This window comes from Carcharodon carcharias, chromosome 11, assembly GCF_017639515.1.
Source record: "Carcharodon carcharias isolate sCarCar2 chromosome 11, sCarCar2.pri, whole genome shotgun sequence".
Taxonomy (NCBI): Eukaryota; Metazoa; Chordata; class Chondrichthyes; order Lamniformes; family Lamnidae; genus Carcharodon; species Carcharodon carcharias.
The window spans coordinates 39,040,788-39,111,540 of NC_054477.1; the positions used below are offsets into that span (position 1 = coordinate 39,040,788).

A 70,753-nucleotide genomic window follows, 5' to 3' on the forward strand; every position below is an offset into this window, starting at 1 on the left:
TTAGTCGGGGATCAGGACAGTAGTCTGGTGGTTGGGACAGTAGTCGGGGAGTTAGTCGGGGATCAGGACAGTAGTCTGGTGGTTGGGACAGTAGTCGGGGAGTTAGTCGGGGATCAGGACAGTAGTCTGGTGGTTGGGACAGTAGTCGGGGAGTTAGTCGGGGATCAGGACAGTAGTCTGGTGGTTGGGACAGTAGTCGGGAGTTAGTCGGGGATCAGGACAGTAGTCTGGTGGTTGGGACAGTAGTCGGGGAGTTAGTCGGGATCAGGACAGTAGTCTGGTGGTTGGGACAGTAGTCAGCGAGTTAGTCGGGGATCAGGACAGTAGTCTGGTGGTTGGGACAGTAGTCAGCGAGTTAGTCGGGGATCAGGACAGTAGTCTGGTGGTTGGGACAGTAGTCGGGGAGTTAGTCGGGGATGAGGACAGTAGTCTGGTGGTTGGGACAGTAGTCGGGGAGTTAGTCAGGGATCAGGACAGTAGTCTGGTGGTTGGGACAGTAGTCGGGGAGTTAGTCAGGGATCAGGACAGTAGCCTCGTGGTTGGGACAGTAGTCGGGGAGTTAGTCGGGGATCAGGACAGTAGTCTGGTGGTTGGGACAGTAGTCGGGGATCAGGACAGTAGTCTGGTGGTTGGGACAGTAGTCAGGGATCAGGACAGTAGTCTGGTGGTTGGGACAGTAGTCAGGGAGTTAGTCGGGGATCAGGACAGTAGTCTGGTGGTTGGGACAGTAGTCGGGGAGTTAGTCGGGGATCAGGACAGTAGTCTGGTGGTTGGGACAGTAGTCGGGAGTTAGTCGGGATCAGGACAGTAGTCTGGTGGTTGGGACAGTAGTCAGGGAGTTAGTCGGGGATCAGGACAGTAGTCTGGTGGTTGGGACAGTAGTCGGGAATCAGGACAGTAGTCTGGTGGTTGGGACAGTAGTCGGGGAGTTAGTCGGGGATCAGGACAGTAGTCTGGTGGTTGGGACAGTAGTCGGGGAGTTAGTCGGGGATCAGGACAGTAGTCTGGTGGTTGGGACAGTAGTCGGGGAGTTAGTCGGGGATCAGGACAGTAGTCTGGTGGTTGGGACAGTAGTCGGGGAGTTAGTCGGGGATCAGGACAGTAGTCTGGTGGTTGGGACAGTAGTCGGGGAGTTAGTCGGGGATCAGGACAGTAGTCTGGTGGTTGGGACAGTAGTCGGGGAGTTAGTCGGGGATCAGGACAGTAGTCTGGTGGTTGGGACAGTAGTCGGGGAGTTAGTCGGGATCAGGACAGTAGTCTGGTGGTTGGGACAGTAGTCGGGGAGTTAGTCGGGATCAGGACAGTAGTCTGGTGGTTGGGACAGTAGTCGCGGAGTTAGTCGGGGATCAGGACAGTAGTCTGGTGGTTGGGACAGTAGTCGGGGAGTTAGTCGGGATCAGGACAGTAGTCTGGTGGTTGGGACAGTAGTCGGGGAGTTAGTCAGGGATCAGGACAGTAGTCTGGTGGTTGGGACAGTAGTCGGGGAGTTAGTCGGGGATCAGGACAGTAGTCTGGTGGTTGGGACAGTAGTCAGGGATCAGGACAGTAGCCTGGTGGTTGGGACAGTAGTCGGGGAGTTAGTCAGGGATCAGGACAGTAGTCTGGTGGTTGGGACAGTAGTCAGCGAGTTAGTCTGGGATCAGGACAGTAGTCTGGTGGTTGGGACAGTAGTCGGGGAGTTAGTCGGGGATCAGGACAGTAGTCTGGTGGTTGGGACAGTAGTCGGGGAGTTAGTCGGGGATCAGGACAGTAGTCTGGTGATTGGGACGGTAGTCGGGGAGTTAGTCAGGGATCAGGACAGTAGCCTGGTGGTTGGGACAGTAGTCGGGGAGTTAGTCGGGGATCAGGACAGTAGTCTGGTGGTTGGGACAGTAGTCGGGGAGTTAGTCAGGGATCAGGACAGTAGCCTGGTGGTTGGGACAGTAGTCAGGGAGTTGTTCGGGGATCAGGACAGTAGTCTGGTGGTTGGAACAGTAGTCGGGGATCAGGACAGTAGTCTGGTGGTTGGGACAGTAGTCTGGGATCAGGACGGTAGTCTGGTGGTTGGGACAGTAGTCAGGGAGTTAGTCGGGGATCAGGACAGTAGTCTTGTGGTTGGGACAGTAGTCGGGGAGTTAGTCGGGCATCAGGACAGTAGTCTGGTGGTTGGGACAGTAGTCGGGGAGTTAGTCGGGGATCAGGACAGTAGTCTGGAGGTTGGGACAGTAGTCGGGGAGTTAGTCGGGGATCAGGACAGTAGTCTGATGGTAGGGACAGCAGTCACGAGTTAGTCGGGGATCAGGACAGTAGTCTGGTGGTTGGGACAGTAGTCGGGGAGTTACTCGGGGATCAGGACAGTAGTCTGGTGGTTGGGACAGTAGTCGGGGATCAGGACAGTAGTCTGATGGTTGGGACAGTAGTCGTGGAGTTAGTCGGGGATCAGGACAGTAGCCTGGTGGTTGGGACAGTAGTCGGGGAGTTAATCAGCGATCAGGACAGTAGCCTGGTGGTTCGGACAGTAGTCGGGGAGTTAGTCGGTGATCAGGACAGTAGTCTGGTGGTTGGGACAGTAGTCAGCGAGTTAGTCGGTGATCAGGACAGTAGTCTGGTGGTTGGGACAGTAGTCAGGGAGTTAGTCGGGGATCAGGACAGTAGTCTTGTGGTTGGGACAGTAGTCGGGGAGTTAGTCGGGAATCAGGACAGTAGTCTGGTGGTTGGAACAGTAGTCGGGGAGTTAGTCGGGGATCAGGACAGTAGTCTGGTGGTTGGGACAGTAGTCAGCGAGTTAGTCGGGGATCAGGACAGTAGTCTGGTGGTTGGGACAGTAGTCGGGGAGTTAGTCGGGGATCAGGACAGTAGTCTGGTGGTTGGGACAGTAGTCGGGGAGTTAGTCGGGGATCAGGACAGTAGTCTGGTGGTTGGGACAGTAGTCAGCGAGTTAGTCGGGGATCAGGACAGTAGTCTGGTGGTTGGGACAGTAGTCAGCGAGTTAGTCGGGGATCAGGACAGTAGTCTGGTGGTTGGGACAGTAGTCGGGGAGTTAGTCGGGGATGAGGACAGTAGTCTGGTGGTTGGGACAGTAGTCGGGGAGTTAGTCGGGGATCAGGACAGTAGTCTGGTGGTTGGGACAGTAGTCAGCGAGTTAGTCGGGGATCAGGACAGTAGTCTGGTGGTTGGGACAGTAGTCGGGGAGTTAGTCAGGGATCAGGACAGTAGTCTGGTGGTTGGGACAGTAGTCGGGGAGTTAGTCAGGGATCAGGACAGTAGCCTGGTGGTTGGGACAGTAGTCGGGGAGTTAGTCGGGGATCAGGACAGTAGTCTGGTGGTTGGGACAGTAGTCGGGGATCAGGACAGTAGTCTGGTGGTTGGGACAGTAGTCAGGGATCAGGACAGTAGTCTGGTGGTTGGGACAGTAGTCAGGGAGTTAGTCGGGGATCAGGACAGTAGTCTGGTGGTTGGGACAGTAGTCGGGGAGTTAGTCGGGGATCAGGACAGTAGTCTGGTGGTTGGGACAGTAGTCGAGGATCAGGACAGTAGTCTGGTGTTTGGGACAGTAGTCGGGGAGTTAGTCGGGGATCAGGACAGTAGCCTGGTGGTTGGGACAGTAGTCGGGGTGTTAGTCGGGGATCAGGACAGTAGTCTGGTGGTTGGGACAGTAGTCGCGGAGTTAGTCGGGGATCAGGACAGTAGTCTGGAGGTTGGGACAGTAGTCGGGGAGTTAGTCAGGGATCAGGACAGTAGCCTGGTGGTTGGGACAGTAGTCGGGGAGTTAGTCAGGGATCAGGACAGTAGTCTGGTGGTTGGGACAGTAGTCGGGGAGTTAGTCGGGGATCAGGACAGTAGTCTGGAGGTTGGGACAGTAGTCGGGCAGTTAGTCAGGGATCAGGACAGTAGCCTGGTGGTTGGGACAGTAGTCGGGGAGTTAGTCAGGGATCAGGACAGTAGTCTGGTGGTTGGGACAGTAGTCAGCGAGTTAGTCTGGGATCAGGACAGTAGTCTGGTTGTTGGGACAGTAGTCGGGGAGTTAGTCGGGGATCAGGACAGTAGTCTGGTGTTTGGGACAGTAGTCGGGGAGTTTGTCGGGGATCAGGACAGTAGTCTGGTGATTGGGACGGTAGTCGGGGAGTTAGTCAGGGATCAGGACAGTAGCCTGGTGGTTGGGACAGTAGTCGGGGAGTTAGTCGGGGATCAGGACAGTAGTCTGGTGGTTGGGACAGTAGTCGGGGAGTTAGTCAGGGATCAGGACAGTAGCCTGGTGGTTGGGACAGTAGTCAGGGAGTTGTTCGGGGATCAGGACAGTAGTCTGGTGGTTGGAACAGTAGTCGGGGATCAGGACAGTAGTCTGGTGGTTGGGACAGTAGTCTGGGATCAGGACAGTAGTCTGGTGGTTGGGACAGTAGTCAGGGAGTTAGTCGGGGATCAGGACAGTAGTCTTGTGGTTGGGACAGTAGTCGGGGAGTTAGTCGGGCATCAGGACAGTAGTCTGGTGGTTGGGACAGTAGTCGGGGATCAGGACAGTAGTCTGATGGTTGGGACAGTAGTCGGGGAGTTAGTCGGGGATCAGGACAGTAGCCTGGTGGTTGGGACAGTAGTCGGGGAGTTAGTCAGCGATCAGGACAGTAGCCTGGTGGTTCGGACAGTAGTCGGGGAGTTAGTCGGGGATCAGGACAGTAGTCTGGTGGTTGGGACAGTAGTCAGCGAGTTAGTCAGGGATCAGGACAGTAGTCTGGTGGTTGGGACAGTAGTCAGGGAGTTAGTCGGGCATCAGGACAGTAGTCTGGTGGTTGGGACAGTAGTCATCGAGTTAGTCGGGGATCAGGAAAGTAGTCTGGTGCTTGGGACAGTAGTCGGGGATCAGGACAGTGGTCTGATGGTTGGGACAGTAGTCGGGGATCAGGACAGTAGTCTGGTGGTTGGGACAGTAGTCTGGGATCAGGACAGTAGTCTGGTGGTTGGGACAGTAGTCAGGGAGTTAGTCGGGGATCAGGACAGTAGTCTGGTGGTTGGGACAGTAGTCAGGGAGTTACTCGGGGATCAGGACAGTAGTCTGGTTGTTGGGACAGTAGTCGGGGATAAGGACAGTAGTCTGATGGTTGGGACAGTAGTCGGGGAGTTAGTCGGGGATCAGGACAGTAGCCTGGTGGTTGGGACAGTAGTCGGGGAGTTAATCAGCGATCAGGACAGTAGCCTGGTGGTTCGGACAGTAGTCGGGGAGTTAGTCGGGGATCAGGACAGTAGTCTGGTGGTTGGGACAGTAGTCAGCGAGTTAGTCGGGGATCAGGACAGTAGTCTGGTGGTTGGGACAGTAGTCAGGGAGTTAGTCGGGGATCAGGACAGTAGTCTGGTGGTTGGGACAGTAGTCGGGGAGTTAGTCGGGGGTCAGGACAGTAGTCTGGTGGTTGGGACAGTAGTCGGGGAGTTAGTCGGGGATCAGGACAGTAGTCTGGTGGTTGGGACAGTAGTCAGCGAGTTAGTCGGGGATCAGGACAGTAGTCTGGTGGTTGGGACAGTAGTCAGCGAGTTAGTCGGGGATCAGGACAGTAGTCTGGTGGTTGGGACAGTAGTCGGGGAGTTAGTCGGGGATCAGGACAGTAGTCTGGAGGTTGGGACAGTAGTCGGGGAGTTAGTCGGGGATCAGGACAGTAGTCTGGTGGTTGGGACAGCAGTCACGAGTTAGTCGGGGATCAGGACAGTAGTCTGGTGGTTGGGACAGTAGTCGGGGAGTTACTCGGGGATCAGGACAGTAGTCTGGTGGTTGGGACAGTAGTCGGGGATCAGGACAGTAGTCTGATGGTTGGGACAGTAGTCGGGGAGTTAGTCGGGGATCAGGACAGTAGCCTGGTGGTTGGGACAGTAGTCGGGGAGTTAATCAGCGATCAGGACAGTAGCCTGGTGGTTCGGACAGTAGTCGGGGAGTTAGTCGGTGATCAGGACAGTAGTCTGGTGGTTGGGACAGTAGTCAGCGAGTTAGTCGGTGATCAGGACAGTAGTCTGGTGGTTGGGACAGTAGTCAGGGAGTTAGTCGGGGATCAGGACAGTAGTCTTGTGGTTGGGACAGTAGTCGGGGAGTTAGTCGGGAATCAGGACAGTAGTCTGGTGGTTGGAACAGTAGTCGGGGAGTTAGTCGGGGATCAGGACAGTAGTCTGGTTGTTGGGACAGTAGTCAGCGAGTTAGTCGGGGATCAGGACAGTAGTCTGGTGGTTGGGACAGTAGTCAGCGAGTTAGTCGGGGATCAGGACAGTAGTCTGGTAGTTGGGACAGTAGTCGGGGAGTTAGTCGGGGATCAGGACAGTAGTCTGGTGGTTGGGACAGTAGTCGGGGAGTTAGTCGGGGATCAGGACAGTAGTCTGGTGGTTGGGACAGTAGTCAGCGATTTAGTCGGGGATCAGGACAGTAGTCTGGTGGTTGGGACAGTAGTCGGGGAGTTAGTCAGGGATCAGGACAGTAGTCTGGTGGTTGGGACAGTAGTCGGGGAGTTAGTCAGGGATCAGGACAGTAGCCTGGTGGTTGGGACAGTAGTCGGGGAGTTAGTCGGGGATCAGGACAGTAGTCTGGTGGTTGGGACAGTAGTCGGGGATCAGGACAGTAGTCTGGTGGCTTGGGACAGTAGTCAGGGATCAGGACAGTAGTCTGGTGGTTGGGACAGTAGTCAGGGAGTTAGTCGGGGATCAGGACAGTAGTCTGGTGGTTGGGACAGTAGTCGGGGAGTTACTCGGGGATCAGGACAGTAGTCTGGTGGTTGGGACAGTAGTCGAGGATCAGGACAGTAGTCTGGTGGTTGGGACAGTAGTCGGGGAGTTAGTCGGGGATCAGGACAGTAGCCTGGTGGTTGGGACAGTAGTCGGGGTGTTAGTCGGGGATCAGGACAGTAGTCTGGTGGTTGGGACAGTAGTCGCGGAGTTAGTCGGGGATCAGGACAGTAGTCTGGAGGTTGGGACAGTAGTCGGGGAGTTAGTCAGGGATATGGACAGTAGCCTGGTGGTTGGGACAGTAGTCGGGGAGTTAGTCAGGGATCAGGACAGTAGTCTGGTGGTTGGGACAGTAGTCGGGGAGTTAGTCGGGGATCAGGACAGTAGTCTGGTGGTTGGGACAGTAGTCGGGCAGTTAGTCAGGGATCAGGACAGTAGCCTGGTGGTTGGGAAAGTAGTCGGGGAGTTAGTCAGGGATCAGGACAGTAGTCTGGTGGTTGGGACATTAGTCAGCGAGTTAGTCTGGGATCAGGACAGTAGTCTGGTTGTTGGGACAGTAGTCGGGGAGTTAGTCGGGGATCAGGACAGTAGTCTGGTGGTTGGGACAGTAGTCGGGGAGTTTGTCGGGGATCAGGACAGTAGTCTGGTGATTGAGACGGTAGTCGGGGAGTTAGTCAGGGATCAGGACAGTAGCCTGGTGGTTGGGACAGTAGTCGGGGAGTTAGTCGGGGATCAGGACAGTAGTCTGGTGGTTGGGACAGTAGTCGGGGAGTTAGTCAGCGATCAGGACAGTAGCCTGGTGGTTGGGACAGTAGTCAGGGAGTCGGTCGGGGATCAGGACAGTAGTCTGGTGGTTGGAACAGTAGTCGGGGATCAGGACAGTAGTCTGGTGGTTGGGACAGTAGTCTGGGATCAGGACAGTAGTCTGGTGGTTGGGACAGTAGTCAGGGAGTTAGTCGGGGATCAGGACAGTAGTCTTGTGGTTGGGACAGTAGTCGGGGAGTTAGTCGGGGATCAGGACAGTAGTCTGGTGGTTGGGACAGTAGTCGGGGATAAGGACAGTAGTAAGATGGTTGGGACAGTAGTCGGGGAGTTAGTCGGGGATCAGGACAGTAGCCTGGTGGTTGGGACAGTAGTCGGGGAGTTGGTCAGCGATCAGGACAGTAGCCTGGTGGCTCGGACAGTAGTCGGGGAGTTAGTCGGGGATCAGGACAGTAGTCTGGTGGTTGGGACAGTAGTCAGCGAGTTAGTCAGGGATCAGGACAGTAGTCTGGTGGTTGGGACAGTAGTCAGGGAGTTAGTCGGGCATCAGGACAGTAGTCTGGTGGTTGGGACAGTAGTCAGGGAGTTAGTCGGGGATCAGGAAAGTAGTCTGGTGGTTGGGACAGTAGTCGGGGATCAGGACAGTAGTCTGATGGTTGGGACAGTAGTCGGGGATCAGGACAGTAGTCTGGTGGTTGGGACAGTAGTCTGGGATCAGGACAGTAGTCTGGTGGTTGGGACAGTATTCAGGGAGTTAGTCGGGGATCAGGACAGTAGTATGGTGGTTGGGACAGTAGTCGGGGAGTTACTCGGGGATCAGGACAGTAGTCTGGTTGTTGGGACAGTAGTCGGGGATCAGGGCAGTAGTCTGATGGTTGGGACAGTAGTCGGGGAGTTAGTCGGGGATCAGGACAGTAGCCTGGTGGTTGGGACAGTAGTCGGGGAGTTAATCAGCGATCAGGACAGTAGCCTGGTGGTTCGGACAGTAGTCGGGGAGTTAGTCGGGGATCAGGACAGTAGTCTGGTGGTTGGGACAGTAGTCGGGGAGTTAGTCGGGGATCAGGACAGTAGTCTGGTGGTTGGGACAGTAGTCGGGGAGTTAGTCGGGGATCAGGACAGTAGTCTGGTGGTTGGGACAGTAGTCAGCGAGTTAGTCGGGAATCAGGACAGTAGTCTGGTGGTTGGGACAGTAGTCAGCGAGTTAGTCGGGGATCAGGACAGTAGTCTGGTGGTTGGGACAGTAGTCGGGGAGTTAGTCGGGGATCAGGACAGTAGTCTGGTGGTTGGGACAGTAGTCGGGGAGTTAGTCGGTGATCAGGACAGTAGTCTGGTGGTTGGGACAGTAGTCAGCGAGTTAGTCGGGGATCAGGACAGTAGTCTGGTGGTTGGGACAGTAGTCGGGGAGTTAGTCAGGGATCAGGACAGTAGTCTGGTTGTTGGGACAGTAGTCGGGGAGTTAGTCAGGGATCAGGACAGTAGCCTGGTGGTTGGGACAGTAGTCGGGGAGTTAGTCGGGGATCAGGACAGTAGTCTGGTGGTTGGGACAGTAGTCGGGGAGTTAGTCAGGGATCAGGACAGTAGCCTGGTGGTTGGGACAGTAGTCAGGGAGTTGGTCGGGGATCAGGACAGTAGTCTGGTGGTTGGAACAGTAGTCGGGGATCAGGACAGTAGTCTGGTGGTTGGGACAGTCGTCGGGGAGTTAGTCGGGGATCAGGACAGTAGTCTGGTTGTTGGGACAGTAGTCGGGGATCAGGACAGTAGTCTGATGGTTGGGACAGTAGTCGGGGAGTTAGTCGGGGATCAGGACAGTAGCCTGGTGGTTGGGACAGTAGTCGGGGAGTTAATCAGCGATCAGGACAGTAGCCTGGTGGTTCGGACAGTAGTCGGGGAGTTAGTCGGTGATCAGGACAGTAGTCTGGTGGTTGGGACAGTAGTCGGGGAGTTAATCGGGGATCAGGACAGTAGTCTCGTGGTTGGGACAGTAGTCGGGGAGTTAGTCGGGGATCAGGACAGTAGTCTGTTGGTTGGGACAGTAGTCGGGGAGTTAGTCGGGGATCAGGACAGTAGTCTGGTGGTTGGGACAGTAGTCAGCGAGTTAGTCGGGGATCAGGACAGTAGTCTGGTGGTTGGGACAGTAGTCGGGGAGTTAGTCGGGGATCAGGACAGTAGTCTGGTGGTTGGGACAGTAGTCGGGGAGTTAGTCGGGGATCAGGACAGTAGTCTGGTGGTTGGGACAGTAGTCAGCGAGTTAGTCGGGGATCAGGACAGTAGTCTGGTGGTTGGGACAGTAGTCGGGGAGTTAGTCGGGGATCAGGACAGTAGTCTGGTGGTTGGGACAGTAGTCGGGGAGTTAGTCGGGGATCAGGACAGTAGTCTGGAGGTTGGGACAGTAGTCGGGGATCAGGACAGTAGTCTGGTGGTTGGGACAGTAGTCACGGAGTTAGTCGGGGATCAGGACAGTAGTCTGGTGGTTGGGACAGTAGTCGGGGAGTTAGTCGGGGATCAGGACAGTAGTCTGGTGGTTGGGACAGTAGTCGGGGAGCAGGACCAGTAGTCTGGTGGGGGTTGGGACAGTAGTCGGGGAGTTAGTCGGGTTCAGGACAGTAGCCTGGTGGTTGGGACAGTAGTCGGGGAGTTAATCAGCGATCAGGACAGTAGCCTGGTGGTTGGGCCTGTTGTCGGGGAGTTAGTCGGTGATCAGGACAGTAGTCTGGTGGTTGGGACAGTAGTCAGCGAGTTAGTCGGTGATCAGGACAGTAGTCTGGTGGTTGGGACAGTAGTCGGGGAGTTAGTCGGGAATCAGGACAGTAGCCTGGTTGTTGGGACGGTAGTCGGGGAGTAAGTCAGGGATCAGGACAGTGGTCTGGTGGTTGGGACAGTAGTCGGGGAGTTAGTCGGGGATCAGGACAGTAGTCTGGTGGTTGGGACAGTAGTCAGGGAGTTAGTCGGGGATCAGGACAGTAGTCTGGTGGTTGGGACAGTAGTCAGGGAGTTAGTCGGGGATCAGGACAGTAGTCTGGTGGTTGGGACAGTAGTCGGGGAGTTAGTCGGGGATCAGGACAGTAGTCTGGTGGTTGGGACAGTAGTCGGGGAGTTAGTCGGGGATCAGGACAGTAGTCTGGTGGTTGGGACAGTAGTCAGCGAGTTAGTCGGGGATCAGGACAGTAGTCTGGTGGTTGGGACAGTAGTCAGCGAGTTAGTCGGGGATCAGGACAGTAGTCTGGTGGTTGGGACAGTAGTCGGGGAGTTAGTCGGGGATCAGGAAAGTAGTCTGGTGGTTGGGACAGTAGTCGGGGAGTTAGTCGGGGATCAGGACAGTAGTCTGGTGGTTGGGACAGTAGTCAGCGAGTTAGTCGGGGATCAGGACAGTAGTCTGGTGGTTGGGACAGTAGTCGGGGAGTTAGTCAGGGATCAGGACAGTAGTCTGGTGGTTGGGACAGTAGTCGGGGTGTTAGTCAGGGATCAGGACAGTAGCCTGGTGGTTGGGACAGTAGTCGGGGAGTTAGTCGGGGATCAGGACAGTAGTCTGGTGGTTGGGACAGTAGTCGGGGATCAGGACAGTAGTCTGGTGCTTGGGACAGTAGTCAGGGATCAGGACAGTAGTCTGGTGGTTGGGACAGTAGTCAGGGAGTTAGTCGGGGATCAGGACAGTAGTCTGGTGGTTGGGACAGTAGTCGGGGAGTTAGTCGGGGATCAGGACAGTAGTCTGGTGGTTGGGACAGTAGTCGAGGATCAGGACAGTAGTCTGGTGGTTGGGACAGTAGTCGGGGAGTTAGTCGGGGATCAGGACAGTAGCCTGGTGGTTGGGACAGTAGTCGGGGTGTTAGTCGGGGATCAGGACAGTAGTCTGGTGGTTGGGACAGTAGTCGCGGAGTTAGTCGGGGATCAGGACAGTAGTCTGGAGGTTGGGACAGCAGTCGGGGAGTTAGTCAGGGATTAGGACAGTAGCCTGGTGGTTGGGACAGTAGTCGGGGAGTTAGTCAGGGATCAGGACAGTAGTCTGGTGATTGGGACGGTAGTCGGGGAGTTAGTCAGGGATCAGGACAGTAGCCTGGTGGTTGGGACAGTAGTCGGGGAGTTAGTCGGGGATCAGGACAGTAGTCTGGTGGTTGGGACAGTAGTCGGGGAGTTAGTCAGGGATCAGGACAGTAGCCTGGTGGTTGGGACAGTAGTCAGGGAGTTGTTCGGGGATCAGGACAGTAGTCTGGTGGTTGGAACAGTAGTCGGGGATCAGGACAGTAGTCTGGTGGTTGGGACAGTAGTCTGGGATCAGGACGGTAGTCTGGTGGTTGGGACAGTAGTCAGGGAGTTAGTCGGGGATCAGGACAGTAGTCTTGTGGTTGGGACAGTAGTCGGGGAGTTAGTCGGGCATCAGGACAGTAGTCTGGTGGTTGGGACAGTAGTCGGGGAGTTAGTCGGGGATCAGGACAGTAGTCTGGAGGTTGGGACAGTAGTCGGGGAGTTAGTCGGGGATCAGGACAGTAGTCTGATGGTTGGGACAGCAGTCACGAGTTAGTCGGGGATCAGGACAGTAGTCTGGTGGTTGGGACAGTAGTCGGGGAGTTACTCGGGGATCAGGACAGTAGTCTGGTGGTTGGGACAGTAGTCGGGGATCAGGACAGTAGTCTGATGGTTGGGACAGTAGTCGTGGAGTTAGTCGGGGATCAGGACAGTAGCCTGGTGGTTGGGACAGTAGTCGGGGAGTTAATCAGCGATCAGGACAGTAGCCTGGTGGTTCGGACAGTAGTCGGGGAGTTAGTCGGTGATCAGGAAAGTAGTCTGGTGGTTGGGACAGTAGTCAGCGAGTTAGTCGGTGATCAGGACAGTAGTCTGGTGGTTGGGACAGTAGTCAGGGAGTTAGTCGGGGATCAGGACAGTAGTCTTGTGGTTGGGACAGTAGTCGGGGAGTTAGTCGGGAATCAGGACAGTAGTCTGGTGGTTGGAACAGTAGTCGGGGAGTTAGTCGGGGATCAGGACAGTAGTCTGGTTGTTGGGACAGTAGTCAGCGAGTTAGTCGGGGATCAGGACAGTAGTCTGGTAGTTGGGACAGTAGTCGGGGAGTTAGTCGGGGATCAGGACAGTAGTCTGGTGGTTGGGACAGTAGTCGGGGAGTTAGTCGGGGATCAGGACAGTAGTCTGGTGGTTGGGACAGTAGTCAGCGAGTTAGTCGGGGATCAGGACAGTAGTCTGGTGGTTGGGACAGTAGTCAGCGAGTTAGTCGGGGATCAGGACAGTAGTCTGGTGGTTGGGACAGTAGTCGGGGAGTTAGTCGGGGATGAGGACAGTAGTCTGGTGGTTGGGACAGTAGTCGGGGAGTTAGTCGGGGATCAGGACAGTAGTCTGGTGGTTGGGACAGTAGTCAGCGAGTTAGTCGGGGATCAGGACAGTAGTCTGGTGGTTGGGACAGTAGTCGGGGAGTTAGTCAGGGATCAGGACAGTAGTCTGGTGGTTGGGACAGTAGTCGGGGAGTTAGTCAGGGATCAGGACAGTAGCCTGGTGGTTGGGACAGTAGTCGGGGAGTTAGTCGGGGATCAGGACAGTAGTCTGGTGGTTGGGACAGTAGTCGGGGATCAGGACAGTAGTCTGGTGGTTGGGACAGTAGTCAGGGATCAGGACAGTAGTCTGGTGGTTGGGACAGTAGTCAGGGAGTTATTCGGGGATCAGGACAGTAGTCTGGTGGTTGGGACAGTAGTCGGGGAGTTAGTCGGGGATCAGGACAGTAGTCTGGTGGTTGGGACAGTAGTCGAGGATCAGGACAGTAGTCTGGTGTTTGGGACAGTAGTCGGGGAGTTAGTCGGGGATCAGGAAAGTAGCCTGGTGGTTGGGACAGTAGTCGGGGTGTTAGTCGGGGATCAGGACAGTAGTCTGGTGGTTGGGACAGTAGTCGCGGAGTTAGTCGGGGATCAGGACAGTAGTCTGGAGGTTGGGACAGTAGTCGGGGAGTTAGTCAGGGATCAGGACAGTAGCCTGGTGGTTGGGACAGTAGTCGGGGAGTTAGTCAGGGATCAGGACAGTAGTCTGGTGGTTGGGACAGTAGTCGGGGAGTTAGTCGGGGATCAGGACAGTAGTCTGGAGGTTGGGACAGTAGTCGGGCAGTTAGTCAGGGATCAGGACAGTAGCCTGGTGGTTGGGACAGTAGTCGGGGAGTTAGTCAGGGATCAGGACAGTAGTCTGGTGGTTGGGACAGTAGTCAGCGAGTTAGTCTGGGATCACGACAGTAGTCTGGTTGTTGGGACAGTAGTCGGGGAGTTAGTCGGGGATCAGGACAGTAGTCTGGTGTTTGGGACAGTAGTCGGGGAGTTTGTCGGGGATCAGGACAGTAGTCTGGTGATTGGGACGGTAGTCGGGGAGTTAGTCAGGGATCAGGACAGTAGCCTGGTGGTTGGGACAGTAGTCGGGGAGTTAGTCGGGGATCAGGACAGTAGTCTGGTGGTTGGGACAGTAGTCGGGGAGTTAGTCAGGGATCAGGACAGTAGCCTGGTGGTTGGGACAGTAGTCAGGGAGTTGTTCGGGGATCAGGACAGTAGTCTGGTGGTTGGAACAGTAGTCGGGGATCAGGACAGTAGTCTGGTGGTTGGGACAGTAGTCTGGGATCAGGACAGTAGTCTGGTGGTTGGGACAGTAGTCAGGGAGTTAGTCGGGGATCAGGACAGTAGTCTTGTGGTTGGGACAGTAGTCGGGGAGTTAGTCGGGCATCAGGACAGTAGTCTGGTGGTTGGGACAGTAGTCGGGGATCAGGACAGTAGTCTGATGGTTGGGACAGTAGTCGGGGAGTTAGTCGGGGATCAGGACAGTAGCCTGGTGGTTGGGACAGTAGTCGGGGAGTTAGTCAGCGATCAGGACAGTAGCCTGGTGGTTCGGACAGTAGTCGGGGAGTTAGTCGGGGATCAGGACAGTAGTCTGGTGGTTGGGACAGTAGTCAGCGAGTTAGTCAGGGATCAGGACAGTAGTCTGGTGGTTGGGACAGTAGTCAGGGAGTTAGTCGGGCATCAGGACAGTAGTCTGGTGGTTGGGACAGTAGTCATCGAGTTAGTCGGGGATCAGGAAAGTAGTCTGGTGCTTGGGACAGTAGTCGGGGATCAGGACAGTGGTCTGATGGTTGGGACAGTAGTCGGGGATCAGGACAGTAGTCTGGTGGTTGGGACAGTAGTCTGGGATCAGGACAGTAGTCTGGTGGTTGGGACAGTAGTCAGGGAGTTAGTCGGGGATCAGGACAGTAGTCTGGTGGTTGGGACAGTAGTCAGGGAGTTACTCGGGGATCAGGACAGTAGTCTGGTTGTTGGGACAGTAGTCGGGGATAAGGACAGTAGTCTGATGGTTGGGACAGTAGTCGGGGAGTTAGTCGGGGATCAGGACAGTAGCCTGGTGGTTGGGACAGTAGTCGGGGAGTTAATCAGCGATCAGGACAGTAGCCTGGTGGTTCGGACAGTAGTCGGGGAGTTAGTCGGGGATCAGGACAGTAGTCTGGTGGTTGGGACAGTAGTCAGCGAGTTAGTCGGGGATCAGGACAGTAGTCTGGTGGTTGGGACAGTAGTCAGGGAGTTAGTCGGGGATCAGGACAGTAGTCTGGTGGTTGGGACAGTAGTCGGGTAGTTAGTCGGGGGTCAGGACAGTAGTCTGGTGGTTGGGACAGTAGTCGTGGAGTTAGTCGGGGATCAGGACAGTAGTCTGGTGGTTGGGACAGTAGTCAGCGAGTTAGTCGGGGATCAGGACAGTAGTCTGGTGGTTGGGACAGTAGTCAGCGAGTTAGTCGGGGATCAGGACAGTAGTCTGGTGGTTGGGACAGTAGTCGGGGAGTTAGTCGGGGATCAGGACAGTAGTCTGGAGGTTGGGACAGTAGTCGGGGAGTTAGTCGGGGATCAGGACAGTAGTCTGGTGGTTGGGACAGCAGTCACGAGTTAGTCGGGGATCAGGACAGTAGTCTGGTGGTTGGGACAGTAATCGGGGAGTTACTCGGGGATCAGGACAGTAGTCTGGTGGTTGGGACAGTAGTCGGGGATCAGGACAGTAGTCTGATGGTTGGGACAGTAGTCGGGGTGTTAGTCGGGGATCAGGACAGTAGCCTGGTGGTTGGGACAGTAGTCGGGGAGTTAATCAGCGATCAGGACAGTAGCCTGGTGGTTCGGACAGTAGTCGGGGAGTTAGTCGGTGATCAGGACAGTAGTCTGGTGGTTGGGACAGTAGTCAGCGAGTTAGTCGGTGATCAGGACAGTAGTCTGGTGGTTGGGACAGTAGTCAGGGAGTTAGTCGGGGATCAGGACAGTAGTCTTGTGGTTGGGACAGTAGTCGGGGAGTTAGTCGGGAATCAGGACAGTAGTCTGGTGGTTGGACAGTAGTCGGGGAGTTAGTCGGGGATCAGGACAGTAGTCTGGTTGTTGGGACAGTAGTCAGCGAGTTAGTCGGGGATCAGGACAGTAGTCTGGTGGTTGGGACAGTAGTCAGCGAGTTAGTCGGGGATCAGGACAGTAGTCTGGTAGTTGGGACAGTAGTCGGGGAGTTAGTCGGGGATCAGGACAGTAGTCTGGTGGTTGGGACAGTAGTCGGGGAGTTAGTCGGGGATCAGGACAGTAGTCTGGTGGTTGGGACAGTAGTCAGCGATTTATTCGGGGATCAGGACAGTAGTCTGGTGGTTGGGACAGTGGTCGGGGAGTTAGTCAGGGATCAGGACAGTAGTCTGGTGGTTGGGACAGTAGTCGGGGAGTTAGTCAGGGATCAGGACAGTAGCCTGGTGGTTGGGACAGTAGTCGGGGAGTTAGTCGGGGATCAGGACAGTAGTCTGGTGGTTGGGACAGTAGTCTGGGATCAGGACAGTAGTCTGGTGCTTGGGACAGTAGTCAGGGATCAGGACAGTAGTCTGGTGGTTGGGACAGTAGTCAGGGAGTTAGTCGGGGATCAGGACAGTAGTCTGGTGGTTGGGACAGTAGTCGGGGAGTTAGTCGGGGATCAGGACAGTAGTCTGGTGGTTGGGACAGTAGTCGAGGATCAGGACAGTAGTCTGGTGGTTGGGACAGTAGTCGGGGAGTTAGTCGGGGATCAGGACAGTAGCCTGGTGGTTGGGACAGTAGTCGGGGTGTTAGTCGGGGATCAGGACAGTAGTCTGGTGGTTGGGACAGTAGTCGCGGAGTTAGTCGGGGATCAGGACAGTAGTCTGGAGGTTGGGACAGTAGTCGGGGAGTTAGTCAGGGATCAGGACAGTAGCCTAGTGGTTGGGACAGTAGTCGGGGAGTTAGTCAGGGATCAGGACAGTAGTCTGGTGGTTGGGACAGTAGTCGGTGAGTTAGTCGGGGATCAGGACAGTAGTCTGGAGGTTGGGACAGTAGTCGGGCAGTTAGTCAGGGATCAGGACAGTAGCCTGGTGGTTGGGACAGTAGTCGGGGAGTTAGTCAGGGATCAGGACAGTAGTCTGGTGGTTGGGACAGTAGTCAGCGAGTTAGTCTGGGATCAGGACAGTCGTCTGGTTGTTGGGACAGTAGTCGGGGAGTTAGTCGGGGATCAGGACAGTAGTCTGGTGGTTGGGACAGTAGTCGGGGAGTTTGTCGGGGATCAGGACAGTAGTCTGGTGATTGGGACGGTAGTCGGGGAGTTAGTCAGGGATCAGGACAGTAGCCTGGTGGATGGGACAGTAGTCGGGGAGTTAGTCGGGGATCAGGAGAGTAGTCTGGTGGTTGGGACAGTAGTCGGGGAGTTAGTCAGCGATCAGGACAGTAGCCTGGTGGTTGGGACAGTAGTCAGGGAGTCGGTCGGGGATCAGGACAGTAGTCTGGTGGTTGGAACAGTAGTCGGGGATCAGGACAGTAGTCTGGTGGTTGGGACAGTAGTCTGGGATCAGGACAGTAGTCTGGTGGTTGGGACAGTAGTCAGGGAGTTAGTCGGGGATCAGGACAGTAGTCTTGTGGTTGGGACAGTAGTCGGGGAGTTAGTCGGGGATCAGGACAGTAGTCTGGTGGTTGGGACAGTAGTCGGGGATCAGGACAGTAGTCTGATGGTTGGGACAGTAGTCGGGGAGTTAGTCGGGGATCAGGACAGTAGCCTGGTGGTTGGGACAGTAGTCGGGGAGTTAGTCAGCGATCAGGACAGTAGCCTGGTGGTTCGGACAGTAGTCGGGAAGTTAGTCGGGGATCAGGACAGTAGTCTGGTGGTTGGGACAGTAGTCAGCGAGTTAGTCGGGGATCAGGACAGTAGTCTGGTGGTTGGGACAGTAGTCAGGGAGTTAGTCGGGCATCAGGACAGTAGTCTGGTGGTTGGGACAGAAGTCAGGGAGTTAGTCGGGGATCAGGACAGTAGTCTGGTGGTTGGGACAGTAGTCGGGGATCAGGACAGTAGTCTGATGGTTGGGACAGTAGTCGGGGATCAGGACAGTAGTCTGGTGGTTGGGACAGTAGTCTGGGATCAGGACAGTAGTCTGGTGGTTGGGACAGTAGTCAGGGAGTTAGTCGGGGATCAGGACAGTAGTCTGGTGGTTGGGACAGTAGTCGGGGAGTTACTCGGGGATCAGGACAGTAGTCTGGTTGTTGGGACAGTAGTCGGGGATCAGGACGGTAGTCTGATGGTTGGGACAGTAGTCGGGGAGTTAGTCGGGGATCAGGACAGTAGCCTGGTGGTTGGGACAGTAGTCGGGGAGTTAATCAGCGATGAGGACAGTAGCCTGGTGGTTCGGACAGTAGTCGGGGAGTTAGTCGGGGATCAGGACAGTAGTCTGGTGGTTGGGACAGTAGTCGGGGAGTTAGTCGGGGATCAGGACAGTAGTCTGGTGGTTGGGACAGTAGTCGGGGAGTTAGTCGGGGATCAGGACAGTAGTCTGGTGGTTGGGACAGTAGTCAGCGAGTTAGTCGGGAATCAGGACAGTAGTCTGGTGGTTGGGACAGTAGTCAGCGAGTTAGTCGGGGATCAGGACAGTAGTCTGGTGGTTGGGACAGTAGTCGGGGAGTTAGTCGGGGATCAGGACAGTAGTCTGGTGGTTGGGACAGTAGTCGGGGGGTTAGTCGGTGATCAGGACAGTAGTCTGGTGGTTGGGACAGTAGTCAGCGAGTTAGTCGGGGATCAGGACAGTAGTCTGGTGGTTGGGACAGTAGTCGGGGAGTTAGTCAGGGATCAGGACAGTAGTCTGGTTGTTGGGACAGTAGTCGGGGAGTTAGTCAGGGATCAGGACAGTAGCCTGGTGGTTGGGACAGTAGTCGGGGAGTTAGTCGGGGATCAGGACAGTAGTCTGGTGGTTGGGACAGTAGTCGGGGAGTTAGTCAGGGATCAGGACAGTAGCCTGGTGGTTGGGACAGTAGTCAGGGAGTTGGTCGGGGATCAGGAAAGTAGTCTGGTGGTTGGAACAGTAGTCGGGGATCAGGACAGTAGTCTGGTGGTTGGGACAGTAGTCGGGGAGTTAGTCGGGGATCAGGACAGTAGTCTGGTTGTTGGGACAGTAGTCGGGGATCAGGACAGTAGTCTGATGGTTGGGACAGTAGTCGGGGAGTTAGTCGGGGATCAGGACAGTAGCCTGGTGGTTGGGACAGTAGTCGGGGAGTTAATCAGCGATCAGGACAGTAGCCTGGTGGTTCGGACAGTAGTCGGAGAGTTAGTCGGGGATCAGGACAGTAGTCTGGTGGTTGGGACAGTAGTCGGGGAGTTAGTCGGGGATCAGGACAGTAGTCTGGTGGTTGGGACAGTAGTCGGGGAGTTAGTCGGGGATCAGGACAGTAGTCTGTTGGTTGGGACAGTAGTCAGCGAGTTAGTCGGGGATCAGGACAGTAGTCTGGTGGTTGGGAAAGTAGTCAGCGAGTTAGTCGGGGATCAGGACAGTAGTCTGGTGGTTGGGACAGTAGTCGGGGAGTTAGTCAGGGATCAGGACAGTAGTCTGGTGGTTGGGACAGTAGTCGGGGAGTTAGTCGGGGATCAGGACAGTAGTCTGGTGGTTGGGACAGTAGTCAGCGAGTTAGTCGGGGATCAGTACAGTAGTCTGGTGGTTGGGACAGTAGTCGGGGAGTTAGTCAGGGATCAGGACAGTAGTCTGGTTGTTGGGACAGTAGTCGGGGAGTTAGTCAGGGATCAGGACAGTAGCCTGGTGTTTGGGACAGTAGTCGGGGAGTTAGTCGGGGAACAGGACAGTAGTCTGGTGGTTGGGACAGTAGTCTGGGAGTTAGTCAGGGATCAGGACAGTAGCCTGGTGGTTGGGACAGTAGTAAGGGAGTTGGTCGGGGATCAGGACAGTAGTCTGGTGGTTGGAACAGTAGTCGGGGATCAGGACAGTAGTCTGGTGGTTGGGACAGTAGTCTGGGATCAGGACAGTAGTCTGGTGGTTGGGACAGTAGTCAGGGAGTTAGTCGGGGATCAGGACAGTAGTCTGGTGGTTGGGACAGTAGTCGGGGAGTTACTCGGGGATCAGGACAGTAGTCTGGTGGTTGGGACAGTAGTCGGGGATCAGGACAGTAGTCTGATGGTTGGGACAGTAGTCGGGGAGTTAGTCGGGGATCAGGACAGTAGCCTCGTGGTTGGGACAGTAGTCGGGGAGTTAATCAGCGATCAAGACAGTAGCCTGGTGGTTCGGACAGTAGTCGGGGAGTTAGTCGGTGATCAGGACAGTAGTCTGGTGGTTGGGACAGTAGTCAGGGAGTTAGTCGGTGATCAGGACAGTAGTCTGGTGGTTGGGACTGTAGTCAGGGAGTTAGTCGGGGATCAGGACAGTAGTCTTGTGGTTGGGACAGTAGTCGGGGAGTTAGTCGGGGATCAGGACAGTAGTCTGGTGGTTGGGACTGTAGTCGGGGAGTTAGTCGGGGATCAGGACAGTAGTCTGGTGGTTGGGACAGTAGTCAGCGAGTTAGTCGGGGATCAGGACAGTAGTCTGGTGGTTGGGACAGTAGTCAGCGAGTTAGTCGGGGATCAGGACAGTAGTCTGGTAGTTGGGACAGTAGTCGGGGAGTTAGTCGGGGATCAGGAAAGTAGTCTGGTGGTTGGGACAGTAGTCGGGGAGTTAGTCGGGGATCAGGACAGTAGTCTGGTGGTTGGGACAGTAGTCAGCGAGTTAGTCGGGGACCAGGACAGTAGTCTGGTGGTTGGGACAGTAGTCGGGGAGTTAGTCGGGGATCAGGACAGTAGTCTGGTGGTTGGGACAGTAGTCGGGGTGTTAGTCAGGGATCAGGACAGTAGCCTGGTTGTTGGGACAGTAGTCGGGGAGTTAGTCGGGGATCAGGACAGTAGTCTGGTGGTTGGGACAGTAGTCGGGGATCAGGACAGTAGTCTGGTGTTTGGGACAGTAGTCAGGGATCAGGACAGTAGTCTGGTGGTTGGGACAGTAGTCAGGGAGTTAGTCGGGGATCAGGACAGTAGTCTGGTGGTTGGGACAGTAGTCGGGGAGTTAGTCGGGGATCAGGACAGTAGTCTGGTGGTTGGGACAGTAGTCGAGGATCAGGACAGTAGTCTGGTGGTTGGGACAGTAGTCGGGGAGTTAGTCGGGGATCAGGACAGTAGCCTGGTGGTTGGGACAGTAGTCGGGGTGTTAGTCGGGGATCAGGACAGTAGTCTGGTGGTTGGGACAGTAGTCGCGGAGTTAGTCGGGGATCAGGACAGTAGTCTGGAGGTTGGGACAGTAGTCGGGGAGTTAGTCAGGGATTAGGACAGTAGCCTGGTGGTTGGGACAGTAGTCGGGGAGTTAGTCAGGGATCAGGACAGTAGTCTGTTGGTTGGGACAGTAGTCGGGGAGTTAGTCGGGGATCAGGACAGTAGTCTGGAGGTTGGGACAGTAGTCGGGCAGTTAGTCAGGGATCAGGACAGTAGCCTGGTGGTTGGGACAGTAGTCGGGGAGTTAGTCAGGGATCAGGACAGTAGTCTGGTGGTTGGGACAGTAGTCAGCGAGTTAGTCTGGGATCAGGACAGTCGTCTGGCGTTGGGACAGTAGTCGGGGAGTTAGTCGGGGATCAGGACAGTAGTCTGGTGGTTGGGACAGTAGTCGGGGAGTTTGTCGGGGATCAGGACAGTAGTCTGGTGATTGGGACGGTAGTCGGGGAGTTAGTCAGGGATCAGGACAGTAGCCTGGTGGTTGGGACAGTAGTCGGGGAGTTAGTCGGGGATCAGGAGAGTAGTCTGGTGGTTGGGACAGTAGTCGGGGAGTTAGTCAGCGATCAGGACAGTAGCCTGGTGGTTGGGACAGTAGTCAGGGAGTCGGTCGGGGATCAGGACAGTAGTCTGGTGGTTGGAACAGTAGTCGGGGATCAGGACAGTAGTCTGGTGGTTGGGACAGTAGTCTGGGGTCAGGACAGTAGTCTGGTGGTTGGGACAGTAGTCAGGGAGTTAGTCGGGGATCAGGACAGTAGTCTTGTGGTTGGGACAGTAGTCGGGGAGTTAGTCGGGGATCAGGACAGTAGTCTGGTGGTTGGGACAGTAGTCGGGGATCAGGACAGTAGTCTGATGGTTGGGACAGTAATCGGGGAGTTAGTCGGGGATCAGGACAGTAGCCTGGTGGTTGGGACAGTAGTCGGGGAGTTAGTCAGCGATCAGGACAGTAGCCTGGTGGTTCGGACAGTAGTCGGGGAGTTAGTCGGGGATCAGCACAGTAGTCTGGTGGTTGGGACAGTAGTCAGCGAGTTAGTCGGGGATCAGGACAGTAATCTGGTGGTTGGGACAGTAGTCAGGGAGTTAGTCGGGCATCAGGACAGTAGTCTGGTGGTTGGGACAGTAGTCAGGGAGTTAGTCGGGGATCAGGACAGTAGTCTGGTGGTTGGGACAGTAGTCGGGGATCAGGACAGTAGTCTGATGGTTGGGACAGTAGTCGGGGATCAGGACAGTAGTCTGGTGGTTGGGACAGTAGTCTGGGATCAGGACAGTAGTCTGGTGGTTGGGACAGTAGTCAGGGAGTTAGTCGGGGATCAGGACAGTAGTCTGGTGGTTGGGACAGTAGTCGGGGAGTTACTCGGGGATCAGGACAGTAGTCTGGTTGTTGGGACAGTAGTCGGGGATCAGGACGGTAGTCTGATGGTTGGGACAGTAGTCGGGGAGTTAGTCGGGGATCAGGACAGTAGCCTGGTGGATGGGACAGTAGTCGGGGAGTTAATCAGCGATCAGGACAGTAGCCTGGTGGTTCGGACAGTAGTCGGGGAGTTAGTCGGGGATCAGGACAGTAGTCTGGTGGTTGGGACAGTAGTCGGGGAGTTAGTCGGGGATCAGGACAGTAGTCTGGTGGTTGGGACAGTAGTCGGGGAGTTAGTCGGGGATCAGGACAGTAGTCTGGTGGTTGGGACAGTAGTCAGCGAGTTAGTCGGGAATCAGGACAGTAGTCTGGTGGTTGGGACAGTAGTCAGCGAGTTAGTCGGGGATCAGGACAGTAGTCTGGTGGTTGGGACAGTAGTCGGGGAGTTAGTCGGGGATCAGGACAGTAGTCTGGTGGTTGGGACAGTAGTCGGGGAGTTAGTCGGTGATCAGGACAGTAGTCTGGTGGTTGGGACAGTAGTCAGCGAGTTAGTCGGGGATCAGGACAGTAGTCTGGTGGTTGGGACAGTAGTCGGGGAGTTAGTCAGGGATCAGGACAGTAGTCTGGTTGTTGGGACAGTAGTCGGGGAGTTAGTCAGGGATCAGGACAGTAGCCTGGTGGTTGGGACAGTAGTCGGGGAGTTAGTCGGGGATCAGGACAGTAGTCTGGTGGTTGGGACAGTAGTCGGGGAGTTAGTCAGGGATCAGGACAGTAGCCTGGTGGTTGGGACAGTAGTCAGGGAGTTGGTCGGGGATCAGGACAGTAGTCTGGTGGTTGGAACAGTAGTCGGGGATCAGGACAGTAGTCTGGTGGTTGGGACAGTAGTCGGGGAGTTAGTCGGGGATCAGGACAGTAGTCTGGTTGTTGGGACAGTAGTCGGGGATCAGGACAGTAGTCTGATGGTTGGGACAGTAGTCGGGGAGTTAGTCGGGGATCAGGACAGTAGCCTGGTGGTTGGGACAGTAGTCGGGGAGTTAATCAGCGATCAGGACAGTAGCCTGGTGGTTCGGACAGTAGTCGGAGAGTTAGTCGGGCATCAGGACAGTAGTCTGGTGGTTGGGACAGTAGTCGGGGAGTTAGTCGGGGATCAGGACAGTAGTCTGGTGGTTGGGACAGTAGTCGGGGAGTTAGTCGGGGATCAGGACAGTAGTCTGTTGGTTGGGACAGTAGTCAGCGAGTTAGTCGGGGATCAGGACAGTAGTCTGGTGGTTGGGAAAGTAGTCAGCGAGTTAGTCGGGGATCAGGACAGTAGTCTGGTGGTTGGGACAGTAGTCGGGGAGTTAGTCGGGGATCAGGACAGTAGTCTGGTGGTTGGGACAGTAGTCGGGGAGTTAGTCGGGGATCAGGACAGTAGTCTGGTGGTTGGGACAGTAGTCAGCGAGTTAGTCGGGGATCAGTACAGTAGTCTGGTGGTTGGGACAGTAGTCGGGGAGTTAGTCAGGGATCAGGACAGTAGTCTGGTTGTTGGGACAGTAGTCGGGGAGTTAGTCAGGGATCAGGACAGTAGCCTGGTGTTTGGGACAGTAGTCGGGGAGTTAGTCGGGGAACAGGACAGTAGTCTGGTGGTTGGGACAGTAGTCTGGGAGTTAGTCAGGGATCAGGACAGTAGCCTGGTGGTTGGGACAGTAGTAAGGGAGTTGGTCGGGGATCAGGACAGTAGTCTGGTGGTTGGAACAGTAGTCGGGGATCAGGACAGTAGTCTGGTGGTTGGGACAGTAGTCTGGGATCAGGACAGTAGTCTGGTGGTTGGGACAGTAGTCAGGGAGTTAGTCGGGGATCAGGACAGTAGTCTGGTGGTTGGGACAGTAGTCGGGGAGTTACTCGGGGATCAGGACAGTAGTCTGGTGGTTGGGACAGTAGTCGGGGATCAGGACAGTAGTCTGATGGTTGGGACAGTAGTCGGGGAGTTAGTCGGGGATCAGGACAGTAGCCTGGTGGTTGGGACAGTAGTCGGGGAGTTAATCAGCGATCAAGACAGTAGCCTGGTGGTTCGGACAGTAGTCGGGGAGTTAGTCGGTGATCAGGACAGTAGTCTGGTGGTTGGGACAGTAGTCAGGGAGTTAGTCGGTGATCAGGACAGTAGTCTGGTGGTTGGGACTGTAGTCAGGGAGTTAGTCGGGGATCAGGACAGTAGTCTTGTGGTTGGGACAGTAGTCGGGGAGTTAGTCGGGGATCAGGACAGTAGTCTGGTGGTTGGGACTGTAGTCGGGGAGTTAGTCGGGGATCAGGACAGTAGTCTGGTGGTTGGGACAGTAGTCAGCGAGTTAGTCGGGGATCAGGACAGTAGTCTGGTGGTTGGGACAGTAGTCAGCGAGTTAGTCGGGGATCAGGACAGTAGTCTGGTAGTTGGGACAGTAGTCGGGGAGTTAGTCGGGGATCAGGAAAGTAGTCTGGTGGTTGGGACAGTAGTCGGGGAGTTAGTCGGGGATCAGGACAGTAGTCTGGTGGTTGGGACAGTAGTCAGCGAGTTAGTCGGGGTTCAGGACAGTAGTCTGGTGGTTGGGACAGTAGTCGGGGAGTTAGTCAGGGATCAGGACAGTAGTCTGGTGGTTGGGACAGTAGTCGGGGTGTTAGTCAGGGATCAGGACAGTAGCCTGGTGGTTGGGACAGTAGTCGGGGAGTTAGTCGGGGATCAGGACAGTAGTCTGGTGGTTGGGACAGTAGTCGGGGATCAGGACAGTAGTCTGGTGTTTGGGACAGCAGTCAGGGATCAGGACAGTAGTCTGGTGTTTGGGACAGTAGTCAGGGAGTTAGTCGGGGATCAGGACAGTAGCCTGGTGGTTTGGACAGTAGTCGGGGAGTTAGTCGGGGATCAGGACAGTAGTCTGGTGGTTGGGACAGTAGTCGGGGATCAGGACAGTAGTCTGGTGGTTGGGACAGTAGTCGGGGAGTTAGTCGGGGATCAGGACAGTAGCCTGGTGGTTGGGACAGTAGTCGGGGTGTTAGTCGGGGATCAGGACAGTAGTCTGGTGGTTGGGACAGTAGTCGCGGAGTTAGTCGGGGATCAGGACAGTAGTCTGGAGGTTGGGACAGTAGTCGGGGAGTTAGTCAGGGATTAGGACAGTAGCCTGGTGGTTGGGACAGTAGTCGGGGAGTTAGTCAGGGATCAGGACAGTAGTCTGGTGGTTGGGACAGTAGTCGGGGAGTTAGTCGGGGATCAGGACAGTAGTCTGGAGGTTGGGACAGTAGTCGGGCAGTTAGTCAGGGATCAGGACAGTAGCCTGGTGGTTGGGACAGTAGTCGGGGAGTTAGTCAGGGATCAGGACAGTAGTCTGGTGGTTGGGACAGTAGTCAGCGAGTTAGTCTGGGATCAGGACAGTCGTCTGGCGTTGGGACAGTAGTCGGGGAGTTAGTCGGGGATCAGGACAGTAGTCTGGTGGTTGGGACAGTAGTCGGGGAGTTTGTCGGGGATCAGGACAGTAGTCTGGTGATTGGGACGGTAGTCGGGGAGTTAGTCAGGGATCAGGACAGTAGCCTGGTGGTTGGGACAGTAGTCGGGGAGTTAGTCGGGGATCAGGAGAGTAGTCTGGTGGTTGGGACAGTAGTCGGGGAGTTAGTCAGCGATCAGGACAGTAGCCTGGTGGTTGGGACAGTAGTCAGGGAGTCGGTCGGGGATCAGGACAGTAGTCTGGTGGTTGGAACAGTAGTCGGGGATCAGGACAGTAGTCTGGTGGTTGGGACAGTAGTCTGGGATCAGGACAGTAGTCTGGTGGTTGGGACAGTAGTAAGGGAGTTAGTCGGGGATCAGGACAGTAGTCTTGTGGTTGGGACCGTAGTCGGGGAGTTAGTCGGGGATCAGGACAGTAGTCTGGTGGTTGGGACAGTAGTCGGGGATCAGGACAGTAGTCTGATGGTTGGGACAGTAGTCGGGGAGTTAGTCGGGGATCAGGACAGTAGCCTGGTGGTTGGGACAGTAGTCGGGGAGTTAGTCAGCGATCAGGACAGTAGCCTGGTGGTTCGGACAGTAGTCGGGGAGTTAGTCGGGGATCAGCACAGTAGTCTGGTGGTTGGGACAGTAGTCAGCGAGTTAGTCGGGGATCAGGACAGTAGTCTGGTGGTTGGGACAGTAGTCAGGGAGTTAGTCGGGCATCAGGACAGTAGTCTGGTGGTTGGGACAGTAGTCAGGGAGTTAGTCGGGGATCAGGACAGTAGTCTGGTGGTTGGGACAGTAGTCGGGGATCAGGACAGTAGTCTGATGGTTGGGACAGTAGTCGGGGATCAGGACAGTAGTCTGGTGGTTGGGACAGTAGTCTGGGATCAGGACAGTAGTCTGGTGGTTGGGACAGTAGTCAGGGAGTTAGTCGGGGATCAGGACAGTAGTCTGGTGGTTGGGACAGTAGTCGGGGAGTTACTCGGGGATCAGGACAGTAGTCTGGTTGTTGGGACAGTAGTCGGGGATCAGGACGGTAGTCTGATGGTTGGGACAGTAGTCGGGGAGTTAGTCGGGGATCAGGACAGTAGCCTGGTGGTTGGGACAGTAGTCGGGGAGTTAATCAGCGATCAGGACAGTAGCCTGGTGGTTCGGACAGTAGTCGGGGAGTTAGTCGGGGATCAGGACAGTAGTCTGGTGGTTGGGACAGTAGTCGGGGAGTTAGTCGGGGATCAGGACAGTAGTCTGGTGGTTGGGACAGTAGTCGGGGAGTTAGTCGGGGATCAGGACAGTAGTCTGGTGGTTGGGACAGTAGTCAGCGAGTCAGTCGGGAATCAGGACAGTAGTCTGGTGGTTGGGACAGTAGTCAGCGAGTTAGTCGGGGATCAGGACAGTAGTCTGGTGGTTGGGACAGTAGTCGGGGAGTTAGTCGGGGATCAGGACAGTAGTCTGGTGGTTGGGACAGTAGTCGGGGAGTTAGTCGGTGATCAGGACAGTAGTCTGGTGGTTGGGACAGTAGTCAGCGAGTTAGTCGGGGATCAGGACAGTAGTCTGGTGGTTGGGACAGTAGTCGGGGAGTTAGTCAGGGATCAGGACAGTAGTCTGGTTGTTGGGACAGTAGTCGGGGAGTTAGTCAGGGATCAGGACAGTAGCCTGGTGGTTGGGACAGTAGTCGGGGAGTTAGTCGCGGATCAGGACAGTAGTCTGGTGGTTGGGACAGTAGTCGGGGAGTTAGTCAGGGATCAGGACAGTAGACTGGTGGTTGGGACAGTAGTCAGGGAGTTGGTCGGGGATCAGGACAGTAGTCTGGTGTTTGGAACAGTAGTCGGGGATCAGGACAGTAGTCTGGTGGTTGGGACAGTAGTCGGGGAGTTAGTCGGGGATCAGGACAGTAGTCTGGTTGTTGGGACAGTAGTCGGGGATCAGGACAGTAGTCTGATGGTTGGGACAGTAGTCGGGGAGTTAGTCGGGGATCAGGACAGTAGCCTGGTGGTTGGGACAGTAGTCGGGGAGTTAATCAGCGATCAGGACAGTAGCCTGGTGGTTCGGACAGTAGTCGGAGAGTTAGTCGGGGATCAGGACAGTAGTCTGGTGGTTGGGACAGTAGTCGGGGAGTTAGTCGGGGATCAGGACAGTAGTCTGGTGGTTGGGACAGTAGTCGGGGAGTTAGTCGGGGATCAGGACAGTAGTCTGTTGGTTGGGACAGTAGTCAGCGAGTTAGTCGGGGATCAGGACAGTAGTCTGGTGGTTGGGACAGTAGTCAGCGAGTTAGTCGGGGATCAGGACAGTAGTCTGGTGGTTGGGACAGTAGTCGGGGAGTTAGTCGGGGATCAGGACAGTAGTCTGGTGGTTGGGACAGTAGTCGGGGAGTTAGTCGGGGATCAGGACAGTAGTCTGGTGGTTGGGACAGTAGTCAGCGAGTTAGTCGGGGATCAGTACAGTAGTCTGGTGGTTGGGACAGTAGTCGGGGAGTTAGTCAGGGATCAGGACAGTAGTCTGGTTGTTGGGACAGTAGTCGGGGAGTTAGTCAGGGATCAGGACAGTAGCCTGGTGTTTGGGACAGTAGTCGGGGAGTTAGTCGGGGAACAGGACAGTAGTCTGGTGGTTGGGACAGTAGTCTGGGAGTTAGTCAGGGATCAGGACAGTAGCCTGGTGGTTGGGACAGTAGTAAGGGAGTTGGTCGGGGATCAGGACAGTAGTCTGGTGGTTGGAACAGTAGTCGGGGATCAGAACAGTAGTCTGGTGGTTGGGACAGTAGTCTGGGATCAGGACAGTAGTCTGGTGGTTGGGACAGTAGTAAGGGAGTTAGTCGGGGATCAGGACAGTAGTCTGGTGGTTGGGACAGTAGTCGGGGAGTTACTCGGGGATCAGGACAGTAGTCTGGTGGTTGGGACAGTAGTCGGGGATCAGGACAGTAGTCTGATGGTTGGGACAGTAGTCGGGGAGTTAGTCGGGGATCAGGACAGTAGCCTGGTGGTTGGGACAGTAGTCGGGGAGTTAATCAGCGATCAAGACAGTAGCCTGGTGGTTCGGACAGTAGTCGGGGAGTTAGTCGGTGATCAGGACAGTAGTCTGGTGGTTGGGACAGTAGTCAGCGAGTTAGTCGGTGATCAGGACAGTAGTCTGGTGGTTGGGACTGTAGTCAGGGAGTTAGTCGGGGATCAGGACAGTAGTCTTGTGGTTGGGACAGTAGTCGGGGAGTTAGTCGGGGATCAGGACAGTAGTCTGGTGGTTGGGACTGTAGTCGGGGAGTTAGTCGGGGATCAGGACAGTAGTCTGGTGGTTGGGACAGTAGTCAGCGAGTTAGTCGGGGATCAGGACAGTAGTCTGGTGGTTGGGACAGTAGTCAGCGAGTTAGTCGGGGATCAGGACAGTAGTCTGGTAGTTGGGACAGTAGTCGGGGAGTTAGTCGGGGATCAGGAAAGTAGTCTGGTGGTTGGGACAGTAGTCGGGGAGTTAGTCGGGGATCAGGACAGTAGTCTGGTGGTTGGGACAGTAGTCGAGGATCAGGACAGTAGTCTGGTGGTTGGGACAGTTTTCGGGGAGTTAGTCGGGGATCAGGACAGTAGCCTGGTGGTTGGGACAGTAGTCGGGGTGTTAGTCGGGGATCAGGACAGTAGTCTGGTGGTTGGGACAGTAGTCGCGGAGTTAGTCGGGGATCAGGACAGTAGTCTGGAGGTTGGGACAGTAGTCGGGGAGTTAGTCAGGGACCAGTACAGTAGCCTGGTGGTTGGGACAGTAGTCGGGGAGTTAGTCAGGGATCTGGACAGTTGTCTGGTGGTTGGGACAGTAGTCGGGGAGTTAGTCGGGGATCAGGACAGTAGTCTGGTGGTTGGGACAGTAGTCGGGCAGTTAGTCAGGGATCAGGACAGTAGCCTGGTGGTTGGGACCGTAGTCGGGGAGTTAGTCAGGGATCAGGACAGTAGTCTGGTGGTTGGGACAGTAGTCAGCGAGTTAGTCTGGGATCAGGACAGTAGTCTGGTTGTTGGGACAGTAGTCGGGGAGTTAGTCGGGGATCAGGACAGTAGCCTGGTGGTTGGGACAGTAGTCGGGGAGTTTGTCGGGGATCAGGACAGTAGTCTGGTGGTTGGGACTGTAGTCGGGGATCAGGACAGTAGTCTGATGGTTGGGACAGTAGTCGGGGAGTTAGTCGGGGATCAGGACTGTAGCCTGGTGGTTGGGACAGTAGTCGGGGAGTTAATCAGCGATCAGGACAGTAGCCTGGTGGTTCGGACAGTAGTCGGGGAGTTAGTCGGGGATCAGGACAGTAGTCTGGTGGTTGGGACAGTAGTCGGGGAGTTAGTCGGTGATCAGGACAGTAGTCTGGTGGTTGGGACAGTAGTCAGCGAGTTAGTCGGGGATCAGGACAGTAGTCTGGTGGTTGGGACAGTAGTCGGGGAGTTAGTCAGGGATCAGGACAGTAGTCTGGTTGTTGGGACAGTAGTCGGGGAGTTAGTCAGGGATCAGGACAGTAGCCTGGTGGTTGGGACAGTAGTCGGGGAGTTAGTCGCGGATCAGGACAGTAGTCTGGTGGTTGGGACAGTAGTCGGGGAGTTAGTCAGGGATCAGGACAGTAGCCTGGTGGTTGGGACAGTAGTCAGGGAGTTGGTCGGGGATCAGGACAGTAGTCTGGTGTTTGGAACAGTAGTCGGGGATCAGGACAGTAGTCTGGTGGTTGGGACAGTAGTCGGGGAGTTAGTCGGGGATCAGGACAGTAGTCTGGTTGTTGGGACAGTAGTCGGGGATCAGGACAGTAGTCTGATGGTTGGGACAGTAGTCGGGGAGTTAGTCGGGGATCAGGACAGTAGCCTGGTGGTTGGGACAGTAGTCGGGGAGTTAATCAGCGATCAGGACAGTAGCCTGGTGGTTCGGACAGTAGTCGGAGAGTTAGTCGGGGATCAGGACAGTAGTCTGGTGGTTGGGACAGTAGTCGGGGAGTTAGTCGGGGATCAGGACAGTAGTCTGGTTGTTGGGACAGTAGTCGGGGAGTTAGTCGGGGATCAGGACAGTAGTCTGTTGGTTGGGACAGTAGTCAGCGAGTTAGTCGGGGATCAGGACAGTAGTCTGGTGGTTGGGACAGTAGTCAGCGAGTTAGTCGGGGATCAGGACAGTAGTCTGGTGGTTGGGACAGTAGTCGGGGAGTTAGTCGGGGATCAGGACAGTAGTCTGGTGGTTGGGACAGTAGTCGGGGAGTTAGTCGGGGATCAGGACAGTAGTCTGGTGGTTGGGACAGTAGTCAGCGAGTTAGTCGGGGATCAGTACAGTAGTCTGGTGGTTGGGACAGTAGTCGGGGAGTTAGTCAGGGATCAGGACAGTAGTCTGGTTGTTGGGACAGTAGTCGGGGAGTTAGTCAGGGATCAGGACAGTAGCCTGGTGTTTGGGACAGTAGTCGGGGAGTTAGTCGGGGAACAGGACAGTAGTCTGGTGGTTGGGACAGTAGTCTGGGAGTTAGTCAGGGATCAGGACAGTAGCCTGGTGGTTGGGACAGTAGTAAGGGAGTTGGTCGGGGATCAGGACAGTAGTCTGGTGGTTGGAACAGTAGTCGGGGATCAGAACAGTAGTCTGGTGGTTGGGACAGTAGTCTGGGATCAGGACAGTAGTCTGGTGGTTGGGACAGTAGTCAGGGAGTTAGTCGGGGATCAGGACAGTAGTCTGGTGGTTGGGACAGTAGTCGGGGAGTTACTCGGGGATCAGGACAGTAGTCTGGTGGTTGGGACAGTAGTCGGGGATCAGGACAGTAGTCTGATGGTTGGGACAGTAGTCGGGGAGTTAGTCGGGGATCAGGACAGTAGCCTGGTGGTTGGGACAGTAGTCGGGGAGTTAATCAGCGATCAAGACAGTAGCCTGGTGGTTCGGACAGTAGTCGGGGAGTTAGTCGGTGATCAGGACAGTAGTCTGGTGGTTGGGACAGTAGTCAGCGAGTTAGTCGGTGATCAGGACAGTAGTCTGGTGGTTGGGACTGTAGTCAGGGAGTTAGTCGGGGATCAGGACAGTAGTCTTGTGGTTGGGACAGTAGTCGGGGAGTTAGTCGGGGATCAGGACAGTAGTCTGGTGGTTGGGACTGTAGTCGGGGAGTTAGTCGGGGATCAGGACAGTAGTCTGGTGGTTGGGACAGTAGTCAGCGAGTTAGTCGGGGATCAGGACAGTAGTCTGGTGGTTGGGACAGTAGTCAGCGAGTTAGTCGGGGATCAGGACAGTAGTCTGGTAGTTGGGACAGTAGTCGGGGAGTTAGTCGGGGATCAGGAAAGTAGTCTGGTGGTTGGGACAGTAGTCGGGGAGTTAGTCGGGGATCAGGACAGTAGTCTGGTGGTTGGGACAGTAGTCGAGGATCAGGACAGTAGTCTGGTGGTTGGGACAGTTTTCGGGGAGTTAGTCGGGGATCAGGACAGTAGCCTGGTGGTTGGGACAGTAGTCGGGGTGTTAGTCGGGGATCAGGACAGTAGTCTGGTGGTTGGGACAGTAGTCGCGGAGTTAGTCGGGGATCAGGACAGTAGTCTGGAGGTTGGGACAGTAGTCGGGGAGTTAGTCAGGGATCAATACAGTAGCCTGGTGGTTGGGACAGTAGTCGGGGAGTTAGTCAGGGATCAGGACAGTAGTCTGGTGGTTGGGACAGTAGTCGGGGAGTTAGTCGGGGATCAGGACAGTAGTCTGGAGGTTGGGACAGTAGTCGGGCAGTTAGTCAGGGATCAGGACAGTAGCCTGGTGGTTGGGACCGTAGTCGGGGAGTTAGTCAGGGATCAGGACAGTAGTCTGGTGGTTGGGACAGTAGTCAGCGAGTTAGTCTGGGATCAGGACAGTAGTCTGGTTGTTGGGACAGTAGTCGGGGAGTTAGTCGGGGATCAGGACAGTAGCCTGGTGGTTGGGACAGTAGTCGGGGAGTTTGTCGGGGATCAGGACAGTAGTCTGGTGGTTGGGACTGTAGTCGGGGATCAGGACAGTAGTCTGATGGTTGGGACAGTAGTCGGGGAGTTAGTCGGGGATCAGGACTGTAGCCTGGTGGTTGGGACAGTAGTCGGGGAGTTAATCAGCGATCAGGACAGTAGCCTGGTGGTTCGGACAGTAGTCGGGGAGTTAGTCGGGGATCAGGACAGTAGTCTGGTGGTTGGGACAGTAGTCAGCGAGTTAGTCGGGGATCAGGACAGTAGTCCGGTGGTTGGGACAGTAGTCAGGGAGTTAGTCGGGGATCAGGACAGTCGTCTGGTGGTTGGGACAGTAGTCGGGGAGTTAGTCGGGGATCAGGACAGTAGTCTGGTGGTTGGGACAGTAATCGGGGAGTTAGTCGGGGATCAGGACAGTAGTCTGGTGGTTGGGACAGTAGTCAGCGAGTTAGTCGGGGATCAGGACAGTAGTCTGGTGGTTGGGACAGTAGTCAGCGAGTTAGTCGGGGATCAGGACAGTAGTCTGGTGGTTGGGACAGTAGTCGGGGAGTTAGTCGGGGATCAGGACAGTAGTCTGGTGGTTGGGACAGTAGTCGGGGAGTTAGTCAGGGATCAGGACAGTAGTCTGGTGGTTGGGACAGTAGTCGGGGAGTTAGTCAGGGACCAGCACAGTAGCCTGGTGGTTGGGACAGTAGTCGGGGAGTTAGTCGGGGATCAGGACAGTAGTCTGGTGGTTGGGACAGTAGTCGGGGATCAGGACAGTAGTCTGGTGGTTGGGACAGTAGTCAGGGATCAGGACAGTAGTCTGGTGGTTGGGACAGTAGTCAGGGAGTTAGTCGGGGATCAGGACAGTAGTCTGGTGGTTGGGACAGTAGTCGGGGAGTTAGTCGGGGATCAGGACAGTAGTCTGGTGGTTGGGACAGTAGTCGAGGATCAGGACAGTAGTCTGGTGGTTGGGACAGTAGTCGGGGAGTTAGTCGGGGATCAGGACAGTAGCCTGGTGGTTGGGACAGTAGTCGGGGTGTTAGTCGGGGATCAGGACAGTAGTCTGGTGGTTGGGACAGTAGTCGCGGAGTTAGTCGGGGATCAGGACAGTAGTCTGGAGGTTGGGACAGTAGTCGGGGAGTTAGTCAGGGATCAGGACAGTAGTCTGGTGGTTGGGACAGTAGTCGGGGAGTTAGTCGGGGATCAGGACAGTAGTCTGGAGGTTGGGACAGTAGTCGGGCAGTTAGTCAGGGATCAGGACAGTAGCCTGGTGGTTGGGACAGTAGTCGGGGAGTTAGTCAGGGATCAGGACAGTAGTCTGGTGGTTGGGACAGTAGTCAGCGAGTTAGTCTGGGATCAGGACAGTAGTCTGGTTGTTGGGACAGTAGTCGGGGAGTTAGTCGGGGATCAGGACAGTAGTCTGGTGGTTGGGACAGTAGTCGGGGAGTTTGTCGGGGATCAGGACAGTAGTCTGGTGATTGGGACGGTAGTCGGGGAGTTAGTCAGGGATCAGGACAGTAGCCTGGTGGTTGGGACAGTAGTCGGGGAGTTAGTCGGGGATCAGGACAGTAGTCTGGTGGTTGGGACAGTAGACGGGGAGTTAGTCAGGGATCAGGACAGTAGCCTGGTGGTTGGGACAGTAGTCAGGGAGTTGGTCGGGGATCAGGACAGTAGTCTGGTGGTTGGAACAGTAGTCGGGGATCAGGACAGTAGTCTGGTGGTTGGGACAGTAGTCTGGGATCAGGACAGTAGTCTGGTGGTTGGGACAGTAGTCAGGGAGTTAGTCGGGGATCAGGACAGTAGTCTGGTGGTTGGGACAGTAGTCGGGGAGTTAGTCGGGGATCAGGACAGTAGTCTGGTGGTTGGGACAGTAGTCGGGGATCAGGACAGTAGTCTGATGGTTGGGACAGTAGTCGGGGAGTTAGTCGGGGATCAGGACAGTAGTCTGGTGGTTGGGACAGTGGTCAGCGAGTTAGTCGGGGATCAGGACAGTAGTCTGGTGGTTGGGACAGTAGTCAGGGAGTTAGTCGGGGATCAGGACAGTAGTCTGGTGGTTGGGACAGTAGTCGGGGAGTTAGTCGGGGATCAGGACAGTAGTCTGGTGGTTGGGACAGTAGTCGGGGAGTTAGTCGGGGATCAGGACAGTAGTCTGGTGGTTGGGACAGTAGTCAGCGAGTTAGTCGGGGATCAGGACAGTAGTCTGGTGGTTGGGACAGTAGTCAGCGAGTTAGTCGGGGATCAGGACAGTAGTCTGGTGGTTGGGACAGTAGTCGGGGAGTTAGTCGGGGATCAGGACAGTAGTCTGGTGGTTGGGACAGTAGTCAGCGAGTTAGTCGGGGATCAGGACAGTAGTCTGGTGGTTGGGACAGTAGTCGGGGAGTTCGTCGGGGATCAGGACAGTAGCCTGGTGGTTGGGACAGTAGTCGGGGTGTTAGTCGGGGATCAGGACAGTAGTCTGGTGGTTGGGACAGTAGTCGCGGATTTAGTCGGGGATCAGGACAGTAGTCTGGAGGTTGGGACAGTAGTCGGGGAGTTAGTCAGGGATCAGGACTGTAGCCTGGTGGTTGGGACAGTAGTCGGGGAGTTAGTCGGGGATCATGACAGTAGTCTGGAGGTTGGGACAGTAGTCGGGCAGTTAGTCAGGGATCAGGACAGTAGCCTGGTGGTTGGGACAGTAGTCGGGGAGTTAGTCAGCGATCAGGACAGTAGTCTGGTGGTTGGGACAGTAGTCGAACAGTCGGGGGATGGAGAGTAGTCGGGCAGTGTTGGGAAAAGTGTGGAGTTAGTCAGGAGGTCCAGTCCGGGGGATTGGAGGGGTCACTAATGTAGTCACTTAGGAGTTATAAGTGGTTTAATTCTTCTAACTTTTTGGTAACAATTCTGCTAAGATACTTGGAACCATCCAAAGTTTCTGATTTAAATCGGAGTTTTGGATGGTTTCCAGTGCAGGGTAATGGCCCATCAGAAGTTGAACTTCTTGTGCAATTTCTGGGCAGTCCTTGCATGGGGTCTTCCAGGACTCCCCCAGCGTATCTTCTGGGGGACCTTGCAGGTATGACACCCCAGAGATCAGAAGTTATGGACCATTATATAAAAGAGAACACTGAAAATGAGCACATGAGTGTCATTGAGTATGAAGATAAACATTTTAAAAAATCAAATTTTCCTGTGGTTAGATGCTATTGATTTTAGCAATCTTACACTCCAGCATATTACAAACATCTTTACCATCCCACCAGAATGAGTGATCCATGAAACAATGGAATCAACATACTCGCACGATTCATTGAGGAATTGGAGAGGGAAAAATCTGTAGGCAAATTTCAGAGCAATATAAAAATAATAGCACAATAATTAGCTCAATATAAACTAAGAGAAGAACAGAGTAAAGGGTGAAGATTTGCCAAAATTTGTACAGGATAATTTCCTTAATCAGTATGTTTCTAGTCCAATGTAGAACAAAGCAGTGCTGGATTTAGTTCTGAGAAATGATGTGTGGCAAGTGGAATCTGTTGCAGGGGAACATTTAGGTAATAATAGTCATAATATAAATTAGGTTTAAAGGGCAAAGAAAAATCAAATGTGAAAATGCCCAGCTGAAAGAGCCAATTTGAGTGATTTGAGAAATTATCTAACACCAAGGGATTGGAAACGAAGATTGACCAGGAAAGAGTAAATAAACAACGGCAGGCCTTCAAGGTGGAGATACTTTGTGTAAAAACCAAGCATATTCCCATAAGGAGGAAAGATGAGGCATCGAAAGCTCGAGTTCTCTGATGACAAAGGAAATAGATTTAAGGTAAAACAGAACAAGTAAGTTTATGACAAATGTCGGGTAAAGAATACAGTTGAAAATTAAACAGAATACAGAGAGGGGTAATTGAAAATGAATATAAGAAGGCAATGAGAGATTATGAGAAAAGATTAGCAGGTAACATAAACAAATTCAAAAATATTTTATAAACATATAAGAATTTAAAGGATAGTTAAAGGAATGGTGGGATTATTAGGGACAAAAATGAAAATGATCCTCTGGGTGCAGTCTCAGAGTACATGATTGAAGTATTGAATGAGTATTCTGTTTCTGGCTCCACAAGAGAAGATGTTGCAGTAGAAGAGAGGGTGGAGAAATATTGGATAAGATATAAAGGTAAAAAGGAGGTGCTAATTAGCTTGACATCATGCAAAGTTAACAAGTCACCTGGTCCAAATGGAATCCATCAGATGCTGCTGAGGGAAGCTCTGGTGGAGAATGTAGAAGCTCTACCCACAATCTGTCAATCTTCTTTGGATATGGCAGTGGTGCCACAGAACCGGGGGATTGCAAATATTGCATCCCAGTTCAAAAAAGTGGTGGGGGATAAACTGGTAACTGCAGGTAAATGGTGCAAAAACTACTACAGGTTATTAGTTCTCACTCGGAAAAGCATGGGTCACTAAGGGACAGCCAATTGGATTTGTTAAAGACAACTTTTGTCTGACTTACTTTGATTGTGTTCTTTGATGAAATAACAGTGGGTTGATGAAGATAATGCAGTAGACGTTTTATATTTGGGCCCAGAGATTCCAAATTCACCCAGGAATTCCAATCTCAGCTGAAGCAGAAATGGACCAGCACAGCCTCCCCTGGCTAAATCCAGCAAGTGCAGGGAGTCAGAGGAAGGAGAGGGCATGCTCCTTTTTACATCACCAGCTGCCATACACAGTTAAGTTGTTAAAGGGCTCATCCTATAATGAATGTGGGTGGGTGAGTGAATGAGTGAGTGAGCTGTTTGGGGGTTTGTTGGGCCGGGGCTGGGGGTGAGGGGTGGGAGGGGGTGGTGGTTATTTCTACTGGGTAGTCAGGTTGGAAAGGGTGGCTGGGTCAGACGGGTGTCAGGTTGGGTGGGATAGTCGGATCAGGAGATTATTGCGTCAGATGGGCATTGGGTTAGGTGAGGCATTGGAGTCAAAGGGTTAGTTAGGTCGGGATGGGTAAGCAGTCAGGGAGGGTGTTGGGGGGTCGGTGTGTGGAAAAGAGGGTCAGGTTGGGTGGCAGTCAGGCAAGGGGTGTGATTGGGGTGGTCAGTTCAGTTATGCTGACTAATCGCTGAGTTAGACCAGGTATATTAATCAGTTTAACATATCATGGGTAAGTATCTGAGTAAGCCCTGCACATCTGGCCCAAGTCTCTGACCCTAAGCTCAGTGAGCAACATAAATTAACCCATTGGAAGTTTAAACTTTCCAGGTAATTATAGCGCATGTGCTTATGGCAGGACTTTTGCAGGGTCCTGATGCACAACACAGATTTAAGTCCAGATTTTGTTGTTCTGGACATCAGATGATTTGGACCATGTGCATTGAAGAGGCATTTGATGAAGTATTGCATTACAGACATATTTGAAATTAGGAGTTCATGGTACCAAAGAGACAATGGTAACTAGAGTACATAATTGGCTAAAGGATAGAAGGAAGAGAGTAGTGTTTTCTGAAAGGAGGCGTGTACAGTCGTGTCCCCCAGGGATTGGTATTATGATCATTCATTTTCTTGTAATATATATATGACCTTGACTTGGTTATAAAATGTACAATTGTGAAGTTTATGATTGATATGAAATTTGACAACATAGTAAACAGTGAGCAGGATAGTAACAGACTTCAAGAAGACATAAAAGACTGATGTACTGGGCAGATTGTGAAGTGATGCAGTTTGGGAAAAACAGCATGAAGAGTCATTTTAATCTAGGTTATATGATTTGAGGAGGTGCAAGAGCAAAGGGAACTGGGAGTGCATATTCCCAAATCTTTGAAAGTAACAGGGAAGTTGATAAAACAATTAAGAAAGCATATATATAGGATCCTTGGCTTTGAAAACAGGATCATTGAGTACAGAAACAAGGAAATCATGCTAACCCTTTACAAATGACTGGTTTAGGGCTGAGCTGGAGTATAATTCTGGTGCCACACTTTAGGAAGGATTACAGGTTCTTGGAGAAGGTGCAACAGTGGTTTGCCAGGATGATACCAAGGATGAGGGATTTCAGTTATGTGGAGAAATTGGAGAAATTGGGTTTGTTCCCCTTAGAACAGAAAAAGTCAATGAGAGACATAATAGAGATATTCAAACTTACAAAAGGTTTTGATAGAGTAGTTAGTGAGAAATTATTTCCTTTGACAAGTGGGCTGCTAACCAGAGGTCATAGATTTAAAATATAATTGACAAAAGAGCAAGAGGGAAAATAAGGAGAAATTATTCTACACAGACGGTAATGATCCAGAATGTACTGCCTGAAAGGCTGGTGGAATTATATTGCATTGAAACTTTCAAAGGCAATTAGATATGTATTTGAAAATAACTTGTTTGCAGTATTTTGGGGAGAAAGCTGTGGTATGGGACTTAGTTGGACAGCTCTTTCAAATGCTGGCACTAGCATGATGGACTGAATGTCTTCCTTGTGTGCTGTGAAATTCTATGATTGCTGTGATGAAATCTACCTATATTCACATTTTGTCAAATGTTTTTGCATGAAGTTCAGGTTTAGCAATTTCAAATTAATGTCTCTGTGATATATGAAAGCTGCGAGGATCATAACATTAAATGAGCAAAATCTTTCAGGTACTGAAAAAAACATGTCTAAATATTTAGATTCCATAGCTAGCCAGCTATCAAATTGGCATGTAGAGGAGAGGAAGGTGCAAGTTAATGAGGAAAAAAAGGAAGCTAATTTTACAGCACTGTTGCTGTGATTCAATCAGTGGCACACTGTGACAATAAAATATCACTTCATGTTCCTGAATACACATTGTACATATATAGAGGGAACAGTAAATATTCTTGGTATTACTAATTATGTTAACTAATAAAAGACTATTGTCATGCCTAGTACAGGCATGAAGATATTACAAACTTTAAAGCTATATTTTTAAATATAGACACCAAAAGCTGTTTAAGATGGCTGTATCATATTATGTGACTTGGGAATATTCAGCTCCAGACAGCCCTGAAATTCAAATAAATACCTAATTAAAATATGGACAATCACAGCCAATTGTGAAATTCACATATCCCTTAGATAAGGACAAACCTTCAACAAAAAGGACCATAACCTGTCAATCAACTAGCCTTTCTGCTCCACCGTGGACAATAGAGACATTAAAACTCAATGGATGTTAGATGAATATGAAATGGTTCTTGTCAACCTTTCATTGTATTGTGATGGCTCCTCATCCCAAACACAGACCTTGGCTATCTGAAATGCTCAGGATGTGAAAAGCCATAACACAGGATGTTTACCGGCCTAACACACCACTGTATTTGGAAAAGGACTTTGGACTTGTAATAGGTCATGTGGGTAATTCAGCGATGTTTGTTACCTGCCTTTAAAAATAACAGCAGAAGCTGTTCTAAGACAGGTATAATCAGAAACACCATCTAAGCCATCAAACCAGCTGCAAAGCAATTGCACAATCAAGTTAATGTATAGCTATACCTCGAAAGTGGGTGAAGGGCTCACACCCCCCCGCAACCTGTTCCAATTCAAGTTCACCTGAGAACAGACCTCCTGACAATTCAACTACAAGAAGAATTGCAGCTAACTGAGAAACCATTGCGTTTACAAGACCTCCACTCCAATGAAAGCATCGATTCATCTGAGAAACTACAGGCCAGCTACAAAAGAGACTGAAATAATTCCAGATTGTAATCATGTATATTTTTTTCTTCATCTGTATCTAATATTTACCTGTGTGATAGTGTGTGTGAGACATTGAGTTTAAACCTCCAGGGCAAGGGTGATAATAAATAATTTTCTTTATTTTTAAATTGAATAGTTTGCTGCTGGAATCATTTTTATTGAGACAAACCACTCTGAAGGTGAGAAAACACACTAACCTTACACTTAAAAACACTTTGACCATGGACAACAATAAAACACACAAGTTCTGTCCATGACGCCATCTAGCTGCATAACCAGAATCTTCGTTTAACATTACAAGGTTCTTTCCCATTAAAGGATACAACTTGAATATGAAATAGGAATCTAGAGCTATATGGAGGAGGATGTTGTGAAGAAAACGTTCTCAAGGTCTTTCTTGAATATCAGAATGACTTTTTCCTTTTCTTGAGTTCTCTCAGGTGGCATTCATGCAAGGGTGACAATGATTGTCAGCAGATAACACAGGCAATGCCAAATCACAAAGAGGAGGAGAATCATAGAATCTTACAGAACAGGAGTAGGCTATTTAGCCCGATATGCCTGTACTGGACTTCTGAATGAGGTATTAAAAATTAGCCCACATCCCATTTTTCTCAATAACCCTTATTTTTGTATGAAATGCCCCAATTTAAGCCAAGTATCCTATATGCTTTTTTAACCATCATATCAACTTGTTCTTTGTGAATAAGTTCCTCTGGTTCCCCAGGTTTCTCTGTTCTTGTACCTCACTTCAAAATAGTACCCTTTGGATTACCTGCTGACAAGGGTGGTGCTGTTGATGTCTGGCGCACTGACCACTACCTCACAGAGGCTGAGCGTCAACTCGCAGCCACTTCCTCCTACCTCCCCTTGGACCATGACCCCACCACTGAACATCAAGCCATTGTTTCCAGGACTGTCACTGACCAAATCTCCTCTGGAGATCTTCCATCCACAGCTTCCAACCTCATAGTCTCCCAACCTCGGACCTCCTACCCAAAATCCACAAACAGGACTGTCCCGGCAGACCGATCATGTCAGCCAGTTCCTGCCCCATGGAACTCATTTCTTGCTATCTTGGCTCCATTCTCTCTCCCCTTGTCCAGTCTCTTCCCACCTACATCCGTGATTCCTCTGAAGCCCTACATCATATCAACAATTTTCAGTTCCCTGGCCCCAACTGCCTCCTCTTCACCATGGACGTCCAATCCCTCTACACCTCCATCCCTCACTGGGATGGTCTGAGGGCTCTCCGCTTCTTCCTCGAACAGAGGCCCGAACAATCCCCATCCGCCGCTACTCTCCTCCGTCTGGCTGAACTTGTTCTCACACTGAACAATTTCTCCTTAAACTCCTCTCACTTCCTCCAAATAAAAGGTGTGGCTATGGGTACCTGCATGGGCCCCAGTTATGCCTGTCTCTTTATGGGGAATGTGGAACATTCCTTGTTCCAGTCCTACTCAGGCCTCATCCCACAATTCTTTCTTCGATACATCAATGACTGCTTCGGTGCTGCTTCATGCTCTCGTCTGGATCTGGAAAAATTTATTAATTTTGCTTCCAATTTCTGCCCCTCCATCATTTTCACATGGTCCATCACTGACACTTCCCTTCCCTTCCTTGATCTCTCTGTCTCAATTTCTGGTGATAGACTGTCCACCAATATTCATTACAAGCCCACCGACTCCCACAGCTACCTGGACCACAGCTCCTCCACCCTGCTTCCCGTAAGGACTCCAACCCATTCTCTCAGTTCCTTCGCCTCCGTCACATCTGTTCTGATGATGCCACTTTCCAAAACAGTTCTTCTGACATGTCTTCCTTCTTCCTTAACCGAGGTTATCCACCCACGGTGGTTGACAAGGCCATCAACTGTGTCCAGCCCATCTCCCGCGCATCTGCCCTTTCATCTTCCTCTCTCTCCCAAAACCATGGCATCACATTATTTTCCCTTTCAATGTTCCATCATTGAACACTTCTGATTTCTTTCTTGGGTAACTTCATTGCTGTTGTGATTTACAAAAAAAAGAATTTGCATTCACAACAGGATAGCCATAGATAAAACCCAGACCTCTCTGTCACTTGCCATTTCAACACACCACCCCACTCTCATGACCACATGTCTGCCCTTGGCCTGCTGCTATGTTCCAATGAAGTTCAACACAAACTGGAGGAACAGCACCTCATCTTCTGACCAGGCATTTTACAGCCTTCCGGACTGAATATTGAGTTCAACAACTTCAGATCATGAACTCTATCCTCCATCCCCACCCACTTTTTTTCTAATAATTTATATTTTTTTTTAATTATTTTTCTTTTCCCACCTATTTCTATTATTATTTTTAAATTTATTTCCATCCATTGTTTTATCTCCACCTTTTAACCTATTTCAGTCCCTTCCTCCCACCCCACCCAAACCCCGACTAGGGCCATCTGTCACTTGCTCATCCCACTTTCTACCCTTAATGTCACCATTAGCACATCCTTTAGCTAATATCATCACCCCTTTGTCCTTTTGTCTATGACATCTTTGGCAATTTCTTCTCTGCTTCCACCTATCACTGGCCCTCTATCCAGCTCTACCTGTCCCACCCCACTCAACCAGCTTATACTTCACTTCATTTCTATTTTTCTTTAGTTCTGATGAAGAGTCATACAGACTCGAAACGTTGGCTGTATTTCTCTCTGCAGATGCTGTCAGACCTGCTGAGTTTTTCCGGCTGTTTTTGTTTCAGATTTTCAGCATCCGCAGTATTTTGCTTTTCCCTTTACCCTTTGCATTATATTGCCTTTCCATGCTGCTCCTCCTAAAATTCATAATTAATACTTAACTATATTAAATTGCATCTACCATATTTATGCCCGTTTCACCCGCCTATGTCCCCCTGAAGTCTGTTCCTATCCTCCTTATTGTTAACTAGCTCACACCATCTGCAAACTTCAAAACTGCTCTCCCTATACCCAAATCCAGGCCATTTATATACAACAAGAAAAGTAATGGTCCTAATACTGATCCCCTGGGGTCACTGCATTCTCTCCAGTCAGGAAAATATCCATTCACCCCCAACTCCTTTCCCCCCAACCCTCACCTAATTACATACCCAAGTTAGCTGCATTGTCACTGAAAGCCTATGTGCTTCGATTTCTCAAATAAACTGTTTGTGTAGTACTTTATCAAATAGCTTTGCATAGTTCATACCTACATCTGTTTCCTTACCTTGATCAATTCACTCTGTTACTTCCTTAAAGAACTCAATCATATTTGTCAGACATGATTTGCCTTTAGCAAATCTTATTAACTATGCTTCTCACATTGAGAATTAATTGTGTTCATGAAAATGGTCTCTAGTAGTTTTCCCATTGTTGATGTTTGACCGACTGGCCTATAATTACAATTAATATTGCAGATTCACCTTTCTTAGCCTGTGGGCATTAGCTTGAACTGGCTGTGAATGTTATTACTTTTTAATCAGGACAACGGATAGGACATCTTGTGGTACAGCGGTTGTCTCTCCACCTTTGGGTTCAAGTTCCATTCCAGGACTTGTTGGACATGGAAAGAACGTTCATGACACCGTGCCATGGGCTGATAATCAGAAAGAGAATCCTTCCACCAACTCCCCATTATTTCCCAAAGAGAAAAATTGTGTGTGTGAGAGAGAAGATACACTTTAAAAAAGATCAAGCTAACAATGGGAGAGACATCTAACAGCAATCTTTAGCACAAGATTAGCTGATGTTACTACCTCAGATAATGGAAGAGTCATCTATGGAATGCAACTGATCAGCTGACAAGGTAGATTAAAATTACATGCATCATTTCCTTCAAGTATCTTTGCAGAGGTTGAAATTTCTGCACCTGTCTACAGAAAGCGTCACTTATGCTTAGTTAAAATTGGAGGCCATACCAGGAATACAAGAACCGCTGCTAGTGAATTGAGACACAATCATCCATTCAAATAAGGAATGAAGAAATGTTTAAGCTATTATTTCAGCTGTGACTCAGCTGGTAGCACTCTCATGTTTTGAGTCAGAAAGCTGTGTGTCCAAATCCCACTCCAGGGCTTCAGGATAATAACCAAAGCTGACACTCCGAAGTTGGAGTTACAGTCTTTCAGATGAGGCATTAAGTTTAGGCCCTATCAGCCCCTATGATGGATGTAAAAATAATTACACACCACTCTTTCACAGGAGAGCAAGAGAGTTATTTCTCGAATCCTGACCAATATTGATCCCTCAAACAACTGCTAAATTAGATTATCTAGTCATTAGCACATTGCTGTTTATGAAAGCTTGCTGGGTGCAACTGGACTGTTATGCTGAAACAAAAACAGCTGGAAAAGCTCAGCAGGTCTGTATCTGAGGAGAGGAACACAGTTAACATGTCATACGGCCTCATTCCATCAACTGTGTTCCTCTCCACAGATGCTGCCAGACCTGCTGAGCTTTTCCAGCTATTTTTGTTTGATTTCCAGCATCGGCAGTATTTTGCTTTTATCTGGACTGTTTTGCTTCCTATGTTACAAGTGACTACATTTTGAACATAATTCACTGGTTGCAAAGTGCTTTAGGATATCCTGTGGTTGAGAAAGGTGCTATTTAAATGCATGCCTTTTTTAAAAAAATACTGCATATTTGATGCATTTCTGGCATGGTGTAGAATATTGAACAGAAGTGAGTTTGATCTCTCAATAATTACATTTAATAACACTTGAGTTTCATTTACTTTGGTGGTCACCTTTTCCTATTAGTGATCACATTGTGCAAAGTTTAATTATGGCAGTGTGTGTGTTTTTGGGTGGTATTGAGGAACATTCAATATAACTACATTCGGTTATGCAAGTCTTATGCCCAAACGTTGTACAGAAAATACTTTATGCACATCTATCACCAGGCAATTAAGCATATCTGACTCCATTGAGACAATTTATAATCATGCCATCACAGGGAATACATTCCAAAGGGAGTGTTATGGATGCAAAGGCTAGTTGATAATTCTCCAGTGTTGATTAAAACACAGGTTTATGGTTTTAGTTCCTGCAATGCATGGTTTACTGATCAAGAGTTACAAAGGTAGTCATCTGCAATGATCTTCAATTATTCAACCCCATATCTTCACTGATTCTACTTTAACATTTCAGACCTGTATATAGTAATTCAGTTCTCCTTTTAATGCTAAAAAAAGTCTCTAGTTGCAAGTTCTCTAGATATTTTTCTTGGATCAAAAAATTCTCCAGTGAAATCCCCATTGATAGGCTCTTCTGCTCCAAACTCTGGCTATAGACAACTCTGCACACCAGGTTTAACCCATCTACTACAGTCCATGTTTTACATGTTTTTTTTGTAATAATTTGATGGAAGTTTTTGCCAGCCACTTGAGGCCAGTTAGTCAACTGAACTGATATGGAACAAGAGTCACAATAGGCCAGGCAATGATTGCCAGTTTCCTTAGTGAAAGACGGAATTGGCTTATAACAGAACTTCATGGTCACTTTCAGATTTAAGAGAGATTATAGCTTGGAAACTTGCATGGAACTCCAAGTATTCAAACAAACACCTCAACTATTTAGTTAAACTTTTTCCATCACCCTCTAAATTGAGGGACAGCCAACAACAGTTTGGAAAATAAACTTTTATATAACTGATTTAATAGCTTCAAGATGAGTAGACTGGAGTTACAGGCATAGCTTACAAATTGTGCACAGACCATGTAAAAAAAATCCTAAATATTTACATAGCTTATTAGCATGAGATTGCAAGGTTTCTATCCAATTTGAATAGTTCAGGATGCTTTAGAAGCTAGCTTTTAACTCAATTGAAAGAATTAAGACATGAACTATAGGCTGATCAAAATTACACTTGATACTAAGCAGGATAGATTTGAATCCTCAATTACTCAACTTCACTTGATCCGTTTTTTAAGTCATGAAGTGAATTTGGAGAATAGATCTCACAGGAGGAGATATAGGTGTAGAAATGTAGTGCTGTTAGATGAAGGAAATTGCAGTTTTTAGGAAAAAGTAGTCTGTAACATCTCCCTCCCAAGCCAATCCTCTAATTGCTCCCCAAAGCTTCTCTTCAATGCATCCTGTTTTACAAACTCCTTGGCCCCTCACTGGTTCCAAGAACATTTGATAAATGTCACCAAAAATGACAATACTTTATAAGAGCAGTGTTTTTTTTTGTTGAAATACTTTATTGGTTGTCCAAATACAAAGTACAAACTCATTCCACCCACCTCCATCTTAGTGAGAAGTATTTAAATCTGTTCATGAAGCAGTACATGGCTTTTGAACAGTCTATTTACTGACTTTATAGAGTACCCTTATCAATAAAGATTAAAAATTTAATACTGTAGCTTAAAAATTGCACCTTAAAAAATTATATAAAATGAGGTCACAATCCAACAGCAGTCAGCCATGGAGTTGATTAGCAGCAGTCCTCAAGTGTTTATGACCAATTCAGTCTATCTTGGTATTTATAGTCAGTGCTCCATTTTCATCCTACAAGGATGCTCAGTTTTCATCTTTTGATTGTCTTTTAAGTGCATGCAGAGGTAAGGTTGCTGGAGGCTCAATAAGCGAAATTCTCAGATACCTGGGGAGAAAGTTTTTTTTTAAGTTTCAGTTTTTCAAACAACACTTCACATTGATTTAAAATCCAACTTACTTGGAGCTCTTGTATTTTTCCTTAATGGCTTGTTGTGGCTGGAATTTGGCTTGGATAAATGTCTTATGCATATCATTCAGACAAGGTACAATATCAACCAATGAGTAACCAGTAAATGTAGCAAGCGATTCAGGCTGTCAAACAGACAAAGATATCTTATGATAATTTCCAAAAATGGTATTAAGTTTGAGCATAGTTAAAAGTGATAAAGTTTATCTAGGTTAATTCCAGAGTATTCAGTAATTTTATTCCTTGGCTGAACTAGCTAAGGATGTTTGCATGCAGGGCAATAAAATGGAAATCTGCAAGTGCTGGATTTCATAAAATGCTGGAATCAGGTCAGTAGCAACTGACTAGGCTCATATCCTAAATAACTGAAGAGAAAATTTTAAACTTCAGGAACAACAAGTCAGTCTTCTTGCTGGGCACTTCTGATTTTAGTGGTGCACAAATTTCTTCATGGCATGAAGGTCTCAGTGTCCAAGAAAATGGACTGATATTGGAGGAGTGTACTTCAGCACAGTAGTATACAGATTAAACCTTTATCACCTGGCATTTTCAATCCATACCTTTTTGGTCTTTCTCCTTTCCTTCACTTCATGAGTGGGATGATCATTTTATATTCTTGTCTTACACCTCTCTACAAATGCATTTGCTAGTCACTTAAATTAACCCCAATCTTTTAGTGTTGAAGGTGTATATTGGCCTGTTCCAGAATGGATTTTAAATGCATGTTGTTTGTTTAGTGCCACAAATGCTTACCCAAAAAGCATTGTTGATTGTGTAGTTTGCCAAGCAATATGCAGCTGCTGCCATCAGAGAGGGTGCATACTTCAGACATACATCAGCTTCTAGTAAACTCAACTCAGCTATGTACTGTGGATTAGAGAGAAGTAGTTAGCTAATAGGTGCAAGTGTTTCCTGAAACCAGGGTTCAGATGACTTTTGGTAATAAAGAGCTTCTCCCAATACTTAAGGATAACATTAAAATCATTCTTACAGCAGTTTTACTTCAATCTTAATCTTTTGGTCCTCCTGCACCCCAACTCCAAACCAGTTCTATTTTGAATAAAACAAAAACAATTACCTGGAAAAACTCAGCAGGTCTGGCAGCATCGGCGGAGAAGAAAAGAGTTGACGTTTCGAGTCCTTGTGACCCTTCGACAGAACTTGAGTTCGAGTCCAAGAAAGAGTTGAAATATAAGCTGGTTTAAGGTGTGTGTGTGGGGGGTGGAGAGAGAGAGAAGTGGAGTGGGGGTGTGGTTGTAGGGACAAACAAGCAGTGATAGAAGCAGATCATCAAAAGATGTCAACAACAATAGTACAAAAGAACACATAGGTGTTAAAGTTAAAGTTGGTGATATTATCTAAATGAATGTGCTAATTAAGAATGGATGGTAGGGCACTCAAGGTATAGCTCTAGTGGGGGTGGGGAGAGCATAAAAGATTTTTTAAAAAATTTTTTAAAAATTTAAATTTTTTTTTTAAATAATGGAAATAGGTGGGAAAAGGAAAATCTTTATAATTTATTGGAAAAAAAAAGGAAGGGGGAAACAAAAAGGGGGTGGGGATGGGGGAGGCAGCTCACAACCTAAAGTTGTTGAATTCATTATTCAGTCCGGAAGGCTGTAAAGTGCCTAGTTGGAAGATGAGGTGTTGTTCCACCAGTTTGCGTTGGGCTTCACTGGAACAATGCAGCAAGAGAGCAGGGTGGAGTGTTAAAATGGCAAGCGACAGGGAGGTTTGGGTCATTCTTGCAGACAGACCGCAGGTGTTCTGCAAAGCGGTCGCCCAGTTTACGTTTGGTTTCTCCAATGTAGAGACCACCGCATTGGGAGCAACGAATGCAGTAGACTAAGTTGGGGGAAATGCAAGTGAAATGCTGCTTCACTTGAAAGGAGTGTTTGGGTCCTTGGACGGTGAGGAGAGAGGAAGTGAAGGGGCAGGTGTTGCATCTTTTGCGTGGGCATGGGGTGGTGCCATAGGAGGGGGTTGAGGAGTAGGGCGTGATGGAGGAGTGGACCAGGGTGTCCCGGAGGGAGCGATCCCTACGGAATGCCGATAGGGGGGGGTGAAGGGAAGATGTGTTTGGTGGTGGCATCATGCTGGAGTTGGCGGAAATGGCAGAGGATGATCCTTTGAATGCGGAGGCTGGTGGGGTGATAAGTGAGGACAAGGGGGACCCTATCATGTTTCTGGGAGGGAGGAGAAGGCGTGAGGGCAGATGCACAGGAGATGGGCCTGACACGGTTGAAGGCCCTGTCAACGACCGTGGGTGGAAAACCTCGGTTAAAGGAAGAAGGAGGACATGTCAGAGGTACTGTTTTTGAAGGTAGCATCATCGGAACAGATGCGACGGAGGCGAAGGAACTGAGAGAATGGGATGGAGTCCTTACAGGAAGCGGGGTGTGAGGAGCTGTAGTCAAGATAGCTGTGGGAGTCGGTGGGTTTGTAATGGATATTGGTGGACAATCTATCACCAGAGATTGAGATAGAGAGGTCAAGGAAGGGAAGGGAAGTGTCAGAGATGGACCACGTGAAAATGATGGAGGGGTGGAGATTGGAAGCAAAATTAATAAATTTTTCCAAGTCCTGACGAGAGCATGAAGTGGCACCGAAGTAATCATCGATGTACCGGAGAAAGAGTTGTGGAAGGGGGCCGGAGTAGGACTGCAACAAGGAATGTTCCACATACCCCATAAAGAGACAGGCATAGCTGGGGCCCATGCGGGTACCCATAGCCACACCTTTAATTTGGAGGAAGTGAGAGGAGTTGAAGGAGAAATTGTTCAGCGTGAGAACAAGTTCAGCCAGACGGAGGAGAGTAGTGGTGGATGGGGATTGTTCGGGCCTCTGTTCGAGGAAGAAGCTAAGGGCCCTCAGACCATCCTGGTGGGGGATGGAGGTGTAGAGGGATTGGACGTCCATGGTGAAGAGGAAGCGGTTGGGGCCAGGGAACTGGAAATTGTTGATGTGACGTAAGGTGTCAGAGGAATCATGGATGTAGGTGGGAAGGGACTGGACAAGGGGAGAGAGAAGGGAGTCAAGATAACGAGAAATGAGTTCTGTGGGGCAGGAGCAAGCTGAGACGATCGGTCTACCGGGGCAGTTCTGTTTGTGGATTTTGGGTAGGAGATAGAAGCGGGCCGTCCGAGGTTGGGTGACTGTCAGGTTGGAAGCTGTGGGAGGGAGATCCCCAGAGGAGATGAGGTCAGTGACAGTCCTGGAAACAATGGCTTGATGAATATTTTTGAATAACTATTTTGAATAACTAAGTTCACCATGCAATTAAGTACTTATTCAGTTTGAGCAACTCACTGTAGTACAAGTGTCTGGCATATATAGGATTAACATGTTACTGAGTACAACAACACTCAGGGGTCAGTCTAGTGTTGGACAGGGCTGTGTACAAGCAGGCAAGATGTCAGCTCTTAGTTTGAACCCTTTAATATATAATCGTTCTTGTAGCTAATAACTACAGTTAACCTAAAGACCATGAATACTTCATTAAGATCTACCAAACAATATCCAACACCCTACAACACATACCATCTATAAACCAATAACAGCTAATGTTCCACAACACCATCCAATTCCATCAAGCTCAGGATAGCCCCTTAGGATAGACTTGGTGCAAATCCCAATACCCCATTTTTGAAATAAGATGCTCACTTCTGCATAAGTTTCACCCTTTATTCATAAATATCTAGTGTTTTCTTCAGCTTCCCTACTTGCTACCTTAAGGGCAACTAATGCTCATCTTGCAAGTCTCACCCATCCCACGAATAAAATCAACTTACAAAACTGCAGTCAAACATCTCACTTCCATCCTGCTTCACTCCCAGTAAATCTGCTAATTTAACCTGGCCACAGAGCATTTCTGCTTAAATTGATAAGTTCTTGCCAAATAAAAAAAGTTATTGAAATGAGGTGAAGTTGAAGTGGAGCTCAGTTAACACTTAGCAACTCAAAGCCAACATACCCATCAGCTAAACAGTCCTGGAAGCAAGAAAAAACATAACATGCAAGTGATAGTTAGACATGGGCCCTACCTTCATTAGCATGGTGAACATGAGAACTCTACACACTTTCAAATAACACTAGAAAGTTGTCCATCAGAAGGACATACAGGATTTGTTAAAGTCATTGCACCCTTAAGGTGGCAGAGCTTGATTCTGTTGTGGGGAAGGTGTTAGAATCAATTATTAAAATGGTTATAACTGGGCTCTTAGAAAAACTCAAGGTGAAGAATCAGCAAGATTGAGAAAGGGAAATCCTGTTTAAGCAATTTATTAGAGCTCTTGAAGGAGTAAGATGTGTTGTGGATAAAGGGGAGCCTATAGATGTGCTGAACTTGGATTTTCAGAAGGCTTTTGATAAGGTGCCTCAAAGGTTGTGGAAAATAAAAGCTCATGAAGTGGGTAACATAATAGCATGGATAGAAGATTGCTGACTGGCAGAAAACAAAAATAAATGGTCTTTTTCAGATTGGCAGGGTGAAATAGTGTCCTGCAGGAGTCTGTGCTGGGGCCTCAGCTTTTTACAAGTTATGTCAATGAATTAGATGAGGGGAAAGCTTACATTTCACCTCTCTTCTATTTTTCCTTTGTTCTGTTGAAGAGTCATATGGACTCGAAACATTAACTGTGTTCCTCTCTGCAGATGCTGCCAGACCTGCTGAGTTTTTCCAGGTATTTTGATTTGTTTTTTTACTTAGATGAGGGAAGCTGACTTAGATGAGGCAGGGTAGCTAAATTTGCAGATGACAGGTAGGATAGATAGACTGAGTGAGTGGACAAACATCTGGCAGATGGAGTATAATGTGGGAAATGTGAAGTTGTTCACTTTGGCAGGAACAATAAAAGAAGCAGAGTATGACTTAAACATAACAGCTACAAAATTCCAAGGTGCAGTGAGATCTAGGTATCTAGTGCATGAGTCACAAAAAGTTAGTATGCAGGTACAGCAAGTAATTAAGGCAGCAAATGGAATGCTAGCCTTCATAATGAGCGGAATTGAATATAAAAGTAAGGATGTTATGCTTCAGTTATACAGGGCATTAGTGAGACCACATCACGAATACTGTGCAATTTTGGTCTCCTTGTAAAGGACAGGCAAATGCATTGGAGGTAATTCAGAAGATTTACTAGATTGTTGCCTGGGATGAGCAGGTTGTCAGGATAGGTTGGACAGACTGGGCTTTGTTCCACAGGAGTGGAACTCTGAGGGGCAACTTGATTGAAGATCTGAATGGTCTTGACAAGATGGGCACAGAAAGGGTGTTTCCCCTTGTGGGTGAGTCCTGAACTTGGGGCAGATTTAAAATTAGGGGTCAGCCTTTTAGGACAAATCAGGTTAAATTTTGAGGGCTGTGCAACTTTTGGAACTCTGCCTTAGAAGGCAGTGGAAGTGGGGTCATTGAATATTTAAGGCAGAGGAAGATAGATTCTTGTTAGACAACAGAATCAAAGGTTATTGGGGGTAGATGGGAATGAGGAATTCAAAATAAACAGATCAGCCACAATCTTATTAAATGGCAGAGCAGACTCAAGGGGCCAAATTGCCTACTTCTGCTCTTACTTTGTAAGTTCATATGTTTGTATGAAAGTTCCTTTGCCTAGATCATGCACTCATGCATGGAGTGGTCATGAACTAATGACAAATATTGCATAGCTGTGACAATTAGCTTAGTCTATAGTAAGAGTTGCAGATATTGACTAGCATGGGGCTGACATCAGTTAAGGAGGCATATTCAAGATCACTGCTCCCTCCCCCACTCAAAGGATAGAGTGAGTGAGCCTCTGCTTAGAATCAAGAGTTCAGATAGCCAGTGCTCTACCTCTATTCTTCAAGTGGGTTGAATAGCTGTTTTTTCAGTAACCTACACTTGAAATTGAGCTGCAGACAAGAGCATACATGGTAGCAAGTAAAAAATTGTTACAAAAGCTTGATGGCCAAATATCTTAGTTAATAAATTTAACCATTCTTGTTGCCACTTAGGATTTCTATTGCTTATTTGAACAAGGTACTATAGCTACAATATTAGCAAATTTAGCAAGTCCTCCCAACCATGCGGCAAATTTAACCCTCATGTTAATCCTCAGCATACAGTTAATACCTAAAAAATGTATTTTGCCAGCATGTTTCCTAATTAATGGAGAATGACCCTAGTTAGGATCTTGATGCTTATGAAGTCTGTATCTGCCAATTCTAAGATCAAAATTCAGTCAAGCAGTTAGGACCTCATTCAGGACCACCTCCAGACAAGCTGATTAGTGGACAGGTAGACTTTTCCCCTTTGAGCTGAGATTTTGCTTCAGGCATTAAAATGAAGTCTGCACCAAGTGATTAGTTTCATTTGAGCCACAAACTAATGAACACTTACTGCCATGTATTGAATAGTCCTGAATTTTGACCCTTGGTGATTTGCTTTAGCACAAAGCTAGCAGCTGCCACTTTAAAATCTATGCTTTGAAGAGATTAAATCTCATTTGAGATAAAGGTAAAATACTGTGGATGCTGGAAAGCAAACAAAAACAAAAAATGCTGGAAAAACTCAGGTCTGACAGCATCTGTTAAGAGAAAGACAGTTAACGTTTTGCGTCAGTATGCCTCTTGAGCTCTAAGAGTCATTTGGACTTGAAGCGTTAACTGTCTCTCTCTCTCTCTCCACAGATACTATGAGACCTCATTTGAGGTTTGCCAATGCGACAAGGGTCCCTCTATCCAAGTTTCTCCTGTAATCTTGCACCCTTTTGATTCAGTAAGGGTTAGAGTTTTGTCCACATTTTTGATCCCTTTACACTGATGCATGTGCCATGTGGGTGGCAAAGGAAAAAAATTGATCTTTGGATTTCCTATTGACTGTCCTTACATTTGCATTTAGCGATCCAGTGGTGTTACTTCACATCAAGCTATAGCAGCCTATTGAAGTTTATTCAAATCTGTATCATTCACCAGTGACTTATTTAATTATACTTAGACATTACTTAAATCAACTCCATAGAACCATAGAGAAGTTACAGCACAGAAGGAGGCCATTTGGCCCATCTTGTCCATGCCAGCCTGAGGTCACCCAAGTGCCCTTTCTAATCCCACCTTCCTGCACCCAGCCCATAGCCCTGCAGCTTACAGCACTTTAGGCAATTCCTCCTTGTTACCTATCTTCATCTAAGAGTCCTTCTATCACATGTTCCAAATCACAATATTCCTTCTCTTCATGTCAAGCTCTTGTAGGAGTCCAAGAGTTTGACATAGAATTTACCCAGAAATTTGATATACATACCATAGCTAGAGTTCCCATTTGTCCACCAGTCCCTTCCTCCTTCAAAAACTGCATTAGGAACTGGTTGACTGTTGGAACAGTCATGTCAAAACCCAAAACCTTTAATAGCAGATGCTCCATGCGCAGGAGTTGCTTTTTTGTATAGGTGTCATCTGTTATGTAGACAAATTCATCTATTTCTGGGGGATAGATTTCTTCATATTTCCTAGGAGAGAAATAAGTATATACACATTTGTTTATTTTAAAAAGGAGTTCCTTACAAGAGATTTTTATTTAAGAGGCTACAAATTTTAAGGCTATGGGCCCTAACAGCATTCCAGCAATAGTACTGAAGACTTGTGCTCCAGAATTAGCCACACCCCTAGCTAAGCTGTTCTAGTACAGCCACAACACTGGCATCTACCTGACAGCCACAATACTAGCATCCATCTGACAATGTGGGAAATTGTCCAGTTATGTCTTGTTCACAAAAAGCAGGATAAATTGAATCCAGCTAATTATGTCAATCAAGTGCTATCAAGGGGTACTTTGCAATAAACTGCTAACTGAAGTGAGGGTCATTCAGCTCCTAACCTCATTACAGCCCTGAGGTAAATATGGACAATAAAGCTCAAGGCCAGAGGTGAGGAAAGTGACTGCCCTTCACAGCAAGGCAGAATTTGACTAAGTGTGGCATCAAGGAGCCCTAGAAAAACTGAAGCCAATGGGGATCTGGGAGAAACTCCCCACTGGTTGGAGTCATACCTAGCACAAAGCAAGATGGCTGTGGTTGTTGGGGGCCAATCATCTCAGTCCCAGGACTTTGTTGCAGGGGTTCCTCAGTGTAGTGTACTAGGCCCAACCATCTTCAGCTTCTTCACTAATGATCTTCCCTTCATAAGATCATAAATGGAGATGTTTACTGATAATTGTTCAATGCTCAGCATCATTCAACTCCTTAGGAACTGTCTAGATCTTGCTGCATACGGACACAGATTGCAGCAATATTCAGGCTAGCTAATAAGTGGCAAGTTACATTAGTGCCACAAATGCCAGGCAATGACCATCTTCCCTTGATTTTCCAAAACATTACCATCAAACATCCTGGTGTTATCATTGACCAGAAATGGAACTGGACCAGCAATTTAAATACTGTGGCTACAAGAGCAGATCAAAAGCTCAGAATTGAGTGTAACGCACCATCTGACTCCCCAAAGTCTATCCACCATCTACAAGGCACCAGTCATGTGATACTCTCCACTTGCCTGGGTGACTGCAGCTCCAACAACTCAAGCAGATTGACATCATCCAGAACAAAGCAGCCTACTTGATTGATGCCACATCCACCACCTTAAACATCGGCACTCCACCGCTGATGCACAGTATACCATTGTCACTGCAGCACCATCCAAACCCACAACTGCTACCTCCTTGCAGGACAAGGGCAGGAGACATATGGGAACACCACCACCTGCAAGCTCCTCTCCAAGCCACTCACCATCTTGATTTGAACTATATGCCATTCCCTCACTTTCACTCCCCCTTCTCACAACACTATGGGTGTTCTTATAGCACATGGACTGCAGCAGTTCAAGAAGGCAGCTCACTACCACCTCCTTAAAGGCAATAAATGTTGGCCCAGCCAGCGACACCCACATTTCGAGAAGGAACGGGAATAAAATAACCCTCAAGACAATCAAGTTTTAGCGTAAAAAAGGAGACCAACCTCACTGCATTAGTTATTTTAAACAAAAAAAAACTTACGATGCCACAAGCATGGCTGCTGTCCCTACAAGTTGCAGCTTCCCTCGCAGGACTGACATGCATGACAGGAATCTGTCCAGGTAATTTATCGCCAAGTACAAGGTTTCAGTTTGCAAACTGTACTCCTCACTGACTTCCACAAGCCAATCCACAAGGATGGAGCGCATACTGGGCGTTATGTCTGGCTGCTTCTTCATGTACCCAAACTTCGGTCTACATTTTTCCTGAAACAGAAAATGAACTTTGAACGTCAATGAAATGGAGGGAAAAATACTGAAAACGACAAACTCCGTGGCAGAAATCAGCTGCCATTTCTGCTACTCTCGCAGTGTCTGATCATTTGAGCCTGGCTCATGTTCTACACAGAATCGAATTTGAGAAGTCCAGAGCTCCAGTAGTCTCAAATCAAGTATGCGTTTGTAAAGCTGGACAAGTGTTCAATGTTCGAGGATATGATTTAATCTAATCTAGTGCGTTTTGGCCGGCTGCTGTGTGTATTAGCATTGGTTTAGGGTCGGCTTTATTTCGATAAATCTTCAGATCAAGGAGACAAGGGGTCAAAACAAGTGTCAATTTCAATTTCACAAGCTCACTGGAAAATCCGCATCAAGACTGTAAGCACAAAATCAACGCACCCACGTTTAGGTGGATTGATATCCTGCGGGTTTAGCTGATAGGATTATCAATCCTACCGCAAAAAGCAGTTACACGATCGTACCGGCAGCTTTCACAACACGATGCGAGACGAGTTTTAAGCAGTCCAAATGGAGCCAAAGAGAGCGCTGTGATCAAACCCCAACGAGTATCATCGAGGGCAGTCAGCCAATTTTCTGAGGTTACGAAGTGACATTGAAGTGTCACAAAACTGATCATTGTGATTCGAACCGCATTCTAGATCGAGCTCGTACTGCTCTGGAAGATAACTCACTTCTGACTCTCTAAGGTATCGATAAATGTCTTCCGCATATCCTTCCACAGAGAGATAATCTACATTTACATGCGAATCATCATGGGAATGTTGCGAGCGTATTGATGAATCTACAAGCATCGGCGAAACTGCGGGGACATACATTAACAGGCATTTGAAATAAGCCATGTACAAAACAAAAACCACCCCATATACACGAGTAATTTTAAATTTTGAACCCAATCCTGTTAGTAGCGAAAATAAAAACGAATGCGGCAATGCAATAATCTACAGTTACAAGAAAAAGGGAAAGAGCTTCAGAGTTCGTATCAAGCGAGACCAAGAATTCTAGTTCCGCGTCTTGCAGTTACTTTTACTAAGATCTAAGAACAGACAATAGTCGTTCGCTGGTTTGGAGATATTACCAATTTCTCCAAGCTTCGTCTCCAGTTCGGAGGTCAGGTTACATTCGGAGACTTCGACTTCAACTTCATCCTGGACTTCATCCTCCATGTAAATGTTGAAGCTCGAGTTGGAGACGAAAGTAGACGGGCATTCAGAAAAAGTGCAGCAGCTCTTAGCCGAAGTGAAGCCATTGTCTGTCCCCAGTGCAACGATGCCACAAGGTTTCAGAGAAGCCTGACGAAACACGTTGGGGCCGGGGGTGGGGAAAGAGACCAAAAGAAAAGAAAACTAAGGTCAGACCGTTTGCAAACTCACCGAAATAAATAAAAATTCTGGTGTAGTGAAATTGTTTCTAAAACCATACATCAAAAATGTATAGCTTCAAGTACAATACAAAGATATCCTCAGAAGTAACGGATTTACTGAATACAGGTTACCTGCCAACGCCTCTGCTGATCATTTTCATTCAATACCCCTAAAACTGTCCTTTGTTTTTGACTAACGGGGCCCATTTGTGGGACTAAATAAATATTTTCTTGATCAGTATTGCGTTTTACAGCAGCAGCAGAATCACTGCTGTACATGTCTGCCGCTGCTAGTTAAACACAGGAAGATTAGACACAAAAAATAGTTTGTTTGATCCTTGGCCTACTCAAAACAATTCTTTTTTCTAACAAAACTGGGAGCAAGCGCCTGTGTAAAGCCAGCTATATATTGGAGTGGCTTTAATTGGTCTCCAAGCGCAGAGCAGCTCACTCCAGTTCCATCGTGTAGCAAATTACTTTCAATCAGCCCGCGTCTATTAAATCCCACCAATCACCTTCCGTTATTAGTGCACATGAGCTTCGAATCACCAGCTCCATGGTAACACAGCACGCTACCGGGGTCTCACCTGACTTCGGCATGAGTTCTGCGGCTGCGTGTTGCCAGGGTGACAGAGAAGTAGCATTTTTGAGAAAGTCATCATCAGGTTGTTAATGACAATGAAAACACACATTCTCCTAATAGGATGCGGGCGAATATCATTCCGATATTAGGGAGATTTTATTCATGGTACCAAAATCAGAACATGTTTCATGTAGCATAGACACAGCTTATTCTGCATTTTTTTTGAAAGACATCAAGTTTATATAATTTACATTGAACGTTTATAAATATCGTCCTACGGCTACATTTATTTCACAAGTATTTGGGAAAACAACGTGCAAAAGATAAATGGCAACAGACTCCTGCAATCATAGGCAAATTTCGAATACGTAGCCCTCATGTTTGGGGGGTGCGTCAGAGGGCATTAGAGGTCCTAAATCGCATGGTGCACAATTCTGATGTGAGTCACACCGGAGGACCTATTGATGAGGAGGTAATAGAGCGTACGAGCAGTAAGAGTCTGCCAGAGATAGGCAGATCATGATGCCAATCAGGCTGTAACTGGGACAAAACAGAAAATGCTAGAAAAACTCAACAGTTCTAACAGCAGCTGTGGAGAGAAAAACAGTTAACGTTTCGAGTCCGTATGACTTTTCTTCAGAGCCTCTGGGAGTTCAATGCTCTGCCCAATGTGCTCTCTTAATTACATATGGCTGAACATGTATTCCAATGCCTGTGCCACTCTAGAACAGTACTCAGCAGAATATATGTCAGGATTCATGATGATCTGCTGTATGCTGCACAACCTCAACATCATGAAGGCACAATCCTTACCACTAGCTTATAAACTGAGCAGCCGAGGCGGAGAAAGGGGAAGGGAGGAGGGAACTTAGAACGGCACTTTCCAACCGCAGTGTCCATGAACAACTGATTCACCTGGCTTCTCATAGGCACCAGCAGTCTGGGTTGGTTGGTAGACAACAGCAAGGTCACTGGAAAAGTGGCAGTCATGCAAGAGTGCTGTCACCCTGAGAGATACAGGAGCCACTACCACTTCCCTGAGTCAGTGTCTCAATAATGCTAGTAATTTGCTGGTGGACAGATTGCTGGGCCACTGTGACATCCTCCTAGTCTCTTTAAACACTGGTATCCATAACCATGATTCCAACACTCAGCTTGCATGACAGATATCTGAGCTTCCACTGCAGCATCATAACATTTGGTGCAGTCTGCTTGCCCTGCACTACAAGCTCTGTGCAAAGCCCCATGCAAAATTGGTGCTGGACTCCTCCATACTCCTTGACATTGCAAGCAGGCCTTCACACAGGCCTGCTAATGCACTAAGCATTTTATTGTGTATATCCCACAGCCTTCTTCTATAGCCTGGTCCATTGAAATGCTTATCAAGACCTCTGCAGCAGAATCCGTGCGTGCCTTCACCCTCTGCAAAGCAAATAACTGTGCTACTTTTGCCCTTGCTGCAGGCCTCTCATGTCTGGTATCTCACCACATGCAGAGCCTGTCTCTAAGCTATTCTCTAAGATATAAGCAGTTTCAGGTGTCTGGTCTGGTGGCTGTGAGAGTGAAGGATGGTGTCTCTTCATCATCACCACTTTCTTGCTCTTTCACCACTGTCTGGCTAGGTTGCAGTTCTTGGCCATCTGAAAGGAGAATGGTAGAAGGGTAACATTGTGGTGCATGAAGTGGGAGATTAGGGAATAAGAGGTGCATGTTCACACTATCTGAAGGTTCTAAACTAGAGGAGATTGTGGAATAAAGACCATAAGGCCATAAGACATAGGAGCAGAAATTAGGCCATTCGGCCCATTGAGTCTGCTCCGCCATTCAATCATGGCTGATAATTTTCTCAACCCCATTCTCCTGCCTTCTCCCAGTAACCTTTGACCCCCCTTATCAATCAAGAACCTATCTATCTCAGTCTTAAATACACTCAATGACCTGGCTTCCACAGCCTTCTGTGGCAATGAATTCCATAGATTCACCATTCTCTGGCTAAAGAAGTTTCTCCTCATCTCTGTTCTAAAAGGTCTTCCCTTTACTCTGAGGCTGTGCCCTCAGGTCCTAGTCTCTCCTACTAATGGAAACATCTTCCCCATGTCCACTCTATCCAGGCCTTTCAGTATTCTGTAAGTTTCAATCAGAGCCCCCCTCATCCTTCTCAACTCCATCGAGTATAGACTCAGAGTCCTCAAACGTTCCTCATATGTTAAGCCTTTCATTCCTGGGATCATTCTCGTGAACCTCCTCTGGACCCTCTCCAGGGCCAGCACATCCTTCCTGAGATATGGAGCCCAAAATTGCTCAAAATATTCTAAATGTGGTCTGACCAGAGCCTTATAAAGCCTCAGCAGCACATCCCTGCTTTTATATTCTAGTCCTCTCGAAATAAATGTCAACATTGCATTTGCCTTCCTAACTACCGACTCAACCTGCAAGTTAACCTTAAGGGAATCCTGGGCTAGGACTCCCAAGTCCCTTTGCACTTCAGATTTCTGAATTCTCTCCCTATTTAGAAAATAGTCTATGCCTCTATTCTTCCTACCAAAGTGCATGACCTCACAGTTGCCCACGTTGTATTCCATCTGCCACTTCTTTTCCCATTCTCCTAACCTATCCAAATCCTTCTGCAGCCTCCCCGCCTCCTCAATTCTACCTGTCCCTCCACCTATCTTTGTGTCATCTGCAAACTTAGCCAGGATGCCCTCAGTTCCTTCATCTAGATCATTAATATATAAAGTGAAAAGTTGTGGTCCCAACACTGACCCCTGCGGAACTTTACTAGTCACCGGTTGCCATCCTGAGAAGGACCCCCTTATCCCCACTCTCTGCCTCCTGCCAGACAGCCAATCTTCTATCCATGCTAGTACCTTGCCTCTAACACCATGGGCTCTTATCTTACTGAGCAGGATCCTGTGCAGCACCTTGTCAAAGGCAAGGAATGAAGAAGAAGTGGGATGTGAGAAGGAGAATTAAGTATATTACTTCAGCTTCGCCACCAGATACAATCTCAGCAATCACTGCTCCAATGATGGCAAGCACCATCTCCTCAGGACACACAACCACAATTGTCTTCTGCCAGTTAGGTATTGCTGCCTCTACTGTGTGATAACTTCCTGCAAGAGAGAGGGAAGTGTGTCAGTGAGTAAGTGCAATCTATTTGGGTGATGTGTCTGTCATGGTTAAATTGCTGGCAGCGTGTGCAAGCTGTGAAATATAGGTCCGGGGCTTGCAGCAGTGCTTCTTGTGTTAGGGATAGTTGAATCTATGAATGTTTGTTATAAGTCATGATTGATAAAAATTCTTGTAGCTGTGTGATGGGAGTGCAGTGTCTGAAGCTAGTGGTGCAGTTGCTGGGATAAGGCATTTGAATATGCGTTTGCTGACCTTGAATACATGTGGGGAAATTTTAGCAGCACCACATCCATGCCCTTTGGTCTAGACTTACATTGATCATCATGGCTGTCTGGTCCCACTGCCTTTTGAGAGTCTGCCTGGAGGCCCCTTGGCCAGTGGATAGATTACAGCTCTTCTTCTCTAAATCTCCCTGACCATGGCATTCAGTACAGTGTCAGAAAATCTTGCAGCCTGTTGTCTTCCATGTTGTTCCATTTTTCTGTCTTTCTCAGGTCACAATTTGTTGTAGAATGACTTCCAGCACCTACTGCACCCACAGTGCACCTCCCCTTTAAGAAGTGCAGGCTGGCTTTAAGAAATGTAGTCTAGCTTTAAATGGTGCTTGCCTCTCAGGATTTTAGGCCTCTCAGACATCCAGCCACTCAACACCAGTGCAGTGTTCACACTGACAGAACATTACAATCATGTTAAAAACAAAAAAACTGCGGATGCTGGAAATCCAAAACAAAAACAGAATTACCTGGAAAAACTCAGCAGGTCTGGCAGCATCAGCGGAGAAGAAAAGAGTTGATGTTTCGAGTCCTCATGACCCTTCGACAGAACTTGCGTTCAACTCTTTCTTGGACTCGAACGCAAGTTCTGTCGAAGGGTCATGAGGACTCGAAACGTCAACTCTTTTCTTCTCCGCCGATGCTGCCAGACCTGCTGAGTTTTTCCAGGTAATTCTGTTTTTGTATTACAATCATGTTAATTAGCAGGATGCACAAAGTTGGTGTGCTGCCTGCATCAGAAGCAAAGGCCTATCATTGGGGCCTATCAAATTTAGACTCATACAGCACAGAAGGAGATTGTTTGCCAAATTATACCTTTGTCAGCTCTTTGAAAGAGCCACCTAATTAGTCCCACTCCCCTCCTCTTTCCCCATTGCATTTTTTCCTTTTTAAAGTAAATATCCAATTACAATTTGAAAGTTCTACTATCAATTCTACTTCTGCCACCCTTTTAGGTGACCAGGTTATAACATCTAGCCACATAAAATTCTTCCTTTTCATCGTCCTTCTGGTTCTATTGTCAATTATCTTAAATCTTGTCCTTTGATTACTGGCCCTCCTGCCAGTAGAAACAGTTTATCCTTAATTACACTATCAAAACACTTCATAGTTTGAACATCTCTACTGAATCTTCCTTTAACCTTTTCTCTAAGGAGAACCATCCCATCTTCTTTATATCTCTCCATATAACTGAAATTTCTCATCCCTGGTAAAATTCTAGTAAATCTTCTCAGCAATATCTCCAAGGCTTTGACATCCTCCCTAAAGCATGGCACCCAGAAGTGAACAAATCACTCCAGTGGAACCATGATCAGTGATTTATACAGGGATAGTATAACCACCTTGCTTGTGTTGAATATGAAACTTATCTGAGTAAGCAAATACTTTTCAAGTAATTGCGCCAGTCTACTCATTCAGTAATTCACCATTTAGTCTTTAATTTGTATCACAAACCTGATATAAACTTTGGCACTACAAGAAAAATATGCAATTTGACCATTTCATTGTACATCATAACAGTTGCATTGCATTCTATTATAAACAGGAAAATGCTTTAATTCTAGCAATGTCATTGTCATGTCTCCCCTAGTTAATTCTAATTTTGAATATTCACCAACTAGAATTAAAATGAGAAAATATGGGCAGTTGTGCCTGAATACCCTTGTGTGCCTACAATCTGCCATGAAACTAGTTTACATTTTTAGTTTGCTAGCTTTTTTGCATTCTCTCTATATAATATAAATGCATGCCCATCAGTGCTAATTTGTAATTATTCTTGTAATTGCTGTTAAAAAAAGGACCAGCCTTCCATTCATGTCTTAGATATTTATGCTTGCAATGCATTCAATGACAGAAGTAAATGCTTAGACTATCAGTGATATATTATTAAAACACACCATATTGTGACATTAAATGAGGCAATTCTTGGGACTGAGTGGAGTCGAATATTTATCCTACACATAAAAAGTGTGCAAATGAAAGTGTCAGTATATTTAAAATAGAGCAATAGTTTAGTACAAAATTATATACAATTTTACATATCAGAATAACTTTAACTGCCCAATTATGACAACTTTAGACTTTCCTTTTTCATTATCTGAATATATATGTTTTCTTATTTTCAACTCGGAAAGTACAGTTTAAAATGTTGCAGAAAATTTTGAATTCAAATGTCACTCTTAGCACCTTCCCCTCTGAGTTAGGGAGTTGTGGTTGTAAATATCATTCCAAAGACTTGAGCATATTAGCTAGTGCTGTACTCAGTGTGTATTGTACTGTTCAAAGTGCCATTTTTCAGTGCTATGTTAACTGAGACCCCCTGTCTTATATCCGCCTTCGCAGACGGATATAAAAGATCCCAATGGAAGAAGAGCGGGGAATTCTCCCTGGTGTCCTGATCAATAGTTCAACCAACATCAGTCAAACAAATTTTCTGGTCATTTATCCTATATTACTGTTTCTGGGAACTTGCTGTGTGCAAATTTTCTGGAACTATTTCCTGACTTTCTGACAGGAATTAATGCTTCAAAAGTACATCATGGACTATGAAGTTTTCGGCACATCCTTAAATAGTGAAAAGTGTTATATAAATGCAAGTTTTAAATGTTTCCGTTTCTTTATTTTATAACGGTGGGAATTCATTTTCTGGAAATGAATAGAGACGAGGAAGCCCCAAAATAGTGGATTAAAATGTCCGGAATAAATTCAACTTTAAAGTCGAAATCAGAAAGAGCACTGAATATGTTTTAATTCCTTGTCAGTAAATAAACATAATTATATTTTTTATCCAGCTATAAATTTTTATTTCTGTTAAATGATTCTGCTCATAGGTCTCATATTTATAAATGCCTAATTAGATCTTTTAAAAATTGTCAATATTGTTGAAGAATGACGTCTGTAAACGCTTCATTGTTCGTTTGTTGCATTGGCATCCTTTAAAAATCGATTTTTCCATTTGGCCTTTGAAGGTTACATTTTCCTGTACTGTATGCAACATCAAAATATTTGTTTTCAAAGAACCTCGAATTTTAAGTTAAAATGTCAGTTACGCTTTGCATCCCATTGGTATTTCCTTCTATGGCATACAGCAATGTAACTAACAACACGGTGACGCTGCTCCTGTAAGGATTGCTTTAAGAATCCCGAATTAACTCATCCTAATTGTATTTATTATACTTAATTTTCTATTAATGTCTTAATCATCAAAATCTTCTAAATTTTACATTGACGCGCGTGCAAATTATTGTGTTCGCAAATAATTATATGTAAATGTTCTTTTTAAATTGAGTGCAAATGGTCAAACGCACAGGATCCAGACCGACGATATTGATATTCAACATATCTAAAGACTGCAGCATAATCCCGTCTCAGGCTGTTACTTTTGTCAGGTTGATCGCTTGCTTTACTCTCGGGCCCGAGTTCTATAATTAGTCACCAACTGATTGCGTTTTTATTTCTAAGGACGCCGAGTACCTCAAGCTTTTACATCTCAGCGTGGTACAGTTACTATGGAGCCAGAACTTACACAGCATTTCCCCCGAACACTGTAGAGTTACATCAGCCCGAGCAGCTGTGATTTTCTGCTTCAGCATCTTAGTCCAGGAGCAACAACCGCGGATAACACACACACACCTCAAATTTATCATTTCCAGCCATGAACTCTGAAAGGTTTAAGAATTTCTGATCAGACTAAATAAGGCAAACCACTTTCTAATAGAATTAATATTGCAAATGAAACCTCCCCATGTCCCAGACCAGTTGTAATGCCCTCACTGCTGCCTTGAGGAGATCAGCTAATTTAGCCCTAACCTTGTTGCGACCTTCCTGACCTGGAGGGCTAAGAAGCACATTAGACAATGCCCCAAGTCTTCAGGTTTCGGGATGGTCGGAGATCAGACATATGTTTGGGAGATGCTCGTCAGGATCCTGTGGCACTACTGACGTTAGACGTACACAGAAATTGCGCGGGTTTAGCCGGTGGGTTGATTTCCCTGCTCCCCGGGACTCTGCGAATGACCAGAGCAGAGACTTGGGTCAGATAAATGGGACTTACCAGGATACTTACTCAGGAAATGTTAAACAGTATAATACCTGGTCTAACAGCTGTGTAACAACACTGAGCATCACAACGAGGCCCCGAATCACTTCCTCCAACTAGCCCCTGACCATCCAACTACCCAACTGACCCCTCCCCCAATCAGCCACCCCACTGGGCCCCTGACCACATCACCAACCCCCCCGACCCGACTACACCACCCGACCACTCGATTGTCCCCTGACCCACCTCAACTATCTCACTCACCTACCCATTCACTCACTCATCCACTCGTCCGTTCACTATGGCCTAGATCTATCCAGTCAGCATAATTCTGGGCACGTTGCCGCTGCCCGCGATTTTTTTTTTTCTGATCTGAGGATACTACCCATTTCTTCTGGATCTTCCGAATCCGGCTGAAATAGAAATGGGCAGCACAGGCACTCCAAGGTAAGTCCAGTGAGCATAGGAGAGTCAGGAGAAGGAGAGCACATCAGCTGCCGTATTCAGGTAAGTTTATAAAGGTTCCGTCTTTTAATGAATGAGTGTGGGTTAGTGAGTGGGTGAGTGAGTGAATGGGGAGGTGGGGAGGTAGGTCGGCAGATAGTCTAGTGGTTGAGAAGGTAGTCACCTCCAGTTGTAGAGATGTTGGGTGTGGTCAGCGGTTGTGATGCTCAGTTGAGTTACACAGCTGTTAGACCAGGTACTAAACTGTCTAACATTTCCAGGGTAAGTATCCAGATAAGCCCCTGTATGTTAGAATTCTTTGAGGATGTAATAAGCAATGTGGATAAAGGGGAACCTGTAGCTGCGGAGTGCTTCCATTTCCAGAAGATCCTGAGGGGACTTGATAGGAGGATGTTTCCATGTGGGGGAGTCGAGAACAAGGGGCATAGTTTAAGAATAAGATGTCTCCCTTTTAAGATGGAGATGAGAAATATTTTCTCTCAGAGGGTTGTTGGTATGTGGAATTCTCTTCCCCGGAAAGCAGTGGAGGCTGGATCATTGAATTTATTCAAGGCTGAGTTAGATTTTTGATGAACAGAGGAATCAACTGTCATGTCAAAAGAGGAATTGAGATCACAACCAGATCAACCATGATCTTATTGAATAGCAGAGCAGGCTTGAAGGGCCAAATGGCCTGCTCCTCAGTCCAATGTTCGTGTGTTCCTAAGGCATTTGACAAAGAGCCACATCAAAGGTTACTGCCCAAAATAAGAGATCATAGTGTAGGGGGTAACATGTTAGCATGGATAGAAGATTGGTTAGCTAACAGGAAACAGAAAGTAGGTCTAAGTCGATCATTTTCAGGTGGTAAGATGTAACTAGTGGAGCGCCACAGGGATCGGTGTTGGGGCCTCACATATTTACAATCTATATCAATGATTTGGATGAAGGGACCAAATGTATAGTTGCTAAATTTGCTCTTAACACAAAGCCAGGTAGGAGAGTAAGTTGTGAAGAGGACACAAGGGGCCTGCAAATAGATATAGCTAGGTTAAGTGAGTGGGCAAAAATTTGGCAGATGGAGTATAGTGTGGGAAAATATGAACTTGTCCACTTCGGCAGGAAGAATAGAAAAGCAGCATATTATCTAAATGGAGAGAGATTGCAGAACTCTGAGGTACAGAGGAATCTGGGTGTCCTGGTAACTTGGATATGTATTCTATACAAACATACAAATTAGGAGCAGGACTAGGCCATTCAGTCCCTCGAGGCCGCTCTGGCATTCAATAAGATCGTGGCTGATCTGATTGTGGCCTCAATGCCACTTTCCCGCCTACCCCTGATAATCTTTCATCCCCTTGTTATTCAAGAATCTATCTACCTTTGCCTTAAAAATATTCAATGACCCTGACTCTGCCACTCTCTAGGAAAGAGAGTTCCACAGACTCATGACACTCTGAGAGAAAAATATTCTCCTCATCTCCATCTTAAATGGGAGACCCCTTACTTTTAAACTGTGGCCTTAGCTCTAAGGCAGAATTTTGCCCTTGGTGGGTGGGCGGGCCCCACTGGCTCGGTGGTGGGCAGACAGCCAACCCCCACCGCTGAAGCGGGGCCTATCGCCATTTTGAGTGGGCGGGCCAGTTAAGGCCTGCCCAGTGGTGAAAGAGTGTACTGCTCCCTGAGACTAAGTGCTGTCTCAGGGAGATTAGTGGCAGTCTGAAAAACTTAAAAAATAGAAAAATAAAAATATTATTAACATGCCCCCCTCATGTGACAATGTCACACGAGATGGGGCATGTTATTAAAAATGACATAAACTTTAAAAAAATGGACTGAAACCTCATCCCGCCAGTGCATGAGGTTTCATGTATTATCAGAAGCCCGCTGGGGCTCCTGGCCTGCCTGCCTTAAGGTTGGATGGGCAGAGTATTTAACAATCTTAATTATCTTGTCAATGGCCTTAATTGGCCATTGACAGGTTGGTGGGCGGACAGCTGATTTTGTTGTCCACCCACCTTCCTAAATATTTAAAGGGACCGGGATGACATCGGGGGGTTCCTCCCAACATCATCCTACGTCATTTTCCCACTGGTGAGTGGGCCCCACCCCCAAATCATTGACGGGAAAATCTTGGCCTTAATCTCTCCCACAAAGGGAAACATCCTTTCAGCATCCAACCTGTCAAGTCCTCTCAGGATCTTCTATGCTTCAATAAGATCACCTCTCATTCTTCTAAACTCCAATGGATGGAGGCCCAACCTGTCCAACCTTTCCTCAGGTTGGTACCAGTTGAGTGAACCTTCTCTGACGTGACTAGTGGTAAACCCACAGGGAACTGTTTTGGGATCTCAACTATTCATCCTATTTATTAATATCTTAGAAGACAGAATTCTGAGGTACAGGGGAATTTGGGAACCTTCTCTGAACTGCTTCTAATGCATTTATATTCTTTCTTAAATAAGGAGACCAAAACTATACACAGTACTCTGGATGTGGTCTCACCAATGCCCTGTACAACTGCAGCAAAACTTTCCTAATTATATATTCCATTCCCCTTGCAATAAACAACAGTATCCTCTTTGCCTTCCGAATCACTTGCTGTACCTGCATTCTAACTGTTTGTGATTCATGTACCAGGGCACCCAAATTCCCCTGTACCTAGAATTCTGTCTTCTAAGATTTTAATAAATAGGATGAATAGTTGGGATCCCAAAACAGTTCCCTGTGGGTTTACCACTAGTCACATCATTTGAATTACAAGACCTGCCCATTATCCCTACTCTGTCTCCTGCTGCTGAGCCAATTTAATAAGCCGGTCAATAATTTGCCTTCAATTCCATTAGCTTCAACTTTATCTAACAATCTCTTACATATGACTTTATCAAATACCTTCTGGAAGTCCATATGAGTTGCATCCATAGACATTCCCCCATCCACTACTTTAGCCACCTCTTCAAAAAATTCAATCAATCAAGTTCTTCAGGCATGACTTACTCTTTACCCTCTGATCAGCTGAAAATGTTCAAAGTTTTCAGTTGCCCTCTCCTTAACTATAGACTCCAATAATTTTCTACAAATTATAGACTAGTTAGTCTAACTAGTCTATAATTCCCTGGTTTCCCTCTCTGACCTTTCTGAAAACTGGAGTGTGATGTGCAATTTTCCAATCTAATGGAATGATTCCTGAATGGAGAGAACTTGGAAAATTTCAGTTAGAGCATTTGCAATGCTCCCACCTACTTCCTTTAAAAATCTGGATGAAAACCATCTTGCTCTGGGGATTTATCGCTCTTTAGTGACATTACTTTCTTCACTACTGTTATTTTGCATATGGTAATTTTGATGTGTTCCTGTTCCTGATTCAATATTAGTTTCCTTGGGATATGCAGCATCTATTGTAAATATTGACACAAAACACTTATTTAACATGTCTACCATTTAATTATTTTCATTGACAATATCATTATCAGTTTTCAAGGAGCCCATATTGCTCCTGACAATTGTCTTTCTCCTAATTTAATAGAAAAATATTTTTAAGTTGATTTTGATATCCCATGCCCACTTCGCTGGATACCAGACTAAATAGTAAGTGCTGGCAGGGTATATGACAATGTGCGCAGCACGGCACACATGATAGGGGGATTCTGTTGTCACAATGCACTGGGTTAGCAAATTTATACATTTATTTTTATAAACATGTTTACACTTTTTTTAACCTTGTGCAGATAGGTAATTTTCTGTCCAACGCTGCCACCACCACCATCCATTCTTCCCCCACACTACCAAACCCCTACCTCCTCATCCCCTCTCCATATTTGCATATGTATACTTTCCAGCAGGGTGTCATTAGATAGTAATCAGAAATGGGAACCTCAGCTGATTTTCCTCTCCTGAGCGCAAGGTCATGGAAGCCAATTAGAAAGAAAAGAAAGACTTGGGTTTATGCTGGCTTTCATGGCCATCAGACTGTTGGCCAGGGGCTGCAGCCGAACTGCTGACACAGGCAAAAGCAACTTTTGACCTGAAGTAACCTGAGTCCAGTCACTGGCCTGAGCTGGCTGGAACCGGTTTGAAGTAGCTGAGTTTCTTGAAAAACAAAGGGAATGTGATAAGACACAAGCCCTTATTTAGAAAAGGAGTAATGAGGTCATGCTACCTAAGTCCTTGGGACAGAGCCAATGAGAAGATGCCACAGACTAGGCAAGCAAGCCTAAACCAATGGGAGAGAGACAGCACAGCTTGAAGAGATAAGATTCAGAATAAGAGTGGAGAATTTTGGGCGTGGAGCCAGCGAAGACTCCGGAGAACAACCATCGCGGAAGTGGAAGGACCTACGTCAGCAACGTAGAGACAATGTCGAATTTAGAGTTAAGAGAGAATTGACTCCTCCTCTTTGTACTAAGCCAATAACCATACTGGTGACCGACGACCACATATTTGGCATCCCTGGGTGGACACGAGAATAAATCTCTCCGTTGAGTCAGCAGGAGAGTTGAGCCGAACCGAGTTGGTAAAGTACACCAAGACAGGAGTTTGGGTTAACTCATAGCTACTAACATAAGATGACATATCAAGGGGAATCTCCAAGCCCTGGGGACTTGGATTGTTTTGACTGAAAGGGACTCCTCCAAAAATACAGCTTAGGGAAGTGGCTGCAATACGGGGAGTATGCGGGTC

At 48.6% G+C, this 70,753-nt stretch overlaps 1 protein-coding gene across 1 annotated transcript; it reads right to left on the reverse strand.

The window, feature by feature from the left end:
* Nucleotides 1-46,804: 46,804 nt before the first annotated feature.
* ccna1 (cyclin A1) lies at nt 46,805-57,406 on the reverse strand. Its single transcript, XM_041198669.1, has 7 exons — nt 57,265-57,406; nt 56,915-57,042; nt 55,987-56,210; nt 54,244-54,448; nt 47,721-47,834; nt 46,959-47,092; nt 46,805-46,886 (listed from the first exon to the last, which is right to left on the reverse strand). The coding sequence occupies exons 1-7, from the start codon at nt 57,404-57,406 to the stop codon at nt 46,805-46,807; spliced, it is 1,029 nt and encodes a 342-aa protein (XP_041054603.1).
* Nucleotides 57,407-70,753: the final 13,347 nt, after the last annotated feature.

What these genes read in the sequence shown, in the direction of transcription:
- ccna1 (XM_041198669.1), bottom strand. Translation starts at nt 57,406, where the DNA reads ATGGAGGATGAAGTCCAGGATGAAGTTGAAGTCGAAGTCTCCGAATGT. An exon ending in GATACCTTAGAGAGTCAGAA is followed by an intron (nt 56,211 to 56,914) that starts GTGAGTTATCTT and finishes TTTCTGTTTCAG; the next exon opens with GAAAAATGTAGACCGAAGTT. An exon ending in GCAGCCATGCTTGTGGCATC is followed by an intron (nt 54,449 to 55,986) that starts GTAAGTTTTTTT and finishes TTTCTCTCCTAG; the next exon opens with GAAATATGAAGAAATCTATC.